We start from the raw sequence: 72,089 nt of genomic DNA, 5'->3' as shown, positions 1-72,089 counted from the left end.
GCAAGGTAATACAGAAGTTAATTAGAAAAGTCCAGGGTCATCATATTGAAGTTTTCAATTAGGATGATAATGTTAGAAACACACTCTTGACAGTGAAAATCAGATATCAAAGAAAATTTATTAAAGAAGAATCTTAAGGAATTGTCTTAATGTTTCTGCCCAGAAGTGGCTTCGATTCCTCTTTTGGGGAGAAGGAGCAAGAGAAGCCTTATCCACAGAATGGATTGATCCATTCCCTTCCAGGTTACAATCTTTCTAATATACCCACTATGTATTTCTCCCTAAATATGTATAAACATGTAACCCTTTCTTCATCATACATTCCATGTTCAAAAATGGCAGAAAACTCTTACTATGGGGTATGTTATTTAATATTCAATTAGCTTATTAAGCAGGTCGAGTACTCATTTGTCAGGTCCTTGACCTCAACTAGTTTGTGCTGAATTGGCTATTATCTTAAACTTGTGTTGTTTTTATTTCAAAACCTCAAGACTCTTTATAATTGGCTGAATCCACCTGTGCCTTTCTAGATCCCTTACACCTTGTTTGCTCAAGACTTCTGAGAGTTTGAAACTTAATTGTTCTGTAGATCTTAATCTTCTTTACCTCTTACATTCTGAAAACCTATTGGTCAATGATATATATTATCCTATACTACCTTGAAGCTTGCAACACTCTGTGGAAACCCAACTTTTCAGTATTTCTCATAATAGGAATGGGCATAGAAAAGGAGGGACTAGTAAAATAAATTTTACCAAATTAAAATCAACAGAACTTCATGACTGACTGGGTGTAGAGGGCCAAGGGGATTGAGGATTTTTTTCCTAATTTGTTCTTCCTTTACTTCTAGTATGACTAGAGTTATATTACTTAGTTCTCTTGATCACTGAGGAAGAAATGTCCATTCTTTTTGGACCTTAGTTCCAACCCCCAATCCCAAGTAAAATCTATTCTCTGTAAAGTTATCAGAACCCAGTTCAATAATTTCCACAGAATTTGCCCATAGAATTCCTTCATTCTGGCTTTCAACACAAAATCCCCTCATTACCTCTCCTAAGCTCCTCTTCCTCCATAATCTAAAGTTATGAGCCTAAATTTCTATCAAAAATTCAAGTAAAAAACTCTTAAGTGTAATAGTTGTCTGGAAAGCTAAGTTTGTATGATTAGTCCAAGGTGAATATGTGGCTGTGATGGGCTTTGAAGCCAAGTCTTGAAACTAATACTAGTTCTCTGACAATTAAACCATTCCACAATGCTTCTTAACAAGAATGGAAGTTAAAAAAAATCTTGGACTTCATTACTAAAACTGAATAATGTTGGATCATTAGAACTCTCCTAAAAGAAGATAAACTTAAAGACAAGAATTGTTTTATTTTGTCTTTGTTTCCAATGCCAAGCATAATTCCTAGTGCCTAGTAGATGTTTAATTGACTAAATAAAATCACAAGAGACATAACTCTACTGTATTAACTCACTGAAGAACATCTGAGATGATATACTTAGTTTGGGATACCAAATTTCAAGAATGACATTGATGAAGATCAAAGTGTCCTATAGATGCTGACCATGAGAAAAAGAAAAAAATGGGAAGAATAGAATAAATTAGAGTTATTTAACTAGGAGAAGAAACCAAGGGGAGGCATAAAGAATGTCTTCTTCAATTACTACCTTTAAATATTTGAAGAATTATTATATTGGATTGGAAGTAGATCATAAGGAAGAGAGGCAACTTATAGTAATAAATATCATGCTCAGCTAGAAAGATCCAGACTTAATCTTGCTCTGATGCTTAGTATCTGAGTGACCATAGGTGAATCACTTAACCAATCAAATCTTTTACTTCCTGCATCTATAAAATGAAAATATCTGTAGTACCTTACATACAGGGCTGTTCAGAAACTCAAAGCAGGAAATGCATGTAAAGCATGTTTTAAGCTTCAAAGTGCTATATAAATGTTATTTATTATTATTTTCTTTTTGTTGCTTCTGAGTATAGAATTAGGTGTTGTTTGTCCTTTTTTTTTTGTTTTTTGAAAAGGATCAATAACATCATGGGATGATGTCTTGAATGGCATTAATATTACAGTTGTGAGGCAGACTTGAGAAATCCATCAGCCTCACCCTTTTTTCCAGTCATCCAAGTTCAGTGGAAGAACAAAAGACAAGATGACTGTCAATGACCCAGGACTCAGTGGATGACCTTGACATCTCTGATGTCTGAACAACCTCTAAGAGCTCCACAGTTTCAGCTGTCTTCAAGGCAGTTGGAACAAATTGTTCTCTTCCTCCCATTCTACTGGGAGAACTGTAGAATTAGTACTAAGAAGTGCAACATAAAGAGAAACAATTAAAGAAATAACTTTTTGTCCACCCTAGATATCTAGCAATGGCAGTCTAATGACTGCCTGAAAAATAGTGATTTTTTTTTTGCTATGGAAATTGTTGAAACAGAGACTTGCTACTTGTCCGTAAGCTTTGTTTGGGTATAAATTTCTTACTCTCTTTCTCCATAGAACCTAGCAAAATGCCTTATTTATAAATTTTAAATAATAGCTTTTTCTTTTTAAAATATATGCAAAGATCGTTTTCAACATTCATCTCTGCGAAACCCTGTATTCCAAATTCCTCTCCCTTCCTTGCCCCTACCCCTCCCCTAGACAGAAAACAATCCAGTCTATGTCAAACATGTGTAATTCTTCTACACATATCTCCACATTTATCATGCTGCACAAGAAAAATCAGATCAAAAAGAAAAAAAGTGAGAAAGGAAAAAGAAGCAAACAAACAACAACAGCAAAAAGGTGAAAATACTATCCTATGATCCACATTCAGACCCCATAGTCCTAATTCTGGGTACAGATGGCTATTTCCATCACAAGACCATTGAAATTGGCCTGAATCACCTCACTGTTGAAAAGAGCCATATCCTTCAGAACTGATCATTGTGCAATCTTGCTGTTGCTATGTACACTGTTCTCTTGGTTCTACTCGCTTCATTTAGCATCAGTTCATGTAAGTCTCTTCAGATTTCTCTGAAATCATCCTACTGATCATTTCTTATAGAACAATAATACTTCATAACATTCATATACCACAACTTTTTCAGCTAGTCCCCAACTGATTCAGTTTCTACTTCTTTGCCAACACAAAAAGATGCAGCAAACATTTTTGCACATGTGGATCCTTTTCCCCTTTTTTATGATTTCTTTGGGATACAGAGTCAGTAGAAACACTGCTGGATCAATGGGCATGCAGTTTGATAGCCCTTTGGGCATAACTCCAAATTATTCAGTGCCTTATTTATGATAGTATCACAAGAAAACCATGCTTATTGACTGAATGAATCTTTCACACATGCTGTAAAAGTTGCTGCAATTGGGTGGAAGGCTAGACAATGGTGTTTGCCAAGTGTTAGATTCTAGGATACCTGGTCTGCTGGATCTGAAGGTAAAACCGGGTTTATGCTCAAATTTTAGTGGCTAAACAAGAAGTTACATGAAAAGAAATCCCCTAAAAAGACCAAAAAGACATTTCACAACTATGCTAACCAGGGGCACTAAAAATTCAGATTATCCAGTTTCAATCGGACTCTCTTCTCTAGTTGATTCCTTATCTCATTTTCCACAAAACTTCTGCTAAAACTTTTGTAAATCTATCAAACTTCATTCCTCCCAATTTTACCATTATTTTGAGGAACTAAGCTTTATTAAGAAAACAGGCCATGCACTGGAAGCTCCCTCTTTTCTCTTTCTCTTTGTTAAAACTCCTTTATGTCTCCCCTCTCTCCTTATTCTCTCCTCCTTTATTTATCCCAGTGTCTGATAATCAAGTGGAACTTTTTGACAAGGTCAACCTCTTCTATGTGTACTATTGATCTCATCCCACTTCCAGGGTCTTCTCCCTCAGATTGCTACCTCAATAATTCCTATTCTCTTCTCTCTCTCTCTCTCTTCAGTCTTCAACTTCTCCCTATTTCTGATTTCTACCTACAACAACATACCCATGTCTCCCTTGTACTTAAAAAAAAGCTTTTAGCCCCTTAATTTATCATTCTCTCTCTTTCTTCACTTTCTTAAACTCTAGAAAAAGCTACGTATACTTGTTGCTTCCACTACATTTTGCAGTTTCACTTCTAACTTCATCATCAAATTCCAACTCCTCTCACTAAAGATAGTAGTTCTTAACTAACAAACATATGTGAATATATATATATATATATATATATATATATATATACACACACACACACACACACACACACACACAGATGAGTAAATTGAGTCAAATAAGGTTAATTAACTTGCCCAATGTACACATCTAGTAAGTTTCTGAGGCCAGATTTGAATTCAGATCCTCCAGACCGGGTTCTTAATCCATTGTGTCACTTAGCTGTATACAACATACACTGATTCATTCACTTGCATACAGTTACATACAGTATGTATGTGTGTGTGTGTGTGTGTGTGTGTGTGTATATATATATATATATATATATATATTCATTCAGAGAGAGAAAAGTTAATTTGTTACCTCTCAGTCAGGTTGAGAATAGGATATTTCATCATGAATCCTCTGAAATTGTGGTTTCATTCATCATTATTCTTAACTCTTTAGATGTTTGTCTTTATGATGTCATAGTACAAATTGTTTTCCTGATTCTGTTCATTACACTATACATCAGTTCATAATTTGTTTAATCATTATCCAATTGATAAGTACCATCTTACTTTCTAGTTCTACTTCACAAAAGAACTGGTATATACAAGTTCTTTTCTCTTGCTTTGGATATAGACCTAGTAGTGGTATTGCTAAATCAAAGGATACATATAATTTAGTGAATCTGAGGGTATGGTTCCAAATTTATCTCCAGTTTTTAACTTCATCAAATATATTAATATAAGCGTTTGTCCATAGCCCATCAAACATTTGTCATCTTCCCTTTTTGCCAACTTTGCCAATCTGAGGGTTTTTAGATAAAATCTCCAAATTATTTTAGTTTTAACTTCTCTGATTATTGGTTATTTGAAGAATTTTTTTAAAATATAGTATTAATAATTTGGATTTCTTCTTCTGAAAACTGATTGTACATTATCCTTTGCCTACAAGAATGGCTTTTATTTTTTAAAATTTGAATTTGCTCCATGTATATATATATATATATAGTATATGTAGGTATGCTTGTGTACATATATGTACATATACCTATGTATGCATGAGCATCGTAGAAAAGATATTTGTTACAAAATTTTTCCCAATTGGTGTTTTCTCTTTTAATTTTTAGATGCATTATTTTTGTTTGTGGAAAAAGCTTTTAAATGTTATGTAATCCAAATAATCCATTTTTTTCTTCTTGGTCTTCTCTTGTTTGGTCATGAATCCTCTCCCCATACATAGATCTGAAAAATAATTTGTTTTCCCCCAATGGTCTCAATTACAAAATCTGTTGATTTTCTCCCTTAGTCACTTCTTGACCTCTCTACTGCATCTACCATTGGTGACTCCCCACTCTTTCAGGATAATTTCTGCTCTCTGGGTTTTCATGACATTGTTTTCTTTTGGTCTCATACCTGACATGCTTTCTAGTCTCCTTTGCTGATAGTTCATTGATGTTATACTTCCTAACTATTGGTATATCTTAATGTTCCGACCTAGGAAAAATCTTTTTTTTCTCTACCCTCCCTCTTGTTGATTTCATCAGTTCATATGATTTAAGTTTTTATGTCTCTATAGTTGATTAAAAGATAAAGCTAATCTCCTTCCTAGACTTCAGTCTCATATCACTAACTGTTTGAGGTGTGTATGGATGTATGAGGTGTGTTCAGGGAGGACTAGCACTGGTATGAGGGCTTGCTGAGTCCCTTTCAGGGTTGCTGACCCACTTTTAGTGTGCACTTGTCACTCAACTTTCACCAGTGGCTCTAAGAAGCTGTGGCATATGCAGTGGCCAAATTCTGGTAAAACTATCTCAACAGACAGACTTAAACCAATTTAGGGTAACCGACAGGCCTCAAACCTGTCTATGAGGAGTTGGGGGATGTTTACCCCCAAGCATGTGAAGTTTTTCCTGATGGAATGGGCTGATGAGAACAATTTGTTCCAATGACCTTGAAGGTGACTGAAGTAGGTAGCACTTTAGAGTTTCGTCAAACCTCAAATACATCAAGGTGGTCATTCAGTTCATCCTAGGCCATTGCCAGTTATCTTCTATGACTCTGGAAGAAAAAGTGAGCTTGACAACATTGTGCAACTCTGCTCACTTTAATCCAATGCAGGTCAAGAAATCACCCTCATGATGTCATTGGTCCTCTTCAAAAATGAAGGATGATGTGATGAAAAGAGCCATCTTCATCTATAGAGAAAACTATGGAGACTGGATGCATATCAAAATATAGTATTTTCATTTTTGTTGTTGTTCTTTGCTTGTTTTTTCTCATTTTTTTCTTTTTCTTTTGATCTGATTTTTCTTGTGCAACATGATGAATATGGAAGTATGTTTAGAAGAATTATACATGTCTATATCAAATTGTTTGCTGTCTATGAGAGGAGGTGTGGGGGAGGGAGAAAAATTTGGAACAAAATTTTGCAGAGGTGAATATTGAAAACTCTCTTTGCATATTTTTGGAAAAATAAAAAATAAAAAACTATTAGAAAAAATGAAAAATGAACTTTAAAACTGCTTTTTGGACATCACAAACTGAATTCCCAAAGACTTTTCAAACTCAACAAGTCCAAAACAGAAACCATTATTTCCCCCTCTAAACCCAGTCTCCTTTCAATCTTCCCTGTTTCTGTCAAAGACATCACAATTTATTTGGTCCCACAGATGCATAACTTTCACGGTCACCTCAAATTTTTACTCTTCCTCACCTATCAGATCCAATCAGTTGGCAAATTTTGCCATTTTTACTTCCGCCACATCTTTCACTTGGGTTTCTTCTCTACTTATATAGCTCCTATCATAATCTCAGTCCTCATCACCTCTCACACACATTAATACAGCTGGCTCCTATTTGGTTATCTGTTTCACATCTTTATTCACTCCTGTCCACTTTTCAAACAGTTGCTAAAAGTTTTTTTTGCATAAAATATTGATCTGACCTTATATACTTTCCCCCCTCTCCCCACCCACTCAGTAAACTTCAGTGACTCCTATTGCATTTAGGATAAAAATATAAACCCCTCTGTTTAGCTTTTAAAGCCCTTCACAATTAGGTCTCAACCTTTCCAGTTCTGTTGTATATTTCTTCTCCTATTGCATTCTGTGATATAATCAGACTGCTCCTCTCTATCATTTTCACATAACATTCTATTTTCAATCATTATATATCTAATTGGCTTTTTCCTATGCCCAGAGTTCATTCCTTCCTAATTCAAGGAGAAATTCATTTCCTTATACTCAAAGATATGGACGTATTCCTTATCTTCATTCAAGACACATCTCAAACATCAACTTACATGAAACCTTTCCTTATTCCCCCCAATTATCCAATTACTATTGCCCTCCCTGTCTAATTAATTGTATTTATACTATGTACTTATTATGTATACTTAAAAAAATATTTGGCATACTGGATAGAGAAGTCATTTTCAAAAACAAAAATTTATGAATTTAAATCCTACCTCTGAGACATATTTGGTTGCACAACCTGGACAAATCATTGAAGGTTAGAGGAGGTGTTCACCTGTACCATTAGAGGGAGTTTCCTCACCTGAGAGTTCTCTGTATGACTGATACTGCAATTCCTATTTTTATTTATTGCCCATATAAGACATATGGCTTCCTAATTCCACTTTGCTCATATATCAACAGGACTAGGGTACCTAGAGATGGACCACCACAAATATTACAAATCAACTCTCTGAGATTCAAAGGGTAAACCTCTTATAGAAGGGGATAAATTCCTATGAATCACCAATGTAGTTTATGAACCTCATCTAATGTGCATTCATTTATACAAAATCATTTTTCATAAAACCATTAACTCTTATACATAAAATATTTCCTTAATAGTAAGGCAAAAGCAGGAATAATCTTAATATTACATTTACTCAATAAAAAAGTAAATGCAATAATAATATATAAAAGTCCACACATAGATCTGGGACACATGATACCACCAATACATGTAGCATCCACGGGAGAAAAGTAAGCACATACTTATGCAAATCTGGCAAAGAAACACACCAATGAGGAAAATCCATGTGCTCATGATAACTCAAAACTTTGGTTGATAGGTCTTAATATTCTTGGATACTTCAGAAAAAAAAAATCTGTCCCTCACAAAACTACCTCTGCTAACTTCTCTGCTTTAGCTCCTTTCCAATCTCCTGCTGGCAAATCTGCTCCTCTTCTGTTCTTAAAGTGATAAAATAGTGACAAAATCTCTTAACTTACAATTCCCCTTAAGTGGTTACTGTGAAAGTGTTGTGCTATTATAATAACAATCAATTCTCTTAAGCCAGAGAATTGCCAGATTCCCTCACCAGCTTTCAGGGAAGGACAAACAAGCCTGCCTGATTTATAACTCAACTGGTCGCTATCTTGTCTAACCAGCTCTCAGAATCCGAAAGTCAGTGAAGCTTCTTTTTCCCCCTCTGCTTTTCCCTTTCAAACCAAAAGGGGGTAGAAGAGTACCTCTAAAAGTCACCATCTCTCTCAAATTGTAAATGGCACAGAAGGGCAATAGCTGAAACTGAGTTCAGCGCTCTTCCAGTAAGCAGATTCTCAGTCTTTCTTTAGCCAATCCTCTGTTATACTTCCCTTCCAAAGATACCTCTGAAATACAACAATTTAAGCTTTCTTGTCAGTTAACTGTGTGTTCTGGTGTCTACTCACCCAAATTCTGCTGCTTGTTCCTGTTATCTTTCTAGCTCCACTCTTGCTTGGTTTCTTCACTACTTTTAATGGATTAAACAAGAGCCTCCTATAAAATCCAACTTTCTGACTGTTAAAAAATAATAGTTTTGTTTAATCTCCCTATAGGTTCCAACTTATTTTATGAATTGTAACTTCTCAGTCCCTAAAATCAATCACTTATAAATGAGCTGAGGAAGTAAAATGCCCAGAAGCTTCACCTATTTCCCTGTGTTCAAAAGGTTCTTCTCCATCCTTTATCTCATCCTTCTGTGTCTATCTTCACATTTTGAAGGATAACTGTTTCTTCAAAGATGAATTTTCATCCAGTTTTAGTGTAGGAAAATTATTTTTCTGTCCATTACACATATAAAGAATCAGTACCTTATGTATTTTACAAGTTTATTCTATCTATTCTCCTTATACAACAGTTCATTTTCTACCCTCAAAATTCCTTTTATTAACATTTCAACCATTAATCTAGTTAAACTGTATAAAATTGAAAAGCACTTATACATTTATTTTGGAAATGCTTGTATATGTGTTACATTTTTAGAATATAAGCTTCTGGAAGGCAGAAACTGTGTTCACTCTTTTTTAGCCCCAGTGCCTAGTGCAGTGCCTGATACATAGTAGGGACATATTACAATCTTATTGATGGAATAAGAGAATGAACATAATGGGAAAAGATGGGAGACATCATAGACAAGCAGTCTCTCCTTACAAAGCTTCTAGATATTACTGTATGCGGTTTTTATTACCTGTTAGGTGATTTGGGAGCATAGGTGGATTATTTCTTTAAGGGTAGCTGGAATATCTGAAGTAGGGAAAAGAGAGCTGAAGAGTCATACTTGAGAGTAAAACACAAGTACTGCAAGAATTCTCTTCTCCCTTCCCCCTTTATTCTTGTATAAATAGCACATGACCAAGGACTCGATATGAAGAGTGATTGTCACCTGGAGAGGCACCAGGAAAAGCACTTATATCAGATTTTTTGTTGTACTGAATTCATTTTAACCAGATCATCATCACTATGGGTCAGGACATGAAAATGTATTATAAAAAGTAACCCTTTATTATAATGGTGTTTATTGCCATAGAAATTTTCAGTTTTCCCAGGAACAAGTTACTATCCCTAATATTGAAAAATAAATGCATTGGAAGTGAATGATCTATGAAGATGAGAGTTTGAGTCTGTGGAATTTTAGGTATTATAAAAGCCTTTTAGGAAAAGCTTTATTGCATCAGTTTCAGTTACACCCACCTCAAATTGTGACCTGCCTATTATTCATCTCATTCTTATCTGCCCTCTATCATTAGTTTGAATGATATTGCATTTTCGAAAATAGTTGAGGGATGACCTCAGATATTCCTATTTCTCTTGGGATAATTCTAGCAAGATTTTTTTTTATTATTATCCTAAAATACAACAAACAATAACAGCAATATTTGTATTAAATAATAATAATAATGATAATAACAAATAATTCATATTAAAAGCAAGTCAGATAGATTGTTGATTATAATGGTAGTTCATATCCATATAATACTTTACAGTTATTAAGTGCTTGACATACATGGTGCTATTTGATAGTCACAAAAATCCCATGATAGCACAAACATTATCAGTCTCATTTGATGGACAAAGAAACTGAAGTTGAGAGGGGTAAAACAATTTATCCAAGACCACACAGCAATGGAGTATCAGAAATAGGACTTGACCCCATTCCTTTTGATTTTAAGATCAGTGAATTTCCTTCAATGATTCATATATATAGCACCTACAAAAGTATTATTACAAAGTATTTTCCTCTCACCATCACTTGAAGTAAATAAAGTGACCCCATTTTACAGAATGGAAAACTGAGAATCAGAATCATTCAGTAACACTCTCACAATCTCAAACTCCAAAATCTTGGAGGATGTCTTGATGTTCTTGCTGTATTAGCCATTATGCTCCTGAGTCCTTTCTGTTATGTGCATCTCAGTCTCAGTTCCTGACTTGGGCATGGTGTCATGGTGATCGAGGCAGCAGGCTTTTGGAAGTGTACTCTGCCTGACTATCTGAAGAGGTACACCTGTGCTCGTTCCTATTCAGAGCCATAATATGAATTGGAGTCAAAGATCAACAGTCCATCTTATTTAGTCTATCTCAGTTGGGGATCTGTACTTTGAAAGGAATATTGAAAGTGCTGGCCTAGGAATCTGCAGGAACCAGCTCTGCTTTATTATACAATTCATATTCGTTTTCTGCCCTTTTATTGAACTAGTCACTCGGTCATACTAAACATGGAATAAAGTGAAATAAATAAATAAGTGGAGCCAAGAGAGCACCAAGCCTTTTCATTGCCAAGGGAGCTAAAATGTTCTCCAACTTTTATCAGGGAGCTGGTTGCCCTGGTTAAAATAACATTGTGTAGTGAATCAGGAAATAAGATGTCATGGCAAACTAAACATCTTCACTTTCTTGACAAAATCTACGTAGGCTGGTATATAGAGAGGGCCTTGGAGACAACAAGGACCCAGTTTCCCTAGTTGTACATTTTGGGCATTGGCAGGGTAGTGGCGAGTAATGAGTAAAATCCACCCATTGAAGACCTGCTGAGAGGACTGAGCTTATATGGTCTTCTGCTTTTAGCCCACCTTCAAATTCTTCAGGAGGCTTTTTAGTATGTTGGGAAAGTGGAGATGTGTAGTTTGGCGTGACATCTTATTTTCTGTTCTACTGCACAGTGTTATTTTTACCAGGGCAGCTCACTCACTGATAAACTCACAGGAACTTAATGTTGGCAAAATTCTCCCATTAAAATGAATGGGGCATTGAGATCTGCATGTGAGAGAGAGAGAGAAAAGAAATGAGTGAAAAGAGAGAAATGAAGATCCAGGGAGAGAGAGAGACAGAAAGACAAAGAGAGATAGAAAGACAAAGAGAAACAGAAACACAGAGAGATAAAGAGAAAAGGATAGAGACATATAGAGTAAGAGAAGCAGAGAGACAAAGAGAGAGAGAGAGACAGAGAGAGAGAGAGAGAAGAGGGGAGGGAAGAGAGAGAGAGAGAGACAGAAACAGAGACAGAGACAGAATAGAGACTGAGAGAAAGGGAGAGAGAGAAGAGGAAGCAAGATGAGAGATGAAACTGATTAGTTTATAATGACTATATGTCCCTCCAACAAAATTCATTCATTCTGTTGAAATGGAAAAAAGCATTAGATTTTAAATATCAGGTGACATTAGCTTCAAGTCCTTACTCTTTCCCTCTATGGCTGGGTAATTTTGGATAGACAACACATATCTCTGAGTTTCAGTTTCCTCATCTATTAAATGGGCAGAGTAATAATTCTTATACTATCTACCTTAAAAAGAGTGTATTGAGAAAAGTTTTATAAACCTTCAAGTGCTTTAGAAATATTAATTTCTGCTATTAGTGGAAAGAACTCTTGACTTAGGGGAAGAATGCCTCCAGAGCCTGGTATAATTATTTATCTCTCCAGTCAGTATCTAGGTAAAAGTCTATTAATCTTAAAGTCCTATAGAGATTGCAAGTTATTCATTCACTTGTTTGCTATTTATTTAACAAATAAAGAGGGAATATGGCCTAGAGTTGACATATCAAACACTTGCCTTCAATATAGCCAGCAGCACCCCAGAGTGTAGTCTGAATCAGATTAAAATGTAATTGGAAAATATTTCAGAAGATGAATTAAAATGTAATATAACATAGATAATGTTAATAGGTGATTTTCTAAGTCAAGAGGGTGTGCTCACCATCATCTTGTGGATCTATCCATTGGTTTTCCATCACTCTTGCTACATGACTAGCCCATCTCCTTTGCCTATCATCTCCTTTGTGACATTTCCCCTGTATGATTCTCTGTCATTGATATAAGGTAAAGACCCTTTAGTTACTGAAAAGAATCAGTCAAAAAACATTTAAGGAACACAAATTTAAAAAATACTTTAGAAGAAACTCTGCCTTCAGATCTAGGCACAGTTTGAGGTTTTTCAAAGCAACAACTTTTTTTTTTTAATTAGTTCTCACTGTTGTCTTTGAAATAAGTTGAGTTTCAGTAATCTTGGTTTGCTACTTAATGTAGTAGATTCTTCTGTTGTATCAAGTGGATTGCTGGTTACAGGAGACTTTGTTCATCACTTCGTAATTTTCTCTGAAATTGAGATCTTATAGTTACACATTTCTAACTCATTTTTTCCAATGTTTTATTAATAATAAATATTTTTCTTCTCAAAATTTTATCATTTTGCTTAAATCCTTGTAAACAAACTCAGACCTCATATAGTCACTTATTTATTGATGTTGTTTTATAAGAATTAACTTCCTCTGAACCAAGTAATAATTCTCCCCTTTAATGAACTTATCTTATTTATGCCAGCTAGACTATAGTTGTAATCAAAAAATAGCTCTTTTCCTTTGGTGGTATCTTGATGTTAGTGTTCCTGCAATAATTTATAGTTATGTGCTTGAGAAAGAGATTATTTTTGTGTTCTTTGGGGTCCAATATGATATTCATTCCTTGTTTCATCTCTATTTCCCCAAATTAATAATTCAGAATTCAGCTTCCCATACACCAAAACTACATTCCTTTTTTAACCCACATATTCTCATTGAAGTCAGTTATAACAATAAACACCTTTACTAGTTTTTTATTTATACACTGGGCCTAGATCTTTGGTTTTTTGTTACCTGGTTTTATAATAAATGGGATAGTTTACGCAAGAAAGTAGGATCTGTGAATTGGAAAAAGAAAATAATTCACTAAAAAAAAAATTAGTGAAATGGAAAAAAATTCCACAGACCAAAACAATACATTCAAAAACTCAATTGGACATATACAGAAAGAAGTAAAAAAAGCTATTGAAGAAAATAATTCTTTAAAATTAGAACTGAACAAATTGAAACTAATGATTCATTGAGACAGCAAGAATCAGTCAAGCAAAAACAAAAAAATGACAAACTGGAAAAAACCATGAATTATCTACTTGCAAAAACGACAGACTTGGAAAATAGATCTAGGAGAGATAATCTGAGGATTATTGGACTTTCTGAAAACTATGATGAAAAAAAGAGCCTAGATACTATTTTACAAGAAATCATCAAAGAGAACTGCCCAGATGTAATAGAAACAGAAGATAAAATAGGCATTGAAAGAATTCATCGAACACCTTCTGAAAGAAACCCTAAAATAAAAACCCCAAGGAATATTGTGGCAAAATTTCAGAACTATCAGATTAAGGAAAAATTTTACAAGCAGCCAAAAAACCATTTAAATACCGAGGTGCCACAATAAGGATCACCCAAGATCTGGCTGCCTCTACATTAAAGGAAAGAAGGGCCTGGAATATGATATTCCGAAAGGCACAAGAACTTGAGATGCAGCCAAGAATAAACTACCCAGCTAAGCTGAGCATTTTCTTCCAGGGAAGAAGATGGACATTTAATGAAACAAATGAATTCCATCTGTTTCTGAAGAAAAAACCAGAACTAAACAAAAATTTGATCTCCAAGAATAGAACTCAAGAGATGCAGAAAAGGTAAAAATAACTCTTGAGAATTGTATTTCTGTTGTGGATATACAAAAAGAATACATGTATAATTTGATTGTACTGATATAGCATAAAAAGGGAAGTAGATATGGAAAAGGGATGATGGCAGAATAAGGTGGGAAGGAGGATAAAGAGGGAAACCACATCCCACAAAGAGGCTAAGGAAACTTATCATATCTGAGGGAATTTAGAGAGGGGAGGAACATTGTGTGAATCTTACCTCATCAGAGTTGGCTCAAAGAAAAATAATTGACATTTGTTTTAGAGAAAATTCTCTCTCGCCTCATTAAAACAGGGGAGGAAAAAGGAAAAAAAAAAAGAGTAATAAGGGAAGGAAGGGGAAAGACTCAAAGGGGGGGAGGGAGGGATTACAAAGAGGATAAGTATCGTGATACAAGAGGGGTACATAAGTTTAAAAGGGGGAAAGAGGGTTGGGGAGGCAAGAATAAGTAAAGCACAATCTGGGGTTATTAGGATGGCAGGAAATACAGATTTAGTAATTCTAACCGTAAATGTAAATGGGATGAACTCCCCATAAAGAGGAGGCAGATAGCAGACTGGATCAAAAGTCAGAACCTACAATATGTTGTTTACAAGAAACACATTTAAAGCAGGGGATGCATATGAGTAAAAGTAAAAGGCTGGAGCAAAATCTATTATGCTTCAGGTGAAGTCAAAAAAGCAGGGGTAGCATCCTTATCTCAGATCAAGCAAAAGTAAAAATTGATCTAATTAAAAGAGATAAGGAAGGTAACTACATCCTGCTAAAGGGTAGCATAAACAACGAAGCAATATCAATATTAAACATATATGCACCAATGGTATGGCACTCAACTTCCTAAAGGAGAAGTTAAGAGAGTTGCAAGAAGAAATAGACAACAAAACTGTAATAGTAGGAGATCTCCAACCTTGCACCTCAGAATTAGACAAATCAAACCACAAAACAAATAAGAAAGAAATTAAGAAGTAAATATAATATTAGAAAAATTAGGTATGTTGGATCTTTGGAGAAAATTGAATGGAGATAGAAAGGAATATACTTTCTTCTCAGCAGTTCATGGAACCTATTCAAAAATTGACCATATATTAGGACATAAAGACCTCAAAATTAAATGCAAGAAAGCAGAAATAGTAAATGCTTTCTTTCAGATCATGATGCAATAAAACTACATTCAACAAAAAGTTAGGGGGAAATAGACCAAAAAGTAATTGGAAACTAAACAATCTCATCTTAAAAAATGATTGGGTGAAGAGCAAATTATAGATACAATTAATAATTTCACTCAAGATAATGACAATGATGAGACATCATACCAAAATTTGTGGGATGCAGCCAAAGCGGTAATAAGAGGAATTTTATATCCTTAGAGGCTTACTTGAATAAAACAGAGAAAGAAAAAGATTAATGAATTGGGCTTGCAACTAAAAAAAACTAAAAAAAGACCAAATTAAAAACCCCCCAATCAAATACTAAATTGGAAATTCTAAAATTAAAAGGAGAAATAAAAATATTGATAGTAAAAAAAACAAAACTATTGAACTAATTAATAAAACTAAGAGTTGGTTCTATGAAAAAGCCAGTAAAATAGATAAGCCTTTGGTAAATCTGATTAGAAAAAGGAGGGAGGAAAATGAAATTAGTAGTCTTAAAAATGAAAAGGGAGAACTTTCCACCAATGAAGAGGAAATTAGAGAAATAATGAGTTATTTTGCTCAACTTTATGCCAATAAATTTGATAACCTAAGTGAAATGGATGACTACCTCCAAAAATACAGACTTCCCAGACTAACAGAGGAAGAAGTAAATTGCTTGAATAGTCCCATTTCAGAAAAAGAAATAGAACAGGCAATTAAACAACTCCCTAAGAAAAAATCCCCAGGACCAGATGGATTTACATGTGAATTTTACCAAACATTTAAAGAACAATTGGCCCCAATGCTATATAAATTATTTGATAAAATAGGGAATGAAGGAGTCCTACCAAATTCCTTCTATGACACAGACATGGTACTGATACCTAAACCAGGTAGGCTGAAAACAGAGAAAGAAAATTATAGACCAATCTCCCTAATGAATATTGATGCTAAAATCTTAAATAAGATATTAGCAAAAGACTACAAAATAATCTCCAAGATAATACACTATGATCAAGTAGGATTTATACCAGGAATGCAGGGCTGGTTCAATATTAGGAAAACTATCAATATAATTGGCCATGTCAATAACCAAATTAACAAAAACCATATGATCATCTCAATAGATGCAGAAAAGCATTTGATAAAATCCAACATCCATTCCTATTAAAAACACTTGAGAGTATAGGAATAAATGGACTTTTCCTTAAAATAATCAGCAGCATCTATTTAAAACCATCAGTAAGCATCATATGTAATGGATACAAACTACAACCATTCCCAATAAGATCTGGAGGAAACAAGGTTGCCCATATCACCGTTACTATTTAATATTGTATTAGAAACGCTAGCTATAGCAATAAGAGCTGAGAAAGAGATTAAAGGAATAAGAATAGGCAATGAGGAAGCCAAATTATCACTTTGCGATGACATGATGGTATACTTAGAGAACCCCAGAGATTCTGCTAAAAAGTTATTAGAAATAATCCACAACTTTAGCAAAGTTGTGGTTATAAAATAAACCCAAATAAGTCATCAAGCATTCTTATATATCACTAACAAAATCCAACAGTCAGAGTTTCAAAGAAAATTTTCATTTAAAGTAACTGTTGATAGTATAAAATATTTAGGAATCTATCTTCCAAGGGAAAATCAGAAACTTTATGAGCAAAATTACAGACCACTTTTCACACAAATTAAGTCTGATCTAACCAATTGGAAAAATATTAAATGCTCTTGGATAGGGCGAGCAAATATAATAAAGATGACAATATTACCTAAACTAATATATTTATTTAGCGCTATACCAATCAGACTCCCAAAAAACTATTTTAATGACCTAGAAAAAATAACAACAAAGTTCATATGGAAAAACAAAAGGTCAAGAATTTCAAGGAATTAATAAAAAAAAAATCAAATGATGGTGGCTTAGCTGTACCAGATCTAAAACTATACTATAGAGCAGCAGTTACCAAAACTATTTGGTATTGGCTAAGGAATAGATTAGTTGATCAGTGGAATAGATTAGGTTCAAGGGATAAAACAGTCAACAAATATAGCAACCTAGTCTTTGACAAACCAAAGATACCAGCTTTGGGATAAGAACTTACTGTTTGATAAAAATTGCTGGAAAATTGGAAACTAATATGGCAGAAACTAGGCATTGATCCATACTTAACGCGACACCAAGATAAGGTCAAAATGGGTTCATGACCTAGGCATAAAGAATGAAATTATTAATAAATTAGAGGAACATAGGATAGTTTACCTCTCAGACCTGTGGAAGGGGAAGGTTTTTATGACCAAAGCAGAACTAGAGATCATTACTGATCACAAAATAGAAAATTTCGATTATACCAAACTGAAAAGTTTCTGTACAAACAAAACTAATGCAGACAAGATTAGAAGGGAAGCAATAAACTGGGAAAATATTTTTACAGTCAAAGGTTCTGATAAAGGCCTCATTTCCAAAATATATAGAGAATTAACTCTAATTTATAAAAATCAAGCCATTCTCCAATTGAAAAATGGTCAAAGGATATGAACAGACAATTCTCAGATGAAGAAATTGAAACTATTTCTAGTCATATGAAAAGATGCTCCAAGTCATTATTAATCAGAGAAATGCAAATTAAGACAACTCTAAGATACCACTACACACCTGTCAGATTGGCTAAGATGACAGGAAAAATAATGATGATTGTTGGAGGGATTGGGAAAACTGGGACATTGATGCATTGTTGGTGGAGTTGTGAACGAATCCAACCATTTTGGAGAGTAGTTTGGAACTATGCTCAAAAAGTTATCAAACTGTGCATACCCTTTGATCCAGCAGTGTTACTACTGGGATTATATCCCAAAGAGATTATAAAGAAGAGAAAGGGACCTGTATGTGCACGAATGTCTGTGGCAGCCCTTTTTGTAGTGGCTAGAAACTGGAAACTGAATGGATGTCCATCAGTTGGAGAATGGCTGAATAAATTGTGGTATATGAAAATTATGGAATATTACTGTTCTGTAAGAAATGACCAACAGGATGATTTCAGAAAGGCCTGGAGAGACTTACACGAACTGATGCTAAGTGAAATGAGCAGGACCAGGAGATCATTATATACTTAACAACAATACTAGATGATGACCAGTCCTGATGGATCAGGCCATCCTCAGCAACGAGATCAACCAAATCATTTCTAATGGAGCAGTAATGAACTGAACTAGCTATACCCAGAAAAAGAACTCTGGGAGATGACTAAAAACCATTACATTGAATTCCCAGTCCCTATATTTATGCACACCTGCATCTTTGATTTCCTTCACAAGCTAATTGTACAATAATTCAGAGTCTGATTCTTTTTGTACAGCAAAATAATGTTTTGGTCATGTATACTTATTGTGTATCTAAGTTATATTTTAATATATTTAACATCTACTGGTCATCCTGCCATTTAGGGAGGGTGGGGGTAAGAGGTGAAAAATTGGAACAAGAGGTTTGGCAATTGTTAATGCTGTAAAGTTACCCATGTATATATCCTGTAAATTAAAGGCTATTAAATAAATAAATAAATAAATAAAAATAAATGGGATAGTTTAGTCGGCTGTGCATTTGTCATCAGGGTGTAAGTTCCTACTTTTGAGTTGAACAATGTGATGTAGTCTCTTACTTGGGTTCTTTGGGCCATGCCTGGGAAAATATCCTAGAGACAGACTTATGAAGAATTCTATTCTATCAAACTGATTTACTATTTTAAACCACTTATCTTTTTTTCTTTTTGTAACCAAGACTAATTTGTTATATTTTCAGCCCATGGGTATACCATATCCTAGCATGCTTTCTCTAGTCTAAATACATCTGTTTGCTCAACTTTTACTGCTTCTCTATCAGTCCTTGTAGTTTCCTATCTTTTTGAAATGCCTTTTCTTTATTTGTGGAATGGCTTTATATGATCACATGCTTGTCAAGATGTCCCATTGATACCAAATTGACTTTCTGACCTTTGCCAGAACTCTTGCTAGATAATTGCATGTTTCATTCTTATTCTTCACATGGTTCCAAATACTTTTTAAGTTTTCCTAATGTTTGACCTCTTTTTAAAAAAAGTAATGATACTGCCACTATTGTAAAGAATCTGTTAGGATAGACTATATTTCTTCCCTAGAAGAACATGGTTCCTTCCCTGAGAAAAAAATCTGACCTAGCTCTATAGTACTATTATAATATGCTACAGTATATGAGGAAAACCTATAAAATCTATAGCTGTTTCAAGCATTTCAAATGACTACTTATTCCAAATTAATTCTTACAATTTATCACCTGATACTTTCTCATTTTTTAATCATTAATTTAACTCTATGAAATATTATCTCCTCCTTCTTGAGAAATTATCAGACTCCAATCACTTTTAAAAACTCCTTAATAGAAATTTGATAAGGTTATATTTATCTTCTTCTTGCCTTTTGGCACCTGATGTTTCCCTGTATTTTCAACATTATTATATAAAATATCTCCAATATCTTTTTTTATTCCTTTTAAAAGCAATAATAAGCATAACATTTACTCAATCAAGAAAAAAGTACGAATAATCAAAACATTACATCCATAAGCCTAGGTTATAATCTTCCACATTTACAGGAATTTAGAAAAGAGGAAAATAGTGAAGGGGAAAAATATATTTGAGGTCACTAAGAACTCTCAACTGTCTTCTTTAATATTCTTTATCTCTTTAGAAAGCAATCTACCTGAAGCAAAAACTGATGGTCATAAATGCTTCTCTGCTGTTTGCTTTTTTTTTTCATCCTTATAATTCTCCTATGAACCAAATCAATTTCTTTACTATTTAGAGCCTATTGAAGTAGTTTCAACCTCTGTTTAGCACACAGCTATCCTTTGCAGGGTATTGAGAAAGTGTTGCACTCTTTTAGCAAGATATATTAGCATGCAAAGTTTTGTTTTTCATGATTATGACTCAAATATGAGTATATTTGAGACCCCAGTGGTTAGTGATACTTCTTAACCTAAAATTGTATTATTCATAGCTAATAAACAGGTGCTACATATATGTACTAATATATAAGCTAAGGCTTATTTTTTCTTAAGGAAAATAGTATTTTAGTAAGATAAGTTTCTAATCAGCAACATTTTCTTTCAACATATTATTTATTTCAAATAAATTGTATTGTTGCCAAAACAGTTTACAATATGTACACACACATATACAATTTAAATTATAAGAAATAAGCTTACTTTGGGGGGGCATATATTATTAAACAAAATTAAAGTTGCATATATTATTAACTTTTTAAAAAGGTATATTAGCATAGCTCACAAGAAAGTACATACAAAACTCTCTCCTACTTTTCACTTCTCCTAAACTATAGAGAGTAATAAAAGGTAATATAAGCAGCATTGAGAGGCTTTCCCTTTTTTAGTTGCTAGATGTCAATAGAGGATAATAAGCCCAGAAAGCTTTTATGTAAAGCATTCCTCTTTCTCCAATCAGATTCCACCAACTACAATTCTCTCTTCTAATCAAACATCTTCAGATTCAAGACCGACTTGTCAATTTTACTCAATTCCTACCAATTTTGGTATTGTTTTCTGTAAGCTGCTTCTCTCATTACCTTCTGTTTCGGAATTTTTCTGACATTTCATGTGATCATCTTCTCTTGAATATTCTCCTATGACTTCTAATGCCTAAAATCAATATCTCCTCATGTTTAGTGACTCATCTCTATCTTTTCATAATACTCTAATAATTCTTATATAATATTCCCATAGTCCCCAAATTAAGAAATTCTCACTTGTAAACTTAAAAATTCTGAAAGCCAACAAATAAAAATGGGTTCAATCTTTATATCAATCAGTGTTTTGCTTTCTCACAGATCCTCTCTATTAGATGATGTAAGCATTATTCTCTCTTCATATTTATTGATACTGGTTTCATGAGTATTGGTTTCCTTTTAACCAAGAAATAATTCTTCCCATATCCAATCTGCCTCAGAATGCTGTTTGAACTTTAGATAGTTTTAATTATTACAGTATTTCATTTTATTCCTTGACATTTGAATTATTTTTGTCTGGCAGATGCCAGTATTTTTTCCTTGAGATTGTAGTTTTTGGAGTTTCACAACAATGTTCCTTGGGGTTTTCCTTATTTATCTCTTTCTGAAGGTGATCAATGAATTTTTTCAATCAGTATTTTCCCCTCTCTTTCTAGAATATTGGGAAAATTTTCCTTAATGATCTCTTATAGAATGCCATCCAGACTCCTTTTTTTGTTGTTGTTTTTTTTTTTTTTTTTTTTTTTTGGTCATGGCCTTCATATTCAATCTGTTGTCAAATCCTATTGATTCTACCTTTATGACCTTTCTTGTATATAATATATATATATATATATATATATATATATATTTCTTGTCTGACATCACCACCACCCTTATATAGGCTAGTGTCCATTATCTCATGCCTAACTATTGCAACAGCTTTCTGGTTAGGTCTCTCTGCCACAAATACCTCTTTACTTCAGTTCTTCCTCCATTTAGCTATCAGTCATCTTAAAGTTCACCTGATTGATGCCCTAAAACAAGTATGTGAGGTAGGATTTTAATTCAAGCATTACTGACTCCAAGTCAGTATATATCACCCTTATACCATTGGGTATCAAACTCAAATAGAACCCTGCATAAATTGCCTGCAGGCCACATATTGATTTATGAAACCATACATTAATGTCATCAATGTTCTTTTGTATTTTGCTTATTTTGTTAAGTATTTCCCAGTTACATTTTAATCTGATCCAAGTGGGGAGTGTTGCTGTCATGATGCAGTTGGTGGACTTCTAGCTAGCTAGATAACTCTGGTCTTTGTCATACATAGTTTGTTTATAGAATTATACTTCTCTGTTCAGAAAATTTTTGTGTGTTGGGTATAATTTTATCTAGTTCCCCTCTAGCTGGGTGAGAAAGTTGTGTTTTATTAGGGGATATCATAATTAAGATAAAACAATGATCTCTTAATTAAGTACTCTCTGTTCTTAGGGATGAAGCTTTCATACAAATGGTAAATTTCCCTCTAATCTCTGGTGTGGAATTTTGATAATCTTCTTAAATAGCCAATCAGACTCACCATTTTAGCACAGACCTGATTGGCCTAACCCCCCCCCCCCCCCCCTCCCTTTTCTTACAGTTTCCACAGAGAACAAAGACAGAACCTCTAATTTTTAGGAGAATCAATTCCTTGCCAATAAGCCCCTTAATTGACTTTGAAACCTTATGGGGAAATAGCTGGATTCCTCCCTGGTGGTTTAAATAAGTGGAAAAAAGGAAAGCCCCAAGAAATATTTATGGAAAAGATGATCATTTCCATTTTGGTAGATATTTTTGCATATAAAAATGGAATTTTTTAAAGGCATTGATGATAGGTTATATTTCCTATAATTTTGAAAGTTGTAAGCATAAATGGCCATAATCCTTGAGCTACAAACAAGAAAGTCTGCTTAAATATTTAGTTAAGGATACTACTCTTGGGGAAAAGGTAGAGTAGAAGAGGTGAATTAGAAAGTTAAAGCACACTTAGAATAGAATGACCAGAACAATAAAAGAATTTGAAACCCATGGGGAAAGGTTGAAGAAATTTGGTATGCTTAACCTGCAGAAAAGGGAAGGGCTAGCAAGAATGATTTTTGTCTATAATTATTTGATGGAACTCATTACAGAAGACAGACCAGACTTATTTTGTGTATCTCCCAAAGGGAGAAGTAATAGATAAAAGTTATAAAATGGCAGAGTTTGACTCAGTAAAATGAAATACTTGGGAAACCAGGCTGTTTTCTTAAAAAGCAGGCAAAGTTACCCTGCAAATACAAGGGGTCCCTGTGCTCAAAGCCAAGGCTCAGAACTGCACAGGAAGCTTGGAACAGTGTCCCCTTTATCACAGGAGCAGAGCTCTACTAGGAAGAGAGAGAGAAAATACCAAAAAAAAGGAAAGAAAATGAGCAAGAAACATAAAAGAACCTTGACCATAGAAAGCTACTATGGTGGCAGGGCAGGGAAGATCAAAACACAAACTCAGATGAGTACAGAATATCCACAGAGAAAATTTCGAAGAGTGATATAAATTGGTCTCAAACCCCAAGAGACTTCTTGGAAGTAATCATAAAAGACTTTAAAAGGCAAATAAGAGAGGTAGAAGAAAAAATAAGAAAAGAAATGAGAGGAATGGTGAGCAAATCAACAGCTTGGAAAAGGAAAGAAAAAAAATTGTCTGAAGAAAACAACTCCTTAAACAGTAGAATTAACCAAATGGAAAAAAATATATACAAAAGCTAACTGAAGAAAATAACACATTAAAAACTAGAACAAGGCAAATGGAAGCTAATGACTTTGTGAGACTGCAAGAATCAGTCAAACAATCTAAAAAGAATGAAAAAATGGAAGAAAATATGAAATATCTCATTGGCCGACTTGGAAAATAGATCCAGAAGAGACAATTAAAAATTATTAGCCTACCTGAGGGCTATGACCAAAAAAAGAAAGAGCCTGGATGGCATTCTATAAGAGATCATTAAGGAAAATTGTCCCAATATTTTTGAAAGAGAGGAAAATACTGATTGAAAGAACTCATCAATCACTTTCAGAAAGAGATATAAGGAACATTGTCGTGAAACTCCAAAAACTAGAATCTTAAGGAAAAAATACTGGAAGCTGCCAGATAAAAACAATTCAGAAGTCACGGAATAAAATGAAATACTGTAACAATTAAAACTGCCTAAAATTCAAACAGCATTCTGAGTGAGACAGTGACTTATTTGTCACTAAGTGATATGTTGGTTGACCATGTATCAAGAATTCTCTTGGGATTATAAGGGATTATGCTTTGTGGAAAGAACAGCCTCCATAACTTCTAAAGACTTCTCTAATTCTGCCATTCTATGTTTATATTTTATTATTTTAGTCAAATATAACTTTTAAAAAGTTAGTTTGATATGTTTGATGATCTACACAATTGTTTTTTTAACTTTGTAATAATTAGCTCAAAATGGCAAGAATTCATATAAATGACATTATAAAGTATTATTTTAGCAATTATAAAAAATTACACTTCTCATTCTGCTAGTTTTACATTTGAAAATAAAATCTTTCTAATTTCCCTGCAATTTTTAACACTTAATAAACACAATATAATTACATGTACATGTTGAATGTTCATATATTTTAAAAAGCAAAGAGGTTCTACCATCTGAGATTTCAGAAGACAGATGATGGAGCTTACTATTCCCCTTTTGACAGAGATGTGTTTGACTCAAGATGCAAAATAAGTTATCTATTTTTAGACATGGCCAATGGGAGAATTTGTTTTGCTTGGTTATGCATATAACTCTGAAGGATTGAAGATTCTACTACTTTAGGTCCTAACGTCTTAAACTATGAATTGTGATCCCATGTGGGGTCTTGTAACTAAAAATGGGGGATTGTGAAATAATGATTTATTATCAGTAAATATTTGATTGATAGACCTATTTTATATATCTCTATACCTGAAGTGGTGTAAAAATTTATCAGTGAAAAAGGGTTACAAGTGAAAAAAGTTTAAGAAGCCCTGCTCTATTTGATCACTAGCATCTATCCAGTATTTTCTTCAATATCAATTAACTTGTTTATATCAATTAGTCCTTACAAATAAATATTTACCAAGAGAATACATAGTAAGGAAAGAAGTACAAAACATCCCCCACCTTACTCCAAACTCAGATTCTAATCTTTTCTCCACACACTTGGTCCCTGGAAAGAGCAGAACCAAATTAAAAACATAAAGATATTTAAACACACAGTTGGGTTCTCCTTGGCCCTTAGAGCCAGTGGATCAAGGGAGCAACAAATTCCTACAAAGTTAACTTCTGGTAGCATCTGTAGTGTCCTTTCCCTTCCCAGTGTAACCATTCAAGTTCAGATCATCATTATTTCTCTTTGGGACCACCCTTTCCCAGGTTGCCCCATCAACCTGGTTTCATTTGCTGTCTAGATACTATTTGTATCCTAGTGGAACTGCATATTTATAGCAAAATTTGTTGTGTATTCCAAAGAAAAGAAAAAGAAAAAACTATTCAGAGAATATGTTACTTAATGTCAAGGAACATAACGAGAGAGATAAAGAAGCTGGGTATTTCCCTAAGAATCCTGTTTATTTACCTAAATACTTAGGAAGTAAAGGGAGAAATGACAGCATTAGTGATGTGGGCATCTTTATCACCTTGCACTGGTATTTATTTGGAGAGGGAAGCACTGGACACTTCATTATGTGAAGTCAAAGCTCTTACCATGTTCAGAGGCATTGATTCTGGATATTTCCATTACATGCAAAGAAGCCACCCAATAATGACTATGTAGGTTGCTTCCTCAAGAAAGTCCTGGGGTCTCTCTTTTTATGCCAACTGAAAAACTGAAATGCACTTGAGCTGTGAAAGGACAGCTCAAGCCTCAGCTTCCCCTCCCCATTCTTAAGTAGTCTCAAGTCACAGGACAAGTGATGCCTCAAATCTTGCTGATCTTAAGACTCCTTTATTATTCATAGTAGCTGGCTGATCTCACAGATAGGGTTAGGAAGGTCAGCACAACATTAATATGTTGAATTGAGAGATGCCATAGGCTGAAGATTGAACTTGTCACACCAGAGTGATTCTTGTTGAGGGGGATTGATTTGATATTAATATTAATTTTATCCCCCACCTGTAATCTTCAAGAAGTTTTTCCTTACCCCTCTGAAAAAAGCTTATGAAGAAAATAACTAGATGCTGTTCTACCATACAAGCAGCAATTTGATTAAAACAGCAAAAAGTGAACAAACAAAATCCATAAGCGAATCACACATGTAGGGTGAGGTTATAAGAAAAATATTTTTGGAGGGATATTATAGGACTCTAAATGGGAAATAAATAGTTCATAAATTTTAATCCCATTGTAAAGAATATTCCAGAATTAGAAGGGACCTTGAAGTATCATGAGCCATCATATCACAATGAATAGAGTTCGGCCTTGCAATCATGAACTTAGAAGTTCAAATCTCACTTTATCTACTTACTACTATATAACTCAAGATAAGTAACTTAACCTCTTTAAACCTGTCATCTCATCAGTAAAACAAGGGAGTTAGGCTTGCTGACTTCTTAAATCCTTTTCAGTTCTAAATCTATGTTCTATGACTCTAGAACTTTAGTTATTTAATTTAACCCAAACTGAAGAATATACCTTCACTACAATAATCACAGAATCCCTCCTCCTCCAATAACCTCCAGTGACAATGAAACTCATTGCCTTCTAAAATAACCTATTTCCCCCCTTTCATTTCTAAATACTAGAAAGCTTTATTATACTAAGCCAAACTTTCCTTTCCTGTTTTATATTTTCCTCCTATTTCTATAACTCTTGACAAAGTGTATCAAAACTAATAAATTCTTTCTAGTGACAGCCCCCAAATCAAAATCATTTCCCACTTAAATTTCCCTTTTATCATGATCTACATCCCCTTTCCTTCAATGGAGATTCAGTTGACTTGGTTTGGCATCTGGTCACTTATTCATTGAATATTTGTTATTGATTTCATTCTAGTAGTGTCTGTAAGAGACATGCTAAACTCTGGCCTAGAAAAATTCTGATGGAGCTTTAAAACATAAACATGTTTTAAAATCACCAAAATAAGTACAGTTTTTCTTGCTGGGCTCATAAAAGGAACAGTTGCCCCAAAAGCTGTTATTTGAACCTAGGTAGCTAAGTTGAAAATAAATACGTTTAAACTTGCTGGGCCAGAGAAGAAACACTTACCCAGTAAACTGTTACTTTGAACCCAGGTAACCAAGTTGCTGTATCTTATTAACTTTGTTTTTAACAGATCCTGTGGTTAAGCTACTATCTAAAAAATATTCTGTTTTCTTTTAATATACATTGCTTTATGAATTATGTTGGGAGAGAAAAATCAGAAAAGAGAAAAATCATGGGAGAAGGAAAAAAAACAGAAAAAAAGTGAACAGAAAAAAGAGCATGTATTGATTTGCATTCAATCTCTGTAGTTCTTTTTCTGGATGCAGATGGCATTTTCTGTAAGTCTATTGGAATTGCTTTGGATTATTGAACTACTGAGGACCAAATCTTTCATAGTAATCATTGCACATTTTTGCTATTATTGTGTATAATATATTCTTGGTTCTGCTTCTTTCACTCAGCATCAGTATGTGCAAATCTTTCTAGGACTTTCTAAAATCAGTTTGTTCATCATTTTTATAGAACAATAATATTCCATTACCTTCATATACCAAAGCTTATTCAGTCATTCCCCAGTTGATGGGCATTTACTCATCTTCCAATTCTTTATTACCACAAAAGAGCTGCTAAAATTTTTTTGCACATATGGATCCTTTTCCCTACTTTATGATTTATTTGGGACACTAACCCAGTAATGGCACTGCTGAGTCGAAGGGTATACACAGTATTATAGTCTTTAGGCATAGTTTCAGATTGCTCTCCAGGATGATTTGATTATTTCACAACTCTACCAACAAAGCATTAATGTCCCAGTTTTCCCACATACCCTCCAACATTTATCATTATCTTTTCCTATCACCTTAACCAATCTGAGATGTGTGAAGTGGTACTTTAGAGTTGTCTTAATTTGTACTTCTTTAATCAATAGTGACTTAGAGCATTTTTTTTTTCAAATGACTATAGATGGCTTTAATTTCATCATTTGAAAATTGTTTGTTATATCCTTTGACCATTTGTCAATTGGAAAATTACTTGTATTCTTATAAATTTGACACAGTTTTTTATATTTTATATACCTTTTATATTTTATAAATGACATTTATCAGGAGCACTGGCTGTAAAGATTTTTTCTCAGTTTTGTACTTCCCTTTTATTCTTATTTCTGTTGGTTTTATTTGTACAAACCCTTTTTAATTTAATGTAATCAAAGTTGTCCATTTTGCCTTTTGTAATGTTCTCTAGTTCTTCTTTGGTCATAAATTCCTCCCTTCTTCAAAGATCTGATAGATAAATTATCCCTTGCTCTTTTAATTTGGTTATGGTATACATCCTTTAACATGTACCCATTTTGAACTTATTTTAGTATGGGATTTGAGATATAGGGAGAATTCCTGGCATACTATTTTCCAGTTTTCCCAGCAATTTTTGTCAAATAATGAGTTTCTTTGCTAAAAGCTGGAGTTTGGGGGTTTATCAAACACTAGATTACTATAGGCCTTAATTATTGTGTCATGTGTATCTAATCTATTCCACTTCACCACTCTATTTCTTAGCCAGTTTCAAATGGTTTTGATGACTTTTGCTTTATAATATAGTTTTTAGGTTTGGTACTACTAAGCCACCATCCTTTGTAATTTTTTTTCCGTTAATTCCTTTGATAGTCTTGACTTTTTGTTCTTCCAGGTTAGTTTGTTATTATTTTTTCTAGTTGTATAAAATATTTTTTGGCCATTTGATTGGTATAGTACTGAACAAGTAGGCCAATTTAGGCAGAATTGTCATTTTTATTATATTAGCTCAGCCTTAAAAGATTCTGTTTTTAACAGCTTTAGTATTCCTAACATGGATTAGAGTCAAAATTATGGTACATAAACTTTCTTCTCCCTAACTCTAACTGCCATGCTATTTGGCCAGCCTTTGGCTATTTAAAACTTTGACTTAAAGAGAATCCTGTGGGAGTGTTCTCACTCTGACTCTAAACCAAATGCTCTTCTGTAGTACTGTCTAATTCTCTGTGACTCCATTTGGGGTTTTTCTTGGCAATAATGCTGGAATGGTTTGCCATTTCCTTCTCCAGCTTACTTTACAAATGAAGAAACTGAGGTAAACAAGGTTAAGTGATTTATCAGGGTCACACAGCTAGTGTCTGAATTCAGATTTTAACTCAGGTCTCTCCTAATCAAAGAGAAACACTTTCTGCACTGTGCCATCTAGTTGCCCTTATATTTAATATATATATTTTCCCAATCCTTTCTCATCTTATATTCTTCTTTAAAAAGTTTTATGAACTAATATCCCAAGATAACTCTATTTAAATCTTTGTTGATTAATGGTCACTGTTAGTCTATAGAATTATATTAATAGTGGTTTGAAATTAATTCAGATGTTGGAGGGGAAAGGGAAGACTTCACAAAGAAAAGACTGTGAGTATACACACACACTTTCCCTTTTAAGGGAAGAAATTTTAAGGTTGGTCTACTTGAAGAATGACCAAAGGGAAGTGAGTCATTTAAATAAATGTTCATTTATATATAAGAAAACAAAGAACAGGTTTGAGTAGTTGTTTTACATTGAATCGATTGAATATTTTATCCAACTGACAAAACAACTATTGTTAGGAAGAAATGACTTAAAGGAGCTTGAATAGTGGCTTTTTATTTTCAAAATACATGCAAAGTATTCACTCTTGCAAAACCTAGTGTTCCAAATTTTTTCTCCCTCCCTTCCCCCTCTCTCCTTTCCTAGATAGCAAGTTATCCAACATATGCAATTCCTCTATACATATTTCTACAATTATCATGCTGCACAAGAAAAATCAGATCAAAAAAGAAAAAAAAAATGAGAAAGAAAACAAAAAGCAATCAAACAACAACAAAAAAGGTGATGAAAACTATGTTGTAATCCACATTCAATTCCCATAGTTCTCTCTCTGGATGCAGATGGCTCTCTCCATCACAAGTCTATTGAAGTGGCCTGAATCATCTCATAGTTAAAAAGGCACGCCCATCAGAGTTGATCCACCCATAATCTTGCTAATTGCTGTGTACAATATTCTCTTCATTTAGCATTAGCTCATGTAAGTCTCTCCAGCCTTTTCTGAAATCATCCTGCTGATCATTTCTTATAGAACTATAATATACCATAACATTCATATTCCCTAATTTATTAAGCCATTCTCCAACTGATGGGCGTCCACTCAGTTTCCAGTTTCTTGCCGCACAAAAAGGGCTACCACAAACATTTTTACACATGTGGGTCTTTTTCCTTTTTTGATGATTTCTTTGGGATATAGGTCCAGTAGAGACACTTCTGGATCAAAGGGCATGTACAATTTGACAGCCTTTGGGCATAGTTCCATATTGTTCTCTAGAATGGTTGGAGCACAAAGGAACTTGAGAAAGTTTCCTTCTACTATTTAACATTTTAAAATGTTAACTTATAATGTAATTTCTTTCCACTTTGGCTTCTCCCATTGAGAAATTTTGGTTCCCTGGAGGGCATGCATGACTGAGGGCTACAAGAAGCAAACTTCTCTGTTATGAAGCAAATTTGATACAGTAATTGGCAGAGAAAGCTAATAACTTTATCCCCATAATCGGAAATAGCTAAAATACTTTGTCAGTTCCAAACTAGTAATGGAAGACACTCCTTTCAGTTAAATGTTGGAAATGGGGAAAAGAGAAGAGCATGAAGATTTGTTGTCCCCATATTTTATTGTGAAATTTGTGACTAGATCTTCACATAAACTGGAGAACAAGAAAATCACTGTGGGGAAAGTCAAAAAGTGGCCATAGGTTCATAAGAGTTGTGATTAATCAGAATATATTAGTAAGAGGGAATCCTCACTTTGTTCTTGTATCACTACAGATCTATCTCCTTTCTAACAAAGGACTTTTGAGGTCATGATCCTAGTGTTGATGAACTTTTCCCAAGTACAAAATTTCTGATGAAAGAAAGAAGATTCAGGGACTTTGAGTGGCAACAAAAACACAGTTGTAAGATTGTACAAGAATAAAAGAGAATTGTCTTTTTGACAAATTATGTCTTACTCCTGAAGAAGATAGAAAAATATGAATTAGAAAAGTCAAGCATATTCAAAACTGTTTAAATGTCAGGACTCAACAAATAATTATTAATGGTTGAATGGCATTATGTCATATAGTCTATTATAGATTTCCCCAGAGACATGTATTTGGCTCTGAGCTATTTAGCATTTTTTTATCACTAGCATAGATAAAGACATAAATGACATGGTCACCAAATTTTCAAATGATACAAAACTGGGAGAGATCACTTACACAGCAGATGATAGAGTTAAAATCAAAACAGATCTTGACAGGTTAAAACCCTGGGCTGAATATAATATGATGAAATTCAGGTCAGACAAATGTAAAGTCTTGAACTTGGGCACAGAAATCTATTTCATAAGTATAATCTGAGTAGACATGGCCAAGTTTAGGGAAGAAAAAGACCTAGGGGTTTTAATGGATTGCAAACTCAATATGAGCTACCAATGAGATATGGCAGCCAAAAAAAGTTAATGCAAACTTGGACTGCATTAGAGGGGGCATATAGTTTATTGGACTAGGGAGGTGATAGTCTCACTTGTACTTTGTCCTCATCAGACCTTATCTTGGGTATTATTTTCAGTTCCGGGTGCCAAGATTTAAAAAGTATATTAATAAGCTGGATGGTACCCAGAGAAGTGCAACCAACATGGTGAAGATCCTTGAATTTATGTCAAATAAAAATTGGTTAAAGGAACTAGGGCTGTTCATCCTGGAGAACAGAAAACTTGGCAGGAATGGAGGATGGGAAGGAATATTATCAAGTATTCAAAGAGCTGTCATTGGGAAGAGGCACTAGATTTGTTTGTTTTGGCTTCACAAGATAGAACCAGAAACAATGGGTGGAGACTAAAAAGAAAAAAAAATTTAGGCATGATGTTAGGCAAAATTTCCCAACAATTACAACTATCTAAAAATAGAATGGGTTGTTTAGAGGACTGACAATTTTTCCTTTCTTGAAGGTTTTCAAGCCTAGATTGGATAAGCACTCCTTGGGTATATTATCCTGAGGGTTTCTTTTATGTATTGATTGGACTTGATTTAGACTTGAAGTCCTCTCCAATTCTCAAATTCCATGATTTTGTGAAGGAACTACAATGAAGACCAATGGCCTGATGATACCTGCTAGGAACAACAGGTATTCTGGAGGGAGCTAAATTTCTGAAATCACTGACTTCATGATGCTGATCAGTGACACAATTAATCCTGCAACCATTATGTGGCACTAGGCTGACAGAAGAAATCAGCTTAGAGAGAGTATCTAAACCCTACTTCAGAAAACAACAGCTTATAATCAACCTTCATAATGGGGTTTAAGTGACAAAGAATTTATAGAAATCTTTGGGGAGGATTGCTCACTAGAGGGTTTCCAAAAAAAATTTTTTTTTGCACTGTTTTTTCCCCTCACTCTTTCAACATATCTTTCCTTTTTTCTTATATTATGAAGAGCAGGCTTGCATAGGGAACTGGTGTGTTAGTACATTAAATGGTGTCAGTTAAAGACTTTCACAGAGACATTTATGAAAAGAAAGATCTAGAAATGCTTTGTAGTTATTTATTATTTCTCTGAGCCTATGACCCCATCCAGAAAATTTGTCATTGCAGAGAGGGATAAGATTTGGTAACTGATTGGAAAGAAGAGTGAGGGAAGAGTCAATAACAACACTAAAATTTTGGACAAAAGTGTCTCTGTGAATAGTCGAACCACTGACCAAAATAATGAAATCAAAAACTAGATTTAGGAAGAAAACTAATTAATTCGATTTGTAACAGTTTGAGTGTGAGAGATTAGTAGAACAGCAAAATGGAGATTTCCCCAGTAGAAAGATGAGGATTCAGGTCTGGAGATCAAAAGAGATGTCAAGGATAAAGCTAGAGATGTGGAGGTCCTTAAGCAGAGGAGAGTGGACACTAAGAAACTGAATAAAATTCCCAAGGGAACATTCATGAAAATTAAAGGGAAAGTCACAAAGGATAGTGCCTTAGTGATGCAAATTGTACCCCTTGACTTTTTTGGGGGGAAGCAATGGGGGCAAATTCTGAGAAACTTTCCTCTGGGAGAGGCCTGCCTCAGGGAATCAAGATAAATGGTTTCATTCAGTTGAAATTCTTGGCAGGAACTAGCTGCACCCTCTATTGAGGTGAAAATTAATCCAGGACCACTCCCAGTAGTTTATTCAGTTGGAGATCTTGGTTTGATAGTTAGCTCAAACTGCTCCCCAGGTCCCAGGGCCAAGACTTACCCATAAAACAAGGATTTTTTAACAAACATACTCTTTGCTAAATTCCAAAGTTCCTTTGTGAACAACAAAAATCCTTTTTCGCCACAGATTTTGGGGTTCAAAAATTATTTTGCATTGGACCTACATCTCCAAGCAGAGGGGAGCTCTCCCCCTAATCCCACACTTCAACATTAGAGAAATACTTTAAAGAACTAATGGAAGAAGAAAAACCACTAAAGAAGATAGAGAAAATGCAATTCCACTAGTAAGCAGAGAGCCAGGAGAATTCAGTCTCACTGAAGTCATAAAAGATAAATATCTTAAATATTGTTAAAAAAAAAAAAGGGGGGGGGGAGGAGGGAAGCTGCCCATATTTTACTTTGTAAAGAGGTCTAAAATGATGAGAAATAAGACTATTGGATTTGGTTATTCAAAGGCCACTGGTAATTTTTAAGAGACTGATTTCAGGTCAATAATGAATTTCAAGGCCTTGATTTCAAGAGGTTAAAGACAAAATGGGTGTTATGCAAGTGGAGGTAGTAAGTAGAAACTATTTTTTAAAAGATGTTTGAAGTGCACATAATTCCTTGTGTTGAGCACTATTTTCTTTCATTTGTCTTAATCCTATCTTTCTTATTTCAATATTTTTCAAGTCTTAGTATTCTAAGTTCATGTTCCTGTCTATTCCTTCCATATTTTACAGATTTTGATTATTTTACCTCCTCAAACTCATATTTCAAAGTGGAAAAATCTTTTTAATTTGTCCTCCCATCTCAGTCCCCACCCCCAAACCTTTGATCATTTTAGCTTTTCTGAAACCTGTAGACACCTGATGATCATAGATTTATTATGGTTGGTTTCAAAGGAACAATCAATTTTAGAGGGGGGGGGGAAGTATTAGTCCTTTCTTTCCCTGGAATTTCATAGATAAACAGCAAAAGATGGCACCAGAGCTAAGACAAAGAGCATCAGCAAAATCTATTCAAAGGTAAATGGTTTGAAGATCTGTCTTAGAACTTCTTATCATTTGAAAAGACTACAAATGGGTAATTTCTCTAGGAAGAATTTTCTCTTTTAGCTAGAAAAGCAAGACAAAAGGAATCTTCAGAAAAGAAAAAAAAAAGTGGGCACATCTTTCCCCATAATCCTTAGATAAGTGCATAGGAGGAATCTTTTGAAATGTAATTACGCAGAAAAATTAGCCTTAACTGGAAAGGAAATGCATGTTAAAGAGTTGGGCAGCTAGTACAGTGAGTTTGGAGTGCAATATCAATTTATGGGGAAAGGTAGAGGAGATGATTTAACACATGATGAACACAAGTGATTTAAGAAGTAGAAGAAGCCTCAAAGATCACCAGTCTTGTGGCTCCAAAAGAGTATGTAAAAGCTACTGGAGTGCTTTGAGTTTTGCTAAATGTACCATGAAATTTTAGATTGTTATGTTATTACAAATGAGAGGAAATTTACAAATAATTGTGTTTAATATAAATTTTACTTGCCCATTTTATATATATATATATATATATATATATATATATATATATATGCATAGTTAAGTAAAATACTTTCAAATAAGTGAAAGTTGTCTCTAACACATAAGCACTAACCTCGGAAAAAAAAAAAATTGGCTCTTTGACTCAAAAAGAATTCCACAAAAAGTGCTGCTCACATTAAAAAGAAACTGCTGATGCAAGAAATCTCCTAAACTCTGGTCATAGTGTTGTCATTTTAAATATTCAGTGCATACAAACTCCTCATACCAAAGAAAGCTATGTTATGAAAAGAATCAGAAACAAAAACAAATTTGAGAACCACATATTTATTCCAACTTTTTCACTTTAAAATAGAGAGAATTGCTAGAGAGGTTAAGTAACATGACCAAGTAACAAACGACTCAGATTTTGAACCTAGTTCTTTTGACTCCAAACTAATCATTTTACAACTCCAAAAGAATTAATTAAAATACTTTAAGTTTACTTATATGAACTGATGCAAAGTGAAGTGAACATAACCAAAAGAACATTTTACTCAGTAATAGCAAAATTGTACAATGATAAACTATAAATGACTTAATTATTCTCAGCAATACAATATCCAAGAGAATTCTAAATATTCATGATGAAAAATGCTATCCATATCCAGAGAAAGAACTAGAACTCTCTGAATGTAGATTAAAAGCCTACTATTTTTCACTTTTTGTGTTTTTTTTTTTAATTTTTTTTTTTTTACCTTTAGGTCTCTCTTTTAGCTCTTTCATAATATGATGCAATATGGAAATAAGTTTTGCTTGCTCGAACATGCATAAACTACATCAAATTGTTTACTGTCTCAGGAAAGGAGTGAGGGAGGGAAGAAAATTAGGAACTCAAAAACCTTTAAAATGATTGTTAAAGATCATTTTTTTATATAAATGGAGGAAATGTTACTTTAAATACTTTAAGGTCTTTTTTTTTTTTAAGGAAATCTGGATTGAATGACTTACCCACTATCACACAGTTAATAAGTGTCTAAAGTCAGATTTAGACTCTGGTCCTCTACAAGTTTTACAAAGTACCTTCATTACCAATTAAAGTCTTTTCTGTTTGATTGTTCACATACATTCCCATATTACAGCCGAAGAAACGGAGTTTCAGAGAAAATAAATGACTTATTTATTTCAGTCAAAAAAGTTATCATTTGGTAGAGCAAATGCTTGAATCTAGGTTCTTTGATTTAAAAACTTAATGTCTTGCAATTTGGGGATGGATAAAAAATCTGCAAGCAATATTTGGACCACAGGAATTTAGAGAGTAGATCGAACCAAGTAACCTTTCCATCTAACTCTGATTTTTATAGTGAAATTGGAGACTTCAAATAACACCTCCCCAGATAATACAAAATGAGAAAGAGGAATATTTACAACATATTTTGAATCTTCATAGAGTTCCAGTGCAACTATGATAGTGATGTAGTATAGTAGATGAATCAGTAGACTAGAGTCAGGATGATCCAAGTTCAAATTTGGCCTCAAACTTCCTAGTTGTGTGACAAGTCACATAATCTCTGTTTGCCTCAGTTTCTTCCTCTATAAAATGGGATAATAAAAATATTTATCTATCAGGGTTGTTATGAGGATAAAATGAAATAATTGTAAAGCACTTTGCAAATGTTAATGCTACATATATATATATATACATATATATATGCTAGCTATTATTATTATGCAGTTTTCAACTTAATAACTACACTACAGCTATGACAGAAACTGTTAAAAGTGGCATGTAAAATCAAATGTATTAAAGTTTAATATTATACATTTCAACAAACTACAATTATAATGTTCTTAATTACAAATGTTAGGAAAAAACAAAAATAGATATTGTAGATGAACAAGTGTCACCACCAGACTTCAAGTTCAAATAAGCTGAGAAGAATATTTAGTATCCAACCATCAGAAAGATTACATATTACTTCCATAACTGTATATTTCAAATTGAAGTCTGCACAAAGATTTAATGAAGACCCTTTATGTACATTTAGAACATTTAACTCCATAATTTGGCCACTCCCTCCAATTATGCAAATAGAAACTCACCTACATCTTCTCATCTGATGCAATCCTTGTGTATATCCTCCCATAATTCTTCTGGAAGTCCTCCTCTCTTTTCTGAACAATCCTTGTGCTCTTCTATAGAATAGGGATAACAATACATTTGCTCTTCCAGATCTATGTCTTTTCTCAGACTATTCTTGTGCCTGAAATGTTCTTCCTCCACATTTTTATTTGATTTGTCCATTTATCTTTCACAACCCACCTCTAATGTCCTCCTTTTCAGAAAACTTTCAATGATCATTCATGTGTCAGTAATTATCTTCCCTTCTGAGTACAATATATAAGAAGTTCTAATAAACATACATAAAATGTCTACCATATTTATCTGCCACCCTCCTGATCTTCACTAGTCTATAAGTTTTTAGAACATTAGGAACCACATCTGAACCTTTCCCAGGTTTATTTATTTATTTTGATTTTTTTTTTTTTTTGGACTTGGTGAAAGATAAGATTCTTTGCCTTAATTGCTGCCTAGCCTAAACACTAAATGGGTATGGCCTCAATCAAACAGACCTGTTGAAGACCTTAGCTTAAAAAAGCCAAGGTCTCCCATTGCATCCAGGACCATTTCCATTGAACCCAGAGGCTCTGGAAGGGAAAGTGACACAGATGACCTTGTGTAGATGTCTCGCACTTAAATCTAATTCACTTGCACATCATGACAACACTTAATGTTCTTTCTGGAGGTCTTGGGAGCTGCTTTCATATCAATTCAGCAATCACCATGAGAATAGCCAGGTGTTAAAGTCCAAATCCTTTATTATCTCCTTCACCATCTATTTTCCTTGCCTGGGGCCCAGGCTAGCTTTTTTAAAGGCCTTCCAGAGTCTTGGTTTCAGTGGAAAAGCCAAGGAGGAGAGCCAGCCACCATGAGACTGATGAAGATGGAATAAATCTGTCTCTGAGTCTCTTCTGAGTCTGTCTCTGGCTCTGTCTCTGAGTCTCTCGGTCTCCCAGAGAGCCACCAAGAGCCTGATGGAAAATGGAATGAATGTCTCTCCTTAGCTCCCAAGCTCCTGCCTCTAGTCCTTTATCTTCTCTGGCTCTCACTCTTGAGTTTGTCTGAGCTTATACACTCTCTTATAATTACATTATCATAGGGGTGAATCTTGTAGAACAATATTAAATACTAAGCACATGTACTGAACTAGAGAACTGTTAAGCACCATGCTAAACTAGATTACCATTGTCTTTATCAATTCCACTGACTTAACACCTTGTAAGAATCCTTGTTTCAAGTTCAGTGTTCTGGCCCATAACAACATGTGTACAAATAGATACGGAGTTGAACATACACAAATAGAGGAATATTTTCCTTCCCTTCCACTTTCTTAGTCTACAGAAATACTTAGAAAGAAGACCTTCATCTTCCCTGCTTTTGCCAGGAGCATCCCCAAATAATTTAATCTCATCACTATTTCCCCCCAGAAAAAGTCACAGAGCTTTGAGAGATGCCTGAGTACTAATGATCAGTGATTTTTTTCAAGCTTCTAGATCCCTGGAAAGCACTTAGAAAACACACCATTCTGGTGAAAAATATGACCCATGACTTCAGTGTTATAATGTTTCTCCCTATTGGTGGTAGAAACTTGTTTTGCAGTGAGAATAATGGTTTTTATTTTGACTCCTGAGTGATCTCTTATGAGTACAGAGACTAATAGGAACTGGAAGTTTTGTTGTTTGACCCTAGGTTTGAGGTGTTACATAGTGAAGAGTCATGTCCCCTGTTCAAACAGGAAAACTCTGAAATAGTTCTCTCCGCAATCCTAAGATAGAATCTACCACAGGGAAGACCTTAGTCTATCAGAAAGGGCAACCATTATCTCTGATGTGAACTTAGAGAATAGCAAGAGAATAGCTTTACATAGAGTAATTACCAGTGCTACTCACCCAGTTCCAATGATCTTGTGATGAAGAGAGCCATCTGCACCCAGAGAGAGAACTATGGGAAACAGAAGAAAGTCCCAGAGGAAGCATGAACTGAGAAACTGTGAAGTCTAAGAGGTGTATCTTTTTATGGTTTTTCACTTGATTCAGTTGTGTCTTTGTTAACCCGTTTGGAGTAATCTTGGCAGAGATAATAGAGTGGTTTTCTATTTCCTTCTCCAGTTCATTTTAATGATGAGGGAACAGAGGCAAATGTGGTTAACTGATGTTCTCAGGGTCACACAGCTAGTGTGTCTGAGGCTGGATTTGAACTCAGGATTTCCTGACTCCAGTGTGGAGTTTTTAGCCAATGTGCTATCTAGTTTTCAAAGAAACACGTCTAGATCATGACTGTAAGTGACTAATACCAAGTCTTTAGGAAATGTTTGTGAACAAATATAATTTTCAATTAATTCTGTTATGAGTTCTATTTTTTTTTTTTGAGTTTTGTGAAGGTGTGCTTGCTAAGGGGGCTGATCACAACACCTTAGATTGTATCAAACAATAAGTAAACAGATCTCTAGGTGGGGACAAAAGCCACACACAGGAAAAATAGCCTTAAATGGTTATGGACCCTTTCCATCATGTGAAAATATCTCACTTAGACAAAACTTATTGACTATTGACTTAAATACTTTTTTTCTTCCAACTTTGAGGCTGTTCATGAACCTCTGCACTGATAAACAGAGAAGGGGAAGAAGATGTGAAAAGAAGTGATAGCTTAATGTCCCTGACACAAAAAGCTGATCAAACTACTTCATGTAGTCCTTAGCCCAAATTGTTTGGAAGGACATAGGGCACTGGGGAACTGATGAGAGAAACAGTAGAAGGTAAGAGAGAAATGAAGAAGAGGAAGTAGAAGAATACCAAAGACAAACTGACAATTTCACAATTTTGGCAAGGGATCATTTGAGGAAAATCCTTTAAGAGGAAACCCTGGATCTACTCTTAGCTATTCCATTAACTAGCAGTGTAACCTTGGGCAAATCATTTTAACCCAGGGCCCTCAGTTTTTCTTTCTCTAAGATGGCATGTCATTTGATCTTTTGCAAGATGTTTCAGTTTAATACTATATAATTCTATAATTCTACCTCTTCATCTTCCTTTGTCTTACAGTTCAAGATTTAGGAACATATTGTTGTTTCTATAATTCAGCCACATTATGGGTTTAAATAGGATTTTATGGGTTGACTTAAAAACGTAAGTCATCATTTTTCAATATTCTTTGTGCTGACATACATGCATTACAGTTTCCAATAAGCTTATAGAGTGGTATAACCTAAGAAATATCTGTATGTGCCACTAATTTAGGGTAGGAAACACAATCTCATATGCCCCTACCTCTATCCCCCCCCCCAAAAAAAAAAGTGGACAAATTTGGTATCATTACTCTGATATATAAGAAAAACACCAATAGACATTTCAAAATAAGCAGAATTAATTTCTCAAATTTCAATATTTAAATAAGCAAACAAATTAAGGCATGCAAAGCTAATTTGATGAAAGACCTTAGTTCCAATTTGAAAAAAGAAAGATTCCCAGTATTAGGTCTGACTTATGAAATAGGAAGCTGATCCTCCCAATGGAGGAGAAAGGTCCCTCAGAGAGACAGATTCATCTTAGACATGAGCACCTGGATGTAAAATTGGTAACAAAGAAGATGCTTTAATTTCCTCCATGATAGGGTTATCTTCATGGATGAGGGCATTCAGAGCCAGAAGGGAATCTATCTAACAAAGAAGAGAATATCTTCAGGAGCAAGTTGGATTAAATCAGACTGAATAACTGTGTGGAGATGAGTATAAATGTAGTATAAATGAACAGCATTGCTGTTTAGGGACAAGATTAGAAAGGCTAAAATAAGAAGGATAAGCAACAAGTAAGTTACATAATAGAGAAACCTTTGAATTCATTTTTTTCTAAATCTTTTATAAACTAAGGATGACCAAATGAGATGTTACTGTTTAGAGAGTCATGAAAGGAAATCTAGTAAGATAAGATTTGAAAAAAATCCTTATATTTAGCTCTTCTCTGAGCTAAAATCTCACATTTATACCTGCATAACCCACTGGTTCCTTAAACTCAACTTGCCCTTAAATCTAGGTCCCCATCTAGCTTTCTTGTTTCTGTTTATGGGATCACTATTCTCCCAAACACTGTCATAACATAATCTCAAAGTCATATCTGACTTATTATTCTCCTATCTTCAATATGAAGATTTTATGTTATCCTAAATGTGATTTTTAAAAATCAACATTAATATGATCACTTTAACAGCAATTACTTCCTAAACTTTTTTCCTCCCCCCCACCTGCTAAATGAGGGCCAATAATTTCATATCACATTAGATCTCTCCACCAAAGATTTGTTTTACATAATCACTATATGCTAAGCAATCCAATCCAACAAGTATTTATTAAACATCTACTTTTATAAGGCATTGCGCTAAGCACTAAAAATACAAAGACAAGATAAAAATGGTCTCTGTCTTTAAGGAATATACATAGTTGCTCCTATCTTTTGGCAGAGAAAAATTATTTTATTACTAAGCTCTAAGCATACCTCCCTGGTGTCCCAAATATAATAAAATTTTACTGAGCATGCCCTTCTCTGGGGCTCTATGTTATTTCCGCTGAAAAGATATGTTTAATTTTTACCTTTTGCAAAGGTTTTCTTTTCCCTCATCCCATTCAACTTGTTGCCCTCTAATATTTATGTCAATCTGGTTATTGAACAAATGGTGTAGATTCCTTTCCTATAACTTGTGGCCATTTTTGAATGTTTGCTCTCCCCATCTTCGGTGAGAGAGCTATTAGTTTTATGCATACTAGCCTGTCTAGATGGGTTCTTGGTTCATGGATAATGTGGAAACAATGGATCTGTCTCCTACCTCCACAAAGTTTGGCTTCATGAATGATCTCTCTCCTTTTGGGTAGAGTAATAAGGGATAGTGCCTCCTGATTCAGTCCATGTCCCCTACTGAGGGAGAAGATGTATGTTGAATTAGCACTGGAAACTTTCCACTGTTAAGCATTTCCAAATGCAATTTTTACTTCACCCAGGTCTTGCACTAGGTTGTGCCCATCTGGAACCAACTGTCTAACTGCAATTAGTGTGTGGACATTGAAACATACCAGTTCCTCTACTTTTCCATTCTCCTGAACTTTTGTTCATCAGGAAATCCAAACAATTCCATGGTAAAAATAGAGGTAATACTGTGAAGAAATAAATAGAGAATTTGGGAATCAGATCATACATTTGACCTAGAAAGTCAACAGAGTATTGATAAGATTTGTCAAAAATTATCAAGAATCTTCTGCAGTTCTCTTTCTGCCTGAATAATGCTGTTGTTGTTGTTTTTATTATGTCTAACTCTTCATGACCCTTTTTTGATGTGTTCTTGACAAAGATACTGGAGTGTTTTGCATTTCCTTCTCCATATTATTTTATAGATGAGGAAACTGAGGCAAACAGGGCTAAGTGACTCACCCAGGATTACACAGCTAGATAATGTCTAAGAGGATTCAGAGTTACAAAGATGAATCTTCCTGAGTCTCATGTTCTATCCACTGTACCATCAAATTGCCAAAAGCATAGCAACTAATAATTTCTTGACTAATTTTAATGATAACTTCATTCTGAAAGGGTAGAAATAAACATGGAAAAATTCCATTCTGGATATGATTCTCATTAATTGTTGAGATGGATATTATGAGAACCCAGTAAAAAAAAGTGATCACTTTTTCTTAGAACTTGTGATAGGAGAAATTCAGGAATTGTTTAACACGCATCTGAAACTTGGAGATAATAGATTTCAAAGAGCTCACAAATAGAATAAATTGGATTTTTCAACTATGTTTCTGCAAGGTAAGTTAGCCCAGGGATAATGGAAAACTCTCAAGAATAAATTCTGAAGATGTCAACAAAAATTCTAATGAGAAATTATCTAACAACACTAATGCAGATGTCAACTATTAAGATTTTTTAAAGACATATACTGAAGGTGGAAGCAAAAGAATGAATGCAAAAGAATGGCATAATCTTGTAAGAATAATGCCACTACATCTGGAACTCAGAATGAACCAAGGCTTTTAAGGAACTCTAAGAACCACCAAAAAAAATTATGTTGAATTGTTTTAAAAATAAAAAATTTAAAAATAAGCCTAAGAAAAGAAAAAAAAAAACTACTGCTTTAAATGAATGTAATTATGAAAAAAAAAAAAAACAAGGATGGAAGAAAGTCAAGGGTGTTCATCTTTCAGTTGATTTCTCTCTCTTTTTTTTTTTTTTTGCACTGAAAGCAATGGAACAAAAATGACTAATAGGTGGATGATACTTCAAATCAAAGAAGAAAAAGTGCCAAGATAGAACCTAGTTGCTCTCAGTGAGTTCAAGTCACTGAGTTCAAATGAATTATATCCTTGGGTATTGAAAAACCAGGAGGATGTGATTATACTCACAGTGATCTTTGAATGATTGTTAGTGTGTGAGGGAGGGAAATGACAAAAGTATCAAAGGAATAAAAAAAGTTAAATTTCCCATTTAAAAAAAATGATGAGAATGGAGCTTGCAAACTACAAACCATAGAGCTTGACTTACATACCTGGGTAAGGGGGAGGGAAAGAATAGAGTATAGCAGTTTTAAAAAAAGTTACTGAATATCTTGAAAGGAAATGGTGACTACAAAGAAGTAATATCAAGAACAGTTCTGTATGCAGGTTAGTTGTAACTTTATAGACTCTCTCTTTTGCTTTCTATTTAAAAAAATGAAATTACTTAGCCAATTAAAAAAAAGAAAAAAAATTGATAAAATGAAAAGATTGGCCTAAATTTTAAAAAACTGATTTAAATTATTTGCTACCACTTAAATAAGCCCATAAATTAAAGATAGATGCTGTTAAAGATTTTTATTTGAAAAATAGAAAGTAGCTATTTAGAGATGATTTTTGGAGATGTGGAATGCTGGAAGAGCAAGAAGCTATAATGGAGGTATAGAAAACCACTTGTTTTTTGGGCTCCCTGAACTCACTATGCCTTAAGTCCCATACATAAAGCATTAGTAGAACATGTCAAAGAGGCAAGCACTTATTATTCAGGATATAGAACACATTGCTTTAAACTAAATACATCTTAATAGTGGTTTTAACCACACTTGATGGGAACATGTAACTGAGCTTGTAAATAATAGCATTTAAAGGCAGGGGTTGGAATTACATTCCTCTAGACAGCTATTTTGTAACAGATCATAGAACCCCCTTGCTGTAATGCTATGCATTAAATAGCACTTATGCTGCTAAAACTAGCATCAGAATTGCACATAAACATTGCTGCCATGATCTCAATGGGACTCTGGAGTCCAAGGAGAACTTTTGGAACTAGCCAAGTGGAGAGAAAATACACTTCATGTCTTATACATGATATCTTATGCATGGCAGACCAAGAAACACTTGCATGGAATAATTCACCAGAAATTCACACAACTCACCCACAGATTCCTCAAATTAAAAAAAAAAAACCAACCCTTCCCAAGCCAAAATAAAACTGGATTCATATCTCTTAATGATAATGTGCCTTGCAGAAGAAAGAAATGATACTGAATAGAGAATTAAGATTTGGGGTTAACCCAAATCCATAACCACCTGAATATGGCAGAAATAATTCCTTTTCTTAGAAAAAGATGAATATCTAGCTCTCTTAGGTCTTCTCCAGTATTAGTATTCTGTGGGAACTTGTTGTATGCCTGTGAAGTCTGAACAGTATGTGAATGCCATAACAAGAAACTGAATCACTTCCATTTGAATTGTCTTAGGAAGATTCTAACCATCACCTGGCAGGATGAGGTACCAGACACTAAGGTCCTTTCTCAAACTTCACTGCCAAGCATTCCAACTCTACTTCAACGAGCACAACTCCATCTAGTTGGCCACATTGTTTAAATGTTAAATGTACACTTGCTAAAAAATAATAATAATTTTATGGAGAACTCACAAAGAGCAAGGACTCACAAGATAATGAGAAAAAATGGTACTAGGGCACTCTCAAGGTAGCTCTTAAAAACTTTAGAATCAATTTAAGACATGGGAAACACTGGCATAGTGTAATGTCCGGACTAGCTCCCTGGAGGGCCTCAGGATTGGTCACAGTCAGGATTAATCAAAGTTCTTGGTCTTTAGGGGGAGAAGTGAAGGAGGCAGGCAAGCTGCCACACAGCTTGTCAAAAATGTATCCTTGATTCTGGAGTCTGGCGTCGCCAGCTTCTCTCCTCCTCATCCTGCAGCCCAGTGCCTCTGACTTCTCTCTCCCAGTCCTCCAATCCTTGCCTATGATTATCTCACCACCAAACATTCAGCAAGCACTAATGGTGAGGAGAGCCATAACATCACCATCTCATCTAAATATGTATATAGAGTCATTATATCACATAGAATAGGTAATTAGTCTTAAGTGTTTTGCTGTCTGATTCAAGCATACCTTTTTGGAGTGTCAGCCCTCTACAGCATAGGACCTCCAAGCATGGTGTGCCCTCATAAGAGAAGATGCTGTGTTCTATGAGCAAAGCAGAGTTGAATTAGCTCACAGGAAATACTAAATGCACAAAATTAGAGAAGCCACTCCAAATGTTCATTCAGACTATTTGTGTCTGACTTGTGGCAGCATTCTGAGCTTGTATTGGTCTGTAACTTGACTCTAACATAGGTCATTTTCGTTCTCTTCAAAAACGAAGGAAAACAATCATTAAACATTCTGTGGGGATTTGTAATCAAAGCTAAAGAGATTATATTGGAACTGTATGGAATAACAATCACCAGTTCATAGCCATTGTAAACAAGAGGACCCAATAAATATAGAAATCCATAAATTTGTTTTGTGGCTTTTCTGGCTATCATGTCTGAGGGCAATCTCTGACCGCGGAAGTACATCCCTATAAATCTTAATTTATTTAGCTTACAGTGGAAAAAAAATGATTCTACTAGATAAGATCCTCATATGAGATCTTAGGTGTAGTCTATTTCTCCATGAATATGAGCCACTTGAAGTAAAGATTTTTTAGTTGTCATCATACTTGCTTGCTTCCAGTTCCAGGAATTTACTCCATTCTGAAAGAAAAAAGAAAAAGAAAAAACAAACAAACGAGGTAAACAGCAACTTTTTGCTAACTCTTCCTGACTCCTATTTTGTCTGGAGTCCCCTTCTGCTCCTTTGGGAAAGCAGCCCAGAAGGTATTAAGAGAAGCTCTCTAAGCTACTGCCCAGAGTCCTGTGTGTATCTCAATTTGGGGGATTGCTAACAAGATCAATATAACCCAAGTCCCTCTGTTTTCTAACTCTTCTCATCTCAGATCAGATTAAGAAAAAGAGAATGCTAAGAAACTTTTAGGGAAAGTCAAATTCTGCCTCACTTGTAGAAGTAGTGGAAGCAGCAGTAGCCCACAAAACCTTGCCCAAACATCTCCCTAATGCACCTTGGGAGAATGGAGATGGAGCTGGGGGTGGGGGGTAGAGGGACAGTCAGATTCCATGGGGGGTCAGAATTCCCTAAGCCCTGGTACCTGAAACTACCATCAAAGGGAGATTCTGGTACCAGTCACCCCAGTGTTCAGCAAATTTTGTTTAGCAACTGCCTGGAAAGGATTTGGGCAGCCCTGACAGCACCCAGCATAGCAATGTGAGATGAGAAAGCAAGTCACCCTCTGCCAAGTTTACCATTCTCTGTTTCATTTATGAATATGTATTAGCTATATAATTTATGGCAAATTATTTTGTCTCTGCCCAGTTTTCTGATTTGTAAAGAGACATAATAATGATTGTTTTTTTGAGGATCACATGATTGAAAAAGTGCTTACCATAAAACATGCTATATATGTTAACTGCTTTATTGGACATAATTGCTTCATATTTGATAACTTTATGGGTTTTTAGATGTGACCAACATACAACATCAATGTTGAGATAAAGGATTTCTATGTATGTGCAAAAGAATTTGGAAATTTGTTATTTGAGATATGATAGTAAAAGTAGTTTTAAAGGAGCTCTAATGAAAGTTCACTAAAGGGATATGTAAATTGTTATCTATTTGCATTGATAGTGTTAACAGAAGATTTAAAAGTTTGGGAACTTTAACAGAAAAGCAGTTTGCTGCTACTTTAAAAATTCTGGCAATGAAAAGACCCCATCAATAAAAACTTGTACTTTAACCTTTTTCCTGGCTCACAAAAGAGAATGATTTGTGTGAATTGGAAAATAATTGAATGGCAATTCAATTTGTCTAGAACATTTATTCAGAATTTAGGGAATCTCATTAACTAAAGTTTTGTCAATTTTAAAATCTGTTATATCTCAATTTTAAGAATTGGCTTGTTTTCTCCCTAAAACAAAAATGGAAACTTATTTAAGGGAATACAAATTACAACTAAGACAATTTGGAAATAGGCTATTAGGAAAATTCTAAAATTGTTAATTAAGCTATTTGGGGTTATTGGCATCACGTTAAACTTAAAATTGGTAATTATTGTGTATGGAACAAGAGGGATGAGGAGAAAATCTTATTAGTTCACCTCCAAGTATGAGCTGTGCAATACATTTTCCCCCTTCACAGAGTGGGGGGAGGTATCAAACAGCACAGCCCATGAAAACACTAAAAATAGTTAGGGCAGTCAACAGCAAGCCCAGCCCCTTCTCTGGGGACTCTGTCAACTCTCCTTAATTTGTAAGCTTCCCAGTTTTCTTGAACCTATCAGGATAAGCAAGGTCATCAGCCCTGAGAAATGATACTGTTTAGCATTTATAGTTCCTCAAAGTCCAGCAGCAAGAGATACCAAGAGAAATTCCATTTAAAATAACTGTTGATAACATAAAATATCTGGGAGTCAAGGCAAAGTCAGGAACTATATGAACATAACTATAAAATACTTTCTACACAAATAAAGTCAGATCTAAACAACTGGAAAAATACCAAGTGCTCTTGGGTAGGTCGAGTGAATATAATAAAAATGACAATACTATCTAAATTAATCTATTTATTTAGTGCAATACTAATCAAACTACCAAGAAATTATTTTACAGACCTAGAAAAAATAATAACAAAGTTCATCAAGAACAAAAGGTCAAAAATTGTAAGGGAATTAATAAAAAAAATGCAAAAGCAGGTGGCCTAGTAGTACCAGACCTAAAACTATATTATAAAGCAATGATCATCAAAACTATTTGGTACTGGCTAAGAAAGAGTAGTTGATCAGTGGACTAGGTTAGATGCACAGGACAAAATACTCAATGACTATAGTAATCTAGTGTTTGACAAACCCAAAGACCCCAGATTTTGGGAAAAGAACTCACTATTTGACAAAAACTGCTGGGAAATTTGGAAACTAGTATGGCAGAAACTAGGCATTGACCAACACCTAACACCTTATACTAAGATAAAGCCAAAATAGGTTTATGATCTAGACCTAAAGAGTGATATTATAAACAAATTAGAAGAACATAGGATAGTTTACCTCTCAGATTTGTGGTGAAGGAAAGGATTTGTCACCAAAAAAGAACTAGCGATCATTATTGATCACAAAATAGATAATTTTGACTATATTAAGTTAAACAGTTTTTGTACAAACAAAACTAATGGGGACAATCTTAGAAGAGAAGCAATAAAGTAGAAAAACATTTTTACATTCAAGGGTTCTGATAAAAGCCTCATTTCTAAAATATATAGAGAATTGACTCAAATTTATAAGAATTCAAGCTATTCTCTAATTGGTAAATGGCCAAAGGATATGAACAGACAATTTTCAGATGAAGAAATTGAAACCATTTTTAGTCATATGAAAAAATGCTCCAAATCATTATTGATCAGAGAAATGCAAATTAAGACAACTCTGAGATACCCCTATATACTTGTCAGATTAGCAAAAATGACAGGAAAAGATAATGATGAATGTTGGAGGGGATGTGGGGAAACTGGGACACGGATACATTGTTGGTGGAATTGTGAATGGATCCAACCATTCTGGAGAGCAATTTGGAACTATGCCCAAAGAGTTATCAAACTGTGTATACCCTTTGATCCAGCAGTGTTTCTACTGGGCTTATATCCCAAAGAGATCTTAAAGGAGGGAAAGAGACCCACATGTACAGAAATGTTTGTGGCAGCCCTTTTTGTAGTGGCAAGAAACTGGAAACTGAGTGAATGCCCATCAGTTGGAAAATGGTTGAATAAATTATGATATATGAATGTTATGAAATATTATTGTTCTGTAAGAAACAATTAGCAGCATGATTTCAGAGAGGTCTGGAGAGGCTTACATGAACTGATGCTAAGTGAAATGAGCAGAACTAGGAGATCATTGTACATGGCAACAAGATTATACAATGATCAATTCTGATGGACATGGCTCTCTTCAACAATGAGATGGTTCAGACCAGTTCCAATGATCTTGTGATGAAGAGAGCCATCTACATTCAGAGAGAGGACCATGAGAACTAAATGTAGTTCATTTTCATTCTTTTTTGTTGTTTGCTTGCATTTTATTTTCTTTCTCATTTCTTCTCCAGTTTAATTTGAATTTTCTTGTTCAACAAGGTAATTGTATAAATATATATGCATAGATTGGATTCAACACATATTTCTACTATGTTTAACATATATTGGTCTACTTGCCATCTAAGGGGGGTGGGAGAAGGGGAGGAAAAATTGGAACACAAGGTTTTGCACTGGTAATATCAAAAAATTATCCATGCTTATGTTTTGAAAAATAAAAAGCTTTAATTAAAAAAAGGATATGTGGAATAAGGATCTATAAACTTGTATAATGATTGATCCTTTGCACCAGGATAAGTTTAAACATATAAAACTTTAAACAAAATCTCCTGTGTAAGTCCTGATGAACTCAATGCTGTGATTAGTAGAATTTGCTATTAGAGACAAAATCTCTCAGAACTGTTACTGATATTCTTTTGAATTTTTAATTTGATTGCCTGATTATTAAGTCAGTTATCCCACCATTAATTCCATAAATTACTCAGAAGAATGCTTTCTTAACTGTCACAGGTGGATGTCATAACTGTGCAAGTGTTGGGAGGACAACCTTAGCCTCTGCTTAAGGTAACTCATTTTCTCAGTTCTGTTTCTTTGTTTCCCACTTAATTATTCCTGAGTCTGTCTCTGAGATAGGATTATTATTGCATGATCAGTTGTTAAACAGAATTAAGGATGATTTATCTTGTCATGTATGTGCTCTCAGCCTGAAGCCTGAAGGACTGTTTTTGTTTTTGCTTTGTTTTTTGCTGAGGCAATTGGGTTAAATGACTTGTGCAGGGTCACACAGCCAGGAAGTGTTAAGTGTCTGAAGCCAGATTTAAACTTAGGTCTTCTAGGCTTTAGGGCTGGTGCTCTATCCACTATACCAATTAGCTGCCCCTGAAGAAGCTGTTTTGATGCTATTATAACCATGTTCCTGCTTTTTCCTCTTATAGTAAATTTCTATAATTAGAGCAAATGATCAGTAAAAGCCATGAGCCAAATGCAAGTATCCCAGGAGACAAAATAGTTTTCTACCTTAGATCTTAAAAGATGTTTTCTTTTGCATACCATTGCATATAAAGTTTCGCAATTTCTTTTTTGTCCTTGAAGAGGCAAATTCAGGGAAACATAACCCCATCAATTAACATGGGCAATCACGTCCATAACATGGAGATAATTCAGGGCTTCCATGACAGCCCCCATATATTTGGACAGGCACTGGCTTTCCAGTAGGTAAATGATATCTTAATCTGCAATCCCACTGGGGAAGCTTCTCTGGCTGTAGCCATACAAACCCTTAACTTCCAGTCTCTTTCCCCCATTCAGGCTATGAAGTTTCTTTGTCTAAAGGCCCATCTTGCCTATTAGTCTGTTAAGTATTTGGGCCATGAATTAACTCCCATCTCCCTTTTGCTCACAGCAAAGAGGAAGCAATCTTATTATTCCTTGAACCTTCCTTAAAGAAATAGCTGTGTACTTTCTTGAGCATGACTGGATTTTATACTAACTTTAGTTATTGCCAAGCTCTTCTATGAGTCTATTCAAGGCCGTGACATAACTCCTCTCAAATGGGGGCCCTGATCAGGCCAAGGTTTTTTTAAGACCCTGAAAGCTAAATTAATCTCTTGCCCTGACCTTAGTCCTACCTAAAGCCTCTTACACTATATGTTGATGAAAGGCAGGATCAGGACCTAGGGGTCTCAACTCAATCTCTAGGACCCTCTCCCAGACCCCTTGCTTAAATCTCAAAGAAACTTGGTATCTTTGGGGTGACCTCCTGCCTTAAAGCTAGGTGCCACAGCCCTTTTAATTGAGGAATCCTCTAGCTCACCCTAGGCCAACCATTGGAAGTTCTAACCCCCCACCAGGTTCAGAGCATTTTTGCCCTCACAAAGTTTTAAAATTGGGGAAAGGAATGAGAGTGAACATCTATACTGACATGTTTTGCATGTTCATGAGGCTTTATGTGAAAAAAAGGGACTTTTGACAGCCAAAATAAGTAAATAATTCCCTCATTAAATATGCAGGAGAAATTCAATAATTATTACAAGCTCTCCATGGACCTAAAGAGGTTTCTGTTATATTTTTTAAAGGACACCAGAAGGCAGATTCATGTCAGGCAAGGGGAACAGGCTTGCTGGTTCAGTTGCTAGTTCTACTGTCTGCCCTTGACCGTGACACCTTTAATTCTCCAATTCTCCAACTCCTACACACTTTCATAGCCCCCAGTAACAAGCCTTTGCTAAAGAAAGGGGTACATTCTTTCTCCTTCTGAATGGTTTCAAACACCCTCAAACAAACTTTTAATCCTAGAGACCAGCCAATGGAAACTTCTCTTTGGCCTACACCAAGCTACTCACTTGGAAAAAAAATTCCTCTCCAATCCTTTGTGAAACCTATATTCACCTTTCACAAGCTAGGAGAAACAATTAAACAGATATGTCAGGTCCATCCAGTTTGTGCCCAAGTAAATCCTGAAAGGGCTTTATAGCCCACCTCTCCTGAAGCCCACCCAGAGGAGGGGTACACACCCAGGGAAGGACTGATAGATGGATTTTACACTTTTGCCCAGGTTCAGGGGTTTCCAGTTGCTTTTGGTCTTTATTAACATCTTTACTAATTGGGTAGAAACTTTTCCCTTTCAAGACTGAGAAGGCTCAGGAGGTAGCAAAGTACTTGCTAAAAAAGATCATACCTTGATTTGGCCCAGTTCTGTGCAAAGTGACAATGGTCCGGCCTTCACTTCTCAGGTAATCCAAAATGTGGCCAAGGCACTTAAAATCACTTACCAACTCCACTCTGCCTAGAATCCTCAGTCTTCTGGGGGTGGAAAAAATGAATCCATACCCTCAAGTGAGTCCTTACTAAACTATTCTTGAAGAGGATTAGGTGAAGAATCTCCCATTATGGTTACTTAGAATCTGCATTGCAATTGGGAGAACATTAAACTGAGCCCCTTTGAATTTCTGTATAAGAGGCCCTTTTTAATCTCTGACATTCTTGTAGATCCAGAACAATCTGGTCACTCAGCTTGCCATTCAGTTTGGTGCAGTGCAGAAGACCCTTTCTGAATATGTAAATGAATACCCCCCATAAACCCACAGATGATCATGTTCAGACTGTCACCCCTGTAAATCCAGGGGACATGGTGTACTTAAAAACTTGGAAGACTTTGTGGGCTCCTGCCAGTGGGGAGATCACTCCTTAGTAAGGCTAGGAAATTCTATGGGCAGTGGGGGCATTCAGGATTATTGGATGTGCCAACAGCATTCTCAAGGCAGCCCAAAGATGTGATCTGATGCATTATTTGCAAAGGCCCCATTCCTAAATGTCTCCAACTTCACTCCCCATTTTTATTAGTTACCCCCCAGGGGAATAACTTTAACCTGACTATCCCATTTTCTTGCTGGAAAGGGTCTCTTACCCACATATCTCAATACCTATATCACAGGTATAGTAGCTGTCATTGTGACCCATAATGACCATGTTTATATTCCAGATGTTGGGACATTAATTTGTACCACTAATACTGTTAGAGCAAGTGAGTGCAACCCCTCTCACACCTGCTGCAATTTCACCTCAGCAATCTGTACTATGCAGGTGGACCAAAGGCTCATATGACTATGGGTCATCCCTAGAAATAATTGTAGGATATCCATTCCAAAATGATTCTGGCAAACTCACGCATAATGTTTCTATACCACCTTCCTTGAAACTTCTTCAGAATCTCCTGAGAACTATTTATTTCCTCCAGACTCCAAGCTATGAACTTCCAATTATTTGTTCAACCTGAATACCTTGGGCTGATGATTCTGACACTCAGCATCTCCCTGAATGCTGCTGCTGCCACCATCTCTCGTGCCTCCCTTCCTCAGTCTGGACCCCACTAGACAGGGATAGCTCTACATCCCTTATCAGCTTGAAGCAGCTCCAGAAGATGAGATCTCTGTTCCTTTGTCCCAAATGAATTTGGAGGTTCAAACTGCTTGAGAAGAGAAATGAAGGAGTGAGTATAGCTGCTAGAGGAGACAGCACTAGGGAGGTCCCTTCTCCAACCTTGGAGTGCTGCTGTTCTGGCAAACTGTCCATCAATAATTGTAAAGGTCCTCTGGCCTAGGAATATAAAATTATTTCTTCCCTTAGATTTTAGGGAAGATATATTAGTGATCCTGAGTTCCTCTGACTTTAGAATGCTATTATTCTCACAATCTGTCAATGATTCTAGTCTTCAGGCTTTAGGATAATTCTAGGTCTGCTGGTCAGTGATAATCAAATTCCTAAGATTACTCCTCAGTTCTACCTCTAGACTATAAAATTATCATATCAATGACATGAAGAACTGGATAAATGTGTCTTCTTACTCCAGGTTTTGCTAAATTCTTTTGGAATTTAGTCTGCTTCAATTGGTGTTATAATTAGAATAAACTTTGCCCCTTGATTTGGATATGGGTTCAAGTCTGCAAATTCTTTTGATCCACCTCGAAACACCCAGTCTATAACCCCCAACCTTTTGAAGTCCCTTCCCAATCTCAAAAGTTGGTTCTTGAATTATGTCTTAAGGAAGGGAATTAATTCTAGAAATTATTTTTCCCATCAGTAAACATTATATAAAGTTGGTATCTAATAAATGTTTACTGAATTGGTCAGAAAAGGATCGCATCCCCTGATGAATATAGACCTGGACTGCAACACAAATTTGCAAGGTGGGGGATTGAAGCCAAGTACTATAATCAATGGAGTGAAACAAAGCTGTTACCATAGCAAAATATGAAGGGTCAAGATCAGGTAGTCAGCACTTGAATAGCAACCAAATAGAGTGAGGGTACAGATCAAAAACTTTTGAAAAGAGATGAAACAGATTCAGGAGGCTGGACCAGGGGGAAATATTGAGACAAACTGAGAAGTCAGGAGACTGACAAACAGCTATCAATCCAAGAGCAAAGGTTTTACTGAATGACAGTTGTGCTGAATTCATTTTCTTACAGAATGATATTTAATAGAAGATCTGTGTTCAACAGTCCCAAGTTTCTCTTTCTTAAAGAAATTCTGTTAACCAGAAGGGCCAGGCTACACTAGTAAGAAATAGGAGGTGCAACTCCTCATGTGATAGTGACTATGAACTATTCCCTCTTATATCTTTTCTTTAAGTGTTTTGTCATAATCAATTGACTAGCAAGTTAAGGTGGAAGGTGAGAAGTACCAAAGAACTTTTAGCCCAAACTCCCAGTTTACAATGTCATAAAGGATCTAGAAATGTCATTTTTAATAAGCTTTTTCATACAGGTTCCTGACTTTCTACATACATCTTTCATTATGTAGCTGTTTTTTTTTTTTTTTTTTATTTACAAGAAGATTTGAAATGGAGGCATAAAAATAACACCTGGATCTGTGGATATTATCAGGAAATAAGGAAAGTTTGTCTTTAGTAATTGCTCACCTCTCCCTTTAGTGGTCTTCTCATTTTGAGGCTCCTGTCATCTACCACACACTCAATCTGTGTTCCATTCCAGTCTGGTCCTCAGTCAGTTGACCATGGAATTGAAGCAAGGTGTTAACAGATAAAGGCTTAAGGCATTATCTCTCTTAACATATTTGCATTTGAATTGGGGGCTACTGAAGACAAGAAAAGCTTTGAAAACCCAAAGGATTGACTTTCTAAAGGGGGAATTTTCAGCATTGAAATAAAAAGGTGTTAGAGATCTGAGGGAAAGGAAGACCTGCTGGGGGCATCCTGACTTCCCAGACTCACATCTCACCTATTAAACTTTCCAACATTTGATCAGAATCTAATTTTAGGGGAAGTAGTTGGCAATAGCAGATGCTGAATAAATGTTTATTGACTGACTAATTACCATCCAAAGTAAACTGAATATTTCTCTAAGCTTCTCTTGTGGCTCAAAACAGAGCTAAGGGACCTTGAAGGAGTTTGATAGAATCAATAGAATTTCTGAAATTTCTAAAGGAATATCCTATGCAGGCAGCAGGTCACAGGACTAATTGATCCTTATGACCTGTGTGTTAATCTACCATATTCTACTACATCATGATAGAGACTGCTGTATTAAAATCTCTCTAAGTGGAGATGACAAAGACAAAACTTATTTAGACTTTGGGGGGATTACAGGAGGACACACCATGGAAGAGGATGACAGAAAGTCATGCGTAATAGTGCTGCTTTTCTGCATCAAACCTGCAGTTTATGTCAGAGTTAGGAACCATCCCATCTCCAAGGCTTGATGTCTATCCACTATGCTCTTCACTGTCTCAATATTTCCCCCTGGTCCAGCCTCCTGAATCTGTTTCACCTCCTTTCAAAAGTTTTTGATCTGTACCGTCACTCTATTTGGTTGCTATTCAAGTACTGACTACCTGATCTTGACCCTTCACTATGAAAGACATTGTGCTGTCTTTCACTGAAAAGCAGTGGAGGTGAAAAAAGTCTACAGAGAGCTTGGCATAAAACCCACATCATCTCAAAGCATTACTAGATGAAATTGGCAAGAGTACAAGGCATAGACAGAAAACTGAATGAATTTGTCAGCATTTCTCTAATGATCTATTTTCTTCAGCAGTGACAATGAATTCAACTCATTTGGATTTTAAAACCTCAGTCCCCTATGAGCTAAATGAGGAAGTGGTAATGGCACTTAGGAAAATGAAGTTGAGAATTGCTGATGGATTAGACCGAGCTCACTGGAAGAAACACATGCTGGAGGTGACTTAGCCTTGCAAGTATTGAAGAGCCATTTCATAAAATATCCCAGAGAAGAGAAGATACCAAAAGAATGGGGAAATATTATAGATATTATTCACACACATACAAAATTGCAAGGACTCAATTATTACTAACCTGTATTTCTGCATTCCCATTACTATAAAACCATTATAAAATGATTTATACATATATCAAGGCTATCCTTGATGAAAATATGAGAAGGGACCAGGTGGGCTTTTATAAAAATTCTCTAGAGGAGACTACATCTTTATAAATAGTTGACTTAAAGGTACTTTAAATACAAGATCCTCTGGTGTTTGTTCTTTGTTGATTGCAAAAAAACTTTTTTGATTCAGTAGAGCAAAATGAAGTCTTAAAGGCTTTCTTCCAGCAAGAAATCTTACATTTATTTGTAATGATTATTTAAGATTTTCAATAGAGAAAACTACAGCAATAGTTCTTCTGTTAACCACCCTCTATTTACTAATATCAAGCCTGTGCAAAAGCAGAGCATTGTGTGATTAACAAAAGGTGCTTATCTTTGTTAGAATGTCCTAAGCACAAGGTCCAAAAGAAAGAAGGAAGGAAAGAAGGAAACAAGTATTTTAAAGTGTCTACTATGTGCCAAGAACTGCACTAAAAATTTTAATAGTAACAACTACTTTTCAAGGTTGTTGTGAGGATCAAATGATTTTGTAAATATTTGTAAAGTCGTTAGTGCAGTGCCTAGCCCTTAGTAGGTGTTTTATAAATGCTAGAAATTTATTATTATTCACAACAACCCTGCAAAGCAGGTGATATTATCTCTATTTCATATTTGAGGAAATTGAGGAAGGCGGAGGTTATACTTGCCTGGGGTCACACAGCTAGAAATATCTGAGGATGAATTTGAACTCAAATCATCCTGACTTCAGCTCAGTACTACCTAGGTAGGCTATTTCTGAATGAAAGAAAAAGCATGTGATGTTTTTGTTTGGGAATGCTATTTTCCTGGTTGCATCAAGTCCCAAAACAATTCAAGGTCTCCTCAATGAGATTTATGTATATTCCAAAGAAAAGTATCTATTGTCCAGGCTATGCCACATACTTGGATAGGAGCTCCATTGCCTCATGAAAAGTTGGACATGACTGAAAAACAACTCAACAAAAATAGTCATTGCCTCTTCATAGCACACATATGCTTGGGATAAACCCAATTGATAGTTCTTTGGTAGTATCCCACTTTTTTATAGTCCCTCCAATATTTGTTATTTTTCTCTTTTTTTGTCTCTTTACCAGTCAGATAAGTGGAAGTGGGAACTTCAAAACTGCTTTAACTTTCATTATCTAGTTATTAGTGACTCAGAACATTCTTCATTTTGTTATTAATAGCATGTATTTCTCTCTTTTGAAAATTGTTCATATCCTTTGACTATTTATCTAGTTGGAAATGACTCTCAACCTTATTAATTTTAATATATCTGGGAATTATCTAAATAATTGTCCATAATGAGTTTTATGTGAAGTATGTGCAACAGACTTTAATTCTAAAGGCTATCAAAGGGAATTTGCCAATAAAAAAATCCCTATCCTATCAGGTACCCTTGTAGAAGGCCAGAACTCTAGAAAGGTATACTTGAATCAAGGACAGGAGGGTGCTTATAGTTAAGCACCTACTCAATGTGATTGATGGGATAATGGTATTTAATGAAGTATTTAAGGGCTGAGAATTGAGAGTCTCAGACATAGACACAAAAGAAGAATCAAGACCTTGGACTCCATCTTTGACCAGCCTTTTGGTGGCTCTCTTGTCTTCATCACTTCTCCACCTAAAGACCAAGATTGTGTAGTCCTAGTATAATTCTTCTACAAATTTCATTAACATTTCCTAAGCAAGTTGTCTTATCATAATTTGTGTAGCTACATTTTCACCAATAGTTCATATGACAGCTGTCTGCAGACATCCCACGAAATCAGCAAAGAGTTCATTTGAACCTTGCGCTATTTTTGTGAAGGTTTCCCCTCTCTCTTTTCTTCCTGGGGAGGTGCCCCATGCTTTGATAGCAGCAGAAGCAATTTGCTCACATACTGTCAAAGGGTAATTATCTGTGCTAAAGCATTTGCATACTGACCTATACCTGCTAGTTGGTCAAAGGTGATTGGTATATTAACTCAAGTTTGCTTATTTCATTGGTCTTGTATTCTACAGAGTTCACTAATACTAATATTCAGAAAGCTACAACAAGTTTTGTTCAGGTTCTAAACATGTCTTTGCTATAGATTTCCAATCATTAGGGGTTAAAATTTCAAAAGCTAAATTCTCTAATAACATATTAACATAAGACAATGTAGACTCACAAAGAGTTCAAGCCTTTTTCCAGGTCTTTGATAATTTCCAAATTAAAAGAAGTGTATCTTCTTTTTTCTTGACCTGAAGAATCAAACTCTTCAATCACAGAGTATCAAAACAGATGTATCCTGTCCTTCCTCTTTAGTTTTAACTAGTGCCTTTTGTAATGTGTCATAGGGAGTGGGCAAAGCTGCAGCATGGGTGCTGCTGATGGTGTCACTGACCTTCCCACTCCTCCTCCTCCCTCCAACCACGAAGGCAAAAGGAGGATGGTCAGGGTATGGGGAATGCCCTAAGGGCACTCAGTTGTAACTGAGTGAAAGTGAAAAGCACCACATCCCTTAAATTCATCAGTGCTGTACTTAACTCCTTTCTTGTCCAATTCTCCATGCTTTTACAGCTGCTTTGTAAGCACCATCCCCCTCCTGCTCTTTTTTTCTCACACTTTCTTGTTTGGCTGTCTACCTTAAATTTTTTTTTTTTTTTAGAACAGGTTGGATTCTTTAAAGCCAATTGTATTATATTGTACATAAGGAATTTTTCCTCAGGAATTGAATCAGGACCCACAGCTTCATAATATTAAATTCGTTGCTTTCCCACTATTTCCCTCATATCTGGCTCTATTTTTTCTTCCACAGAGAGCCAAGGAGATGTGCACTCTGATATATTTAAGAACCCAGTGATCTGTCTCTGGGATACCAACAAGTCTTTCTTCTCTATTAACCTAACTATGCATTCTACACACTTCCTTTGAAGTGGGGGAAGTTCTTTTCTTAGTATTTGCCTCATTTCAGCTGAAAAACAAAAGTGACTACTTTAGCCCTTACCAATTCTTCCCGCTGGCCTATTTTAATACTCACCCTATATCCAGGTCATGGGGACTTATCTATTGAACTCAGTCAATCACATTAATCCAGCTGATTTGTGCCCTGCCTTGCAAGGCACAAATTGTCTTTCTAGGACCCCACATTTAGATGCCAAAATGTAATGTCTGGGCTAACTTTCTGGAGGATCTCTGAATTGGCCTTGGTCTTTAGGTGGAGAAGTGATGAAGGCAGGAGAACCACCATGAGGCTGGTCAAAGATGGAGTGTCTGTGACTGAGAGACTCTCAGTTCCCAGTACTCTCAATCCTTAAATACCTCAATACGATTACATCACTACAACAACTGAGCATGTGCCAACTGTCCATTACATCACCATATCACTCTAATATGCCAAGTAGAGTGATTACATCATTAAACATTAAGTATATGTTTAACTAGAGAACCATTATCAATCACATTGAGTAGGTGCTTAATTACAAGCACCCTGCTGTCCTTGATTCAAGTATACCTTTCCAGAGTTCTGGCCCTCTACATACCCTAAGCTAATAACTACATTAAGATTGGATTGATGACTGTTAGATCAAAAGATTGATCTTATAGGATTTAAAACAAGAAAGGAGTTTAGGGATCATCTATTCCAATATTTAATTTAACCAATGAGGAAGCTAAAGCTCAGGGAGGAAACATGACTTGATATTACAGATATTACAGCTAATAAATGATAATTTGTAATGTAATAAAGATATTACAGCTAATAAATGATAAAAGCCAGATTCTAACCACAGATTTCAGCTAAAAGAAATTTTAGAGTTATTTTAGTCTAGCCTTCTTATTTATCATTTGAAAAAATGGTGTCCTACAGAAACAAGAGAATTGACTTGCCTAAGGTTTCTATGTAGCCCTTCATTTTTTCCTTTGTGTTACTTGCTCAGTTATGTAAGTATGAAGGTCATTATTCTCATGAGATGAGAATTGTTGTCAGTGGCAACGCACCAGTTCTAGGGCCAGAGCCATGAACAATCATGCTGCCCTGTGTCTTGCCACAGGACTCCAATGACTGGAGGAGAGAAAGAGGCTGATGACTTTACATAACTCTGCCTCACTTAAATCCAATTCACTTGCAAATCAAAATATCATCCTCCTGATGTTATTGGTTCTCTTCAAGAACAAAGAATCAACAAGAACAACACCAATTCTAGAAAAAAAATTTGATTTAGAAACCAATTATTTTTAAAATGATACCTTCTTCATTAAAGAAAATATTTTAATAATGCCCTAGTCATTCCCCAAAATGAGTTTCTTCATTGCCTCCAGAAGGCAAGATCTCCCATATATGATTATTTGATATTGAAAGCTGTCATTTGTGGTATTAGTGACTGAAGCTACACAAGGAATTAGTGATCTATTTGCCAGTATCTATATGGGCTACTTTCCTTTATGTCAAAAGTAGAAGTAGATATGTAGTTGAATGAGATTAAATTTAAATATTTACATCATAGGCTTAATTAAATATACATTTATAATTGGCCTAAACTCATCCTTTTAAAAAAATTATAATTATAAGAAGTTAAAATGTTGGAGCTGAAAAGCAATTGGGAAATCATTCAGTCAACATATCAGTTGTTATAAATGTGGTTTATAAAAGGAGTCTAAAAAGTGGTTTATTAAATGTTTAAAAAAGGGTCAAGAAAACCCTTCTTTCTCTCTTGTTTAATTAGGAAGTTTCAGGTAAGTTTCCTTTCACTCCTCCCCACTTTTTCCCCACCCTACCCCCACCAAAAGTTGATGGTATATGTTTAGAAAAATCACTAATATGGCCTTTTACCTAGGACCAGAGCTTATTACATATTTGGTTTAAAATGAATTAGTAAATACTGTATAAGGAGTAGAAATCAACTCTTCTTATTGTTTTTCTTGTCTACAGTTTTAAGTAATTTTACTATTAAAATCACCATATCCCATAAAAAAATGAATGAGTAATCATCAAGTTTAGTTAATAGGAAAGGAATATAGAAAAGAAATATAATAGAAAATATAAAAAGGAAACAGAGAATACCAAAATGTGTCAAGTTCTTAGTATTCATCTTGTTGTTCATTCTTCATTCTGGAAGAAGACCATAATCTCAGGGAAGTTATGCCATGGCATGCAAGTGAACTAGACTGAAGTGAGGGAGAGCTGGGCAAGGTCACGTGCTTCATTTTCCCTTCCAGAGCCATTTGGGTCTAGTGAGCAGATATAGATTAAGATTACTGGAGATGGTCCTGGATAAATACTCATCTAATTTCATGACAATGTCATCCTTCTTTCTTGTCATTGATGGCATTCTAACCAAGAGCATAATTTCTAATTTCCATATCTGAGCTTAAAGAATCTCCACTGATTTACCTCCCACTTTTGGTAATATGGAGCAGACAAAGCTTTCTTTACGCTATATTTCAGAATTTTTTAGTGAAATTCCTCAGCAACATAGAAACATAAATCTGCATAGTGAATATGTACCACTAAGTATATAGACAGTTTGCTAATAGGGCTCTGGCCTGAAAGAGGGAGAGACTATTTATGTGATAGTTAAGTCTCTAATTTGTTTATATAAATTTATAAAAATAGGTTTATATGTTTACTTTCTGACTGTTTTGACAGCAGCATTTGGAACAAATGAACAATGATGAAATCCTTCATGGTCCTTTAACATCACCTTATCTCTAAATTAACACATTCATTCTCTAATCTGATTGTGCTTTTTCTTTTCAATTTAAATGCAGGGAAATTTCACAGTATACTGGTGGAGAAACTCAGAGTTGCTTTCATTTGCTTTTTTTCTCATAATAACTAACTTGGAATACTTTTTCCTATGTTTATTGATAGCTTAGCATTTTCTTTTAAAATTACACCTGTGTATCTTTATGCATGTATACATATGTATGTATATATGTATATGTATATATACATACACATGTGGGCATATATACATATGATGAGGTCTAGATTTGGGGTACCCAAATGAAAATGGGGTCTAGTGGCAGGTTCGGGGTATAGGGAATCAAATGGAACTCCCCTGCAATTCCCTTATATTCGGCGCAAAGGTAGGGAGTTAAATGAGGTCTAGCGGTGGCACAAGAGTCCACTGTAAAGGAATTTACAGACCTGAAAACCTAGATTGATAAAAGAGGTTTATTATGGGGATTGGAAGTAAGGTTCAAGTCTAGTTAGAAAAAGATGTTAGGTAAAGAGAAGAAACAGTATTCCAGTGGCAGAGAGTCCGTGGGATGCCAAGCATGGCATAGCTGGCATTTGGACCCTATGCAAACAGAGGATTCCAGCTTGTCCCTTTTTATAATGAGAGATTTAGCTAAAGGGGCCCATGGGTGGAGTCCCAAGTTGGCTCAGATTCAGTGGGGGATGGGGCAAGCTCAGATTGCCTATTGGAATTCAAAGGGGTGCTTTTGACCAGGATTTGTGAATCAAAGGTCCTAGCTTCTTGAATTGATAATGCATCAGCTAGGAGGGGTTGGGAATAAGAAAGGAATCAATCAATCTGAAAGGACTAGTTTCTTAAGGGACCACAACCCTCAAACTTCATTCCCCCCTCAAGCAGTTAAAACTTAAATTCATTTAAGAGAAAAAAAAGACTTAAGGCAGAGTCTCTTATTGAGGCAGAATTGAAGATTTTCTCCTTCAAGGATTTTCTGAGATCCGGGATCCCCTCTTCATATGCATGTATATAACTTTTGACCAGTTATCTTTTAGGGAATGACTCTTGCATTTAAAATTTTAAATCAGTTATTTATATTTCTAGGAAATTGTGTTTATCAGAGACTTTATGTATTTTTCCTTAATTATCTGTTTCCCTTCCAATTTTAATCACATTGGCTTTATTGGGCAAAAACTTTTAAATTTCATATGATCAATATTGCTAATTTTATCTTCTGTGAACCTCTTTCCCCTTTTTTACTAGCAATTCTTCTCCTAGTGTAATGCCGGAGAAACCAAGCAAGATAGAGATTAGAGAGCAATTTAATAGTTTATTAAATGGAGAGATTTACTGGGACCAAATGCATCCATGATTTGGTCCCAGGGCTGAATGAGACTTATCATCTCCAAGAATCCAGAAGTGAATGTCAGATACAAGATTCTTTTATAGAGTGACAAAAACAATGACATAATGGGGAGGGTACCTGGACTAATGGGGGGATGCATCTAGGATGACATAATGGGAGGTACTGGAGAAGCTCCTGATATTCTAATCATATCTAAAGTGAATAAAGACCTTTATCCTATCAAACTTTATGAGGGAATGGTTATAACCTGAGACAGAGTAACTGAATAGGACAATTAGGGAAACTGAATCAGGACATTAAAAGAGAACTGTGGCACAACACTATCTATAGATTTTAAAATTTCTTCTTTATTCCTGTAACAAAAGTCCAATTCCCAACCTCATCTTCACCCTCTGGAATTATATACAGTTGATAGGATAAGTTATTTTTGTTTAAAAAATGTATGTTGCTTCCTCTTCCTTTTTGGAATATATTTCCTTTCCTTTGTGGTAGTTGCTGCCAAGACTTTGTAATCATGACTTTGTAATCTTTGGTATTTGGTTTCTTTCTCTATATGATTACAAGATTCCTTCTTTCTACTCTTTAACCTGAGAGTTTTGAGTTTTGTTTATTCGGGAAGTAACTGGTATATTCTATTTTCCACTTTGTTCCCTGGCTCTAATTGATCTGGACAGTTTTCTTTTATTATTTTTTGGATTTTTTTTCCATATAAGCATATATTTTGTGAAGTCTGATCATTCTTAAATAATCTCTCTTCAAGCTATTTTCCAGATTAATCATTTTAATAGTTTTTAATTAATCATCCAAAGTAATAATAATAGTGGTAGATATCTTAAAAGTTCTAATTTTTTCAGTCTTTAGACTTTGTTCTAATATTTCTTGTTGTCTTAGGTATTTACTAAGTTTAGTTTTCTCTAATCTGTTTTCCAGGGAGTCCCAACTCCTTGAGTAAGGCTATTTATGCCCTTTCTAATTTTTGATTCAAGTTTTTTTTAATTTCATGTTTTATCTGTTCCTCCATTTCTTCTAGCTTCTTTTAGACTCTTAGACAAACTATTTTTTTAAAATCTGAGACTTTACTTGTACTTATTGTGGAGCTATCCTGTCATAGGAGCTGCCTAGCAGCTGTGTTGGCTCAGTATATTGGTGTTACTGGCAGGGCTAATGACTTCGAACTCTTGAAATACCTTCATTTTCTCTCTTCTTTTCCTGCACAATAACCAATCAGGACTTGGCTTTAGATCCACTATTCTAATGGGGGTAGTGCTTATATCTCTATCCATTGTCCAAAGCTCTTGCTCATTTCTTCCTCCTCTAAGCAAATCCTTCCCATGTGCTTTTCAATTTCTGACCCTCTTCTTGTGTTATCCTTGTATGACATCTAGTATCCTGTTGATTTTTGCTGCAGGTATTTGTGTAAAAGCTAGCTTCCTTTATGAATTTCCATGTTACCATCTTAATCATATATCTTCTATACTTTTAAAAATCTCAAGAAACTCCAATGCTGTATAATCAAAATACATATTTTTCACATCAATATTCTCCTGGTGATGCTATATTGGGGCAAATCATAATAATGAACTCAGAAAAATTAAAATTACAGGTGTCCAAAAGACAAAGGAAAGATTCATGGTAAGTCTAAATAGTGTACTACCAGCAGTTACAGATGCATTAGGTATTCAAAATATTTTCACTAAATATTTGTTGAAGATTAAAAAAAAAAGATTAGAAAATTGATATATTTTCCCTTTTAATCCCACTTTTAAGTATCTATTTCCTCCTTTGAGAGTTTCCATATGCATCATTTTGACACAAATTTCTGGTCTCCTTGGTTCCTTGTAGCTAGAGTTGCACAATGTAACCTTAGACATTATGGTCTGAGAAAACAAACAAAAGTTATAGTTGAAAGATCAGGAATCCCAGAAACATGGTCCTATAGAGCAGACATTCAGATTATATCCTGGAGAAATAGGGTAGTAAGTAGCTGACATATGGGAACTGCATCAAAGACTCCACCAAATATCTTTCTTCACTTTGATTATTCACTAACTGAGCTGGTATCAATTCCTTTTCCTAGTTCTATATAGATTCACCACCATTTCCCCTTTCAACCAAGACAAGAAAGATAAGGTTGAGGACATGCTCATGAGACCAGATCATACCAAACTAATTAGATTTGGGGAAAAAATAATTTTAAATGATGTTTCTAAAATATATTTATATCTTTATTTATTATATCAGTTTTAGCAACATATTGAAAATATCTAAACATTAAAACACATTAAAATGTATCTCTGCCTTGTGAAAACTTTCATTGAAAAAATAAAATGTAAGCCGTTTGAGAGCAAGAATGATTTTAGTTTTTTCTTTATATCCTCAGGGCTTAGCACAATGCCTGACATAGTAAGGATTTTTTATCTCAAAGCATTTTTTATTTTAGTAAGTTTATTGATTTTAATAAATTCACTTGTGTGAAGGGATTTTACAGATCATCTAGTCAAACTCACTCATGTTACAGATGATACAATTGAGTTTAAGAAATGATTTATACAGTAACATAAAGCAAGTTAAATAAGTAAATAGCAATGCCTCTATTGCAAACCAGATATGTCAAAGACTTATTTGAGGTTCAGTACTTTTTTTCCATTATACTTTCTTGGCACGTACTTTCTGAAGTGATGCCAATAAACTGGTTAGTTTGGCTAGATTAAAGTTTTTTTTCTTAAATCAATGAATAAAAATGGTAACTGAATTCACTGAAACAGCATATTCCAAGGATATACTCAATAATTCCCCAAAACACAGAGAACAATCAATTATAGAAGATGATAAAGAATAAAAATGAACATAATTAAGAAGCTTATATAGACAAATTATAAAGTGTTGAGGTCATTTTGGAGAGATCCATCAGTGTTAGCTCATTATCTATTAAGATTCAATTTGACTAAATAGTATGATAATGTCCAGTTATGGAATAAGAAGAGAGAAAATAAATGCAGGAGAAATCAGAGAGTTAAAATGGAGAATCAAGACAATGTAGTACATGAAAGTCAAGTAAAAAGTAAACAACAAAACAATAGGGAAAACTGGGGAAGTATATTTGGGTTTGACTAGAAGTTAAATGAAGAATTTCAAAATAGAACTAATAGACTAATCCCCGGGGAAAAAAGATTTCAGGAGATGGAGGAAAGAATTAATGGTGACAGTGAAGAAAAAAGGAGGTGGTAACTATAGCCTATACTTTTTGAAGTCTGGCAGCAAGTGAAAAAGAAAGAAGGGAATAGTTTAAGAGCTGAGACAAAATAATATGTGACATGTTTTTTTCCAAATTTAAGGCACTATCCAAATGTTAGCTTCTTATTCAAATATTAAAATAGATACACGATCTCATTGATTTGTATGCAGGTTGCAACTCATCTACATCCGTCCATGCTGTGCAGCTCTTATCCACATAAGGTGGATAAGGTCAACACAGGATGTCCATTCAATGTAGTAAATACTGTTCTGAATGATTCCTAAAATTATAAGCAAACCACTGGAACACTTTGACTGCTCACAAGTTAGCCTACATTTTTGTCACATGACAAATTCATCTTTTCTTCCTAACATACAATTTTTTGATGATGCCTTTTTACTTCTTTTGTCCTTTTCAACTTCTTACTAGTAATATGTAGTAATCTGCTTGTACCAGCTATGTATCTCTGTTGTCTCTAAGTGATATTCATTTTTAGTAGTTTTGAGGCAGTTATCTTTCTTGCTATGTTACTTCTCATATTGACTTTTTCCTACCTTTGCACAAAGTTCTACTCTGGTGCCTCATAGAGATATAAAGGTGACTCTGGGGTTTTGATGATTGCCCCTGAAGTTATAGCATGTTGGAGAGGTTTTGAATGTGGTCCCAATAACAGGATTAAGGAATATTCTAGTTAATTAAGAAGAGGTACATTACTTGTAGGTTGGTGACCTGGTGATGAAATGTTATCCATGACAACTCATGAAACAAAGAAAAATAGAAAAAAAAAGATTTTTTTTTTTGTGGCCTGTTTACAGTGCCAAAGTGATGGTGATGGTGACTTGAAATGAAACAGAAGATGCTAAAAATCCCATCATTTTTAGACGATTAATACACTTTTATTTAACTGCTAGTTCTTTAAAAGTAAAATATTTTTCCAGTGAAAAACTAGTGGATATATTATAGAGAAGCGGATTACAAAAAAACAAAAACAAAAACAAAACCTTAGCATTCTTTTTACAAACAAAAAAAAAAAAAAAAGAAGAAGAAGAGAAAAAAAGCTACAGCTAATATGAAGATTGTTCACAGGTATTCCTTTAAAAAGACTTGGTGGAATGTATATTATCATATCCTCAAGGGCAACCAAAACTTCATTTCATTGGATTTTTGATAATTATATATTGCAATATTAATACTGTTTGTAAAAAGATCACCAAGAAAATAAGTTCAGCTTATGAATCAACTTAAATTGCTGAGATGAAATGGCAAAGAAATTCTATAAAGGAACTTGATAAGATGTTCCAGATGAAATCAACAAACACAACTGCTGATGAAAAAGCAGGAGGTAGGGGAGGGGAGAGGACAAAGAGAAAGGAGAGAGGAGGAGGAGAAGAAGGAAGGAGAGGAGGAGGAAAACTAATTTCTATGCATATCTTTGGGCAGAAGGAGAGGGGCAACTAAACTGAACAATGTGGATATTTTTCTGTTTCAAACACCCTCAGGATTCCTTTTATTAGCATGTTTACATTAAAATGAATAGTATCATATGACAAAATTTGACATAATCAAAATGTTTGTTAAATACAATTTCTGGTTTTCTGAGGGTTAATTAGAAAATCCATTTCACTTCATTTCCTTTTGGAAAATAATTTGAAATCATGCAAGAAAAGTAAATGATTTTTTAAATCCTTTCACTGAAAGATCATTGACATTATATCTTTAGGAGGGTATAAGCAGTAAGAAAAGACTTATAAGTGCAAAACTGTTAAGAGAAAAATTATTTGTGGTAGTAAAAAATGAAACAAAATATGAACACAACACCAGGGGAATGATTGAACAAATAATAGTATATGGATGGAATAGAATGGGCCTGAAAGGATGAAAAATGCAAATAATTCAGAAAAAAATGGAACGACCTATATGAAATGATACAGAAAATAATATATTACATGGCTAACAAGGATGCAAAGTCAGAATAGAAACACAACACAACCCTAATAAATTATGTTCATGTCAATATAATCAAATGTTACCTATACTATATCTATACCAAAACTATATTATACTAATACTATGAAAATTAAGGTACTCATATCTCCTTTCTAGTAGCAACCCATAAACTATTTTTTAGGGAATGTATTTTGTAATAGAACTTGTTTGGGCATTAGTTGTGAAGTATCTACTGTCGAAATAACAATAAATCAGTTAATTTGATGTAATTTGGGGTGTGTGTGCCTCAGACACACATTTTTCTCATGTTAAAATTAAGGTAATATTATTTGGATCTTTTGCTTCATGGGGTTATAGCAGAAAGGGGACCTTACAAATCTAAGTGCTATGTAACTGCAATTTTTTTTTCGTTGAAATCTCAAGACCTTGGAGTATCACAGGATCATCATCAGTAAGTAGTATAGAGAGCTATAGTGGTAGAGTATTTATAGGAGTTGGGGATGGATCAGGAGTGGCACAACACATGATCTGAAATTTGCTTTATGTGTGTGTGTATCTTTCTGTATTGTTAGCATATTTTCTTGTTTGTAGATATTTGTTTTAGCAGAGGTGTGCTAGTCAATATTAAAATAGTATCTGCGTAATTAATATTTTCTCCAAAATTTTCTTTAAGTTTAGACAATTAACTAAACAAGCCTTGATATTTACCATTTGCTGAGATGCAAATACTTACTCTGTAAATGAGCTGGCTCCCACCTCCTCATGGTTTAGTTAAATGAAATTTTACTGTAGGAAGGACAAACTGAAAATTCAATATTTTTTAGGGCTGATGACTAATTTATTCAAAGTCCAACCTGATTTCCTTTGAACTCTGGGCATATGGGCATTTGATGTGTTTTTTAGGAATGTCACTGAATGGGTTATAGAGTTAAATACTTAATATAATTTTATGTCCACAATAAAGAATCATGCATATAAATAGTATCTACTTTATTTTATGTCTATTTATATAGTTAATTATAATTAAGATGTTATATACATATGTCATTAATAAATGTTTTGTATTTCCAAAAAATATTTGAATTTCACTAGTCACACAATTTACAATCACCAAATATTTTCCTTTGATGATACTTTTGAAAACAAGGCAGAAAATCTTAACAATATCATTTCATGAAGCACATAAGAAAACAGAAAAACACAATTGATATTGTTTAATGTGGATATTTCCCCCACAAATCGGCACTGGTAAGGAATGTTTCCATATGAGTCCTCATACAAAAAAAAAAAAAAAACAGATTCTAATCAAGAAAAAATATATAGACATTACCCAGATTTTGCTAGCCATTACATATGTGTGAATTTTTTAAAAGTAGGTTTATAAGGTATTTGAAAGAATGTTTTTTTTTTTTTATTTAATAGCCTTTTATTTACAGGATATATGCATGGGTAACTTTACAGCATTAACAATTGCCAAACCTCTTGTTCCAATTTTTCACTTCTTACTCCCCCACCTCCTCCCCCAGATGGCAGGATGACCAGTAGATGTTAAATACATCAAAATATAAATTAGATACACAATAAGTATACATGACCAAAACGTTATTTTGCTGTACAAAAAGAATCAGACTTTGAAATCTTGTACAATTAGCTTGTGAAGGAAATCAAAAATGCAGGTGGGCATAAATATAGGGATTCAATGTAATGGTTTTTAGTCATCTCCCAGAGTTCTTTCTCTGGGGCATAGCTAGTTCAGTTCATTACTGCTCCATTAGAAATGATTTGGTTGATCTCGTTGCTGAGGATGGCCTGATCCATCAGAACTGGTCATCATCTAGTATTGTTGTTGAAGTATATAATGATCTCCTGGTCCTGCTCATTTCACTCAGCATCAGTTCGTGTAAGTCTCTCCAGGCCTTTCTGAAATCATCCTGTTGGTCATTTCTTACAGAACAGTAATATTCCATAATATTCATATACCACAATTTATTCAGCCATTCTCCAACTGATGGGCATCCATTCAGTTTCCAGTTTCTAGCCACTACAAAAAGGGCTGCCACAAACATTCGTGCACATACAGGTCCCTTTCCCTTCTTTATAATCTCTTTGGGATATAATCCCAGTAGTAACACTGCTGGATCAAAGGGTATGCACAGTTTGATAACTTTTTGAGCATAGTTCCAAACTACTCTCCAAAATGGTTGGATTCGTTCACAACTCCACCAACAATGCATCAATGTCCCAGTTTTCCTGCATCCCCTCCAACAATCATCATTATTTTTTCCTGTCATCTTAGCCAATCTGACAGGTGTGTATCTCAGAGTTGTCTTAATTTGCATTTCTCTGATTAATAATGACTTAGAGCATCTTTTCATATGACTAGAAATAGTTTCAATTTCTTCATCCGAGAATTGTCTGTTCATATCCTTTGACCATTTTGAAAGAATGGTTTTATTACAAGGCATATAATACAACTCTTTGGAATATCTCTTTGGTATTTTAGTACGTATTTCCAAACTGATTCAACCACTTTTCATAATGCAGTTCACATGTTCTGATGTTAGTGGAATCCAGTCATTCCTGATTTTCTATTTAAGGCTTTCTACTTCAGCATCTATAGAGTTCTTTCCTTTCAGATATACTACATGCTGCTTTGATGCCCTAGGTGTCTGTTGATACCATAATTTCAGCAATTTCAGTAACTTCATGACCAATATCTACCTCAGAAATACTTTTTATCTTTTAAAGATTGAATCAAGCACTCTTGATTGAGAACTGTAGACATGGAAGAGGGGACCTCTTAATGGGAGAGAACATCAAATCACAAACTGATGATTTGTCACATCAAAGTGTGTCAAATATAATTATCACAATGTTTTCACACATTCCTACCACAATATTGTGCATCCATTGAAATTATTATCTGATGCTAAGTACAATATAGTATACAATATAATCTAAGTTTATTTTTAATTGATGGAAGTTTACAGTTTGCTGAGTTGTATACATTCAAATTCTCAGAGACATGATGAACAACTCACCATTGCAACTACAGAGAAACTTCAATTGTGACATATAGAAGTTCTATATAATTTTTTAGTAAGACTGGAAAAACCTGGAAGTAAGATCACCACTTATTGAAGTAAGATTGTGTCTTACTTATCCTTGAACAAAGTCAGATTTTAGTATGGTGTCATACATATAGAGGTTGTTTGATAAATAAATATTTATTGAATTTAAGAGTTGAATACATCAAGTCCCCTTTATGCCTACAGTTGGGAAAATGCAACTTTAGTTTGGTTATTAATCATATTTTTTTGCTTTCCACCAGATGGCAGTGTTTCTCCATTTAATAAATTC

The sequence above is a fragment of the Sarcophilus harrisii genome, chromosome 3 (assembly GCF_902635505.1).
Source record: "Sarcophilus harrisii chromosome 3, mSarHar1.11, whole genome shotgun sequence".
Classification (NCBI taxonomy): domain Eukaryota; kingdom Metazoa; phylum Chordata; class Mammalia; order Dasyuromorphia; family Dasyuridae; genus Sarcophilus; species Sarcophilus harrisii.
The sequence above is the reverse complement of the archived record's forward strand: the minus strand, read 5'-3'. Positions refer to the sequence as shown.